We start from the raw sequence: 71,777 nt of genomic DNA on the forward strand, positions 1-71,777 counted from the left end.
ATGCAAACATTTTTCTTTAATAAACGTTTCCTGGATTGTTGCAAGCTTTTGGCTAATTTGCCACTGTTCTCATTGCTTTTATGCAAGATGGGATTTTCAGAGGCTCTTACTCTACTATTCCCCCTGATGCCTTCACCTGTGAATTTTGAAAAGGAATTTTGATTGCAGCACTCTTCAAGTTGTGCCACCAAATATCCCACGGACAGGGACTCATTTTCCTTTGTCTTTAGGGATGCTTTGGGGAAAACCTCTTTTAAGTTATTACTGGAACTTTTAGGCCATGGGAGAACATCAGCTTAAGGGGAAGGGGCAGCTACTAAAAGCAAATGGGACCAGACTCTAAAAGAAGTCCTTTGAACCTGTCCACTCTCAGGATTCTAAGTAGCCGCCTGCCTGGGTCCATGCATGTCTGCTGATCTCTGCACCCAACCTGTGCAGTCCCCCTGAATCCAGTGGGTATGTGTCATGTCACATCAGAAACTTGTTTGGAGTGGGGTGTTTAAGCCAAGGTTTCAGGTGTGGAAGCTGCTATGCAAGGCAGGCCAGCTATACACGGGAAAGGAGTTCAAAGCATCCAGCCTCAGTTGGATGGTTTGTCCACAAGTTACAAGTTTAATTACAGTTTACATAAGTAAAGCCCTTTCTAGCCATGTGACTAAGGGTCTGAGGTGAGACCAGTAGGTATTGATATGGTGGTGGTGGTTTAGTTGCTAAATTGTGTCTGACTCTTGTGACCCCATGGACTGTAGCCTGCCAGGCTCCTCTGTCCATGGGATTCTTCAGGTAAGAATACTGGAGTGGGTTGCCATTCCCTTCTCCAGGGGATCTTCCTGACCCAGGAATCGAACCCAGGTCTCTTGCATTGCAAGCAGATTCTTTACCAACTGAGCTACAAGGGAAGCCCCTAGGAAATGCCTGCTGGTATTTATATGGCCTCAGTAAAGTCTTAAGAAGGACTTCTTGAACTTCTGGCTAATTGGAGAAGGAGCCTCACTTTAAAGCACACAATCTGCAGCATGATTCAGATAATACACATGACGTGTAAAACATGACGGACTAGATTTTGGCAGCTGAAATTGTTTCAGTGCATCACCCTGGAGCAGCTCACAGTTTCAAAGGACAAGTCTATTGGCTTACATACCAACATTCTTAGGTCAACAAACAATGGCCATGTATGTGCTTGTTTTTGCAGGGCCCGTGAGCTAAGTTTTATTTTTTTTTAATATTTTTTAAGAGTTAAGGAAAAAAAGAAGAATATGCAAGAGAGAACCAGTTGGGCTTGCAAAGCCTAGAATATTTACTACCTAGTCCTTTATAGAAAAAGTCTGCCTGCCTCTAGGTTAACAGAATCACGGATTCCAATAACCAGGCATATCGAGGACAGTCAACACCCACAGTAAGATGAGAGAACCAAAGGGGACAAAAACACTTGAATACGATTCCTTTAATGCACCAGGCATTCAAACATTCATAGAATCGCCTTGTTTCAGAAGTCATTTCCTCTTAGGTACAGATTCTGTGTCCAGGAGCAGAGACGGTTTTCTCCACGGCACCCACTGGTGCTGTGGGGACCCACTCCGGCACTTTGTCTTCTCTGGTAGAGTCCCCATGACCCATGGCAAGGCTGGACGCACCCCTGCTTGACACAACCTCCACTTTAATGGAAACAGCCTTTGTAGCGTTACCACTGCTTGTGGGTCCGTCCGTTTCCAGCACAACCAGATGTCCCAAGTCTGGGTCCATCACCCTGAGGCGCTCCTGAAGCACCACATTAGCTGGTTAAGTCCACCAGCACCTGCTCCACTATATCAGACAGACACTGAGGCACTTTCATGTCCTGGCGAAACAGTTTACAGTCATCATAGGAGTCCAGTGAGACAGAAGGGGCTTTCCTCTCAATAATTCATTTGTAACCCTAACACATATTTAGCAGATTTATAAATTCATGTCTGGTTACATTTGACAACAAGGCTTCACAAAGTAGATGAAAGCAGATTTAAGTAGATGAAAGCACAGCTGAGTTTCCAAAGGCTATGACGGGGAGCAGAGAGAGAGAACTTGTTTGGATGGAATATGCTGTATATCATGTCAGCATCCAGTAATCCTTAAAGAAATGCCTGGCCTTCCAAAAGGAATTTTTAAAAAATCCCTAAACCTTATTGGATTCTTCCAAGGTAATAATGTTATCTGTCCTTCCTTCCTTCTCCAGCAGTGGTTCGAGGCATCTCAACACATCTGACGCCTGAGGTTCAGACCTAACTGGCCAGGGAGGAGGGAGGTGTGGACACCAACATTCTTTAAAGCTTCCCCAGTGACTCCAGCAAATTATCAGCATTGAGAACCTTGGCCCTCAGGGTTCTCCAGCCTTCCTAATCTCATATGTCCTCACTGAATGCCCTTGAGGTAGTCCCTGGATCAGGCAACAAGTTCTTCCACAAGATAAGAAACTAAGGCACAGAGGTTCGTGGGTTTCTCTGATGCTGTGCAGCCAATGAGTTGAGACTGAAATCAACATCTCCAAAACAACACCACCACTTCGTTCTCTAGTAACTGGCGACATGAACACAGACTACACGGATGAAGACTGACTGGGGGCAAGGCATGACCATCTGTGCCAAGGATATCACTGAAGGGTATGGAAGAGTTCTGTGCCAGCTGTTCTCCCTGATCAGACATAAATGCACAAAACAGATACTTATTTGAAACCACGTGAGGAATGAAGCATAATTTCCTCTTTAAAGCCTTTCTTCCCTCACATATATTGCTATCAATTCTGTTTTCTTAGAAAACCCATCAAAATCCACAGACTTCCTAACACCTGGATTCTTAGTTCTGTCACTGTAAGAGACACTGGAAAATTCTCAAATGTCCCTGTAATTTAGGTCCAAAAGATCATTACAAATCTGCATTTGCTTGTGACGGGACTACAAAATTCTCCCTGCTTTTTTTCCCTCTTGTTTTTTGGCCGCACTGGACAGCATGCAGGATCTTAGTTCCCTAACCAGGGATCAAACCTGTGCCCACTCTAGTGCAAGTGTGGGGTCTTAACCACTGAACAGCCAGGGAAGTCCCGAAAACCTCCCTACTTTTCCCATCACTGGCCCACACAGACCTCCCAAGCCCCAGGATCCTATACTTTCTCCATGGGTACGCACCTGCCCACAATCTACTCAGAATCTCCCCAAACACTAACCCATCAGCTGCTCTGGGCCTCTAGGATTCCAGTAACACTTGTTTTATTTTGCTCTGGATGCAAACTTCATCATCTATATATTCTGGGTAACCACTGGCACATTTATTTTTTAATTCCAAACTGCGGGGCGAACCCAGCCGGCTGGGCCTTCCTGCACTTCACCAAGACACAATACTTTCACATCCCACACCCACTGCTGCATCCATGAAATCACTTCCTTCATGATTTCTTTTTTTACCATCAGCTCCCACATCTCATCATATTTGAGGTTGCTTTTTCTTGGCTTTGTAAAGAAGTCTCTCCTGGCTGCAGAACTCTTTTCTGATGACAAGTGGAGATGAATAAGGGAGGGCACATGTGCCAGAGAGAAGGACCGCATTCCCCCCACCCCCACAACCAGGGTCCTGGGGTGGAGGGTACATGCCTGTTCAGTGGTCTGCGGGGATTTCCATGCACTGTGCACTCAGCTCACACTGGACACAAGTGGCATGTGGAGGCTCCTTCTTGCTAGTGACGTGGCCTCCTGGAAAGTCTGTAGAATATTCATCTACGCCGTGGGTAGTAGAAACTACACCTAAGGGGACACTGCTAACATTTGCTGATTGACAGGGTGCCATGTGCAGCTCTGAAACCACATCTTTTCCATTTCCAGAGATTCCCTCATTTGGGTGAGACATACACTGATCCACAGCCTCTCCCGGACCTTGAGAGGAACAAGGAGACGAAAAATCTTCCCTGGAACAAAACCTAACCTTCCAACTCCTAAAGAAGGTGTTGAAAGAGCAAGAAAAACAAAATGGGGAGGAGCCCCCTGGGGTGGGGGTGGGTGAGTGGAATTCTACTCTCCTGGAGGGCTTTTAATGAAAGTTAAATCTTCTGAGAAATGAACAAAAGGGAACGTATCCAAAGGGCATGTAGAATTCTGGTTAAAACAAGGAGATTTGAGAATTGCCATAATTGTCGTATTTCAAAGACCCACCCCACCACCCACACACACCCAGCTATTAAGTAAAGCAAGACATTGTGTTTTTTCCTCTCTCATGCTTATTGAATGCTTATGGGTTCACAGCAAACTTTGCTGCTTGGTTTCTAAAACATGCAGAGAGCAGACTGAGAGCAGCGTTTGGCGCCCAGCCCACGCCAGCCCTGACCGGTGACCGGCCAGACACCATCAGGATTGGGGTGATCACGTCCCCTGGCGGCGAGGCGGCGCCCGCACAGCCAGGCCCCAGGGACAGATGGTGAGCACGAGTCCAGACGGTTGGGGGAGTGACTGGGACGAGCGGGGCAGGGGGACCCATCGGCCACCTCCTGAGTGCTCTCACATCCCGTCCCCACCCCAGACTGGAGGCCGCAGCTGGGCACAGAGCTAAGGCACTAACGCAGCAGGTGGACAGTCACCAACCAGGTCCGACGGCTGCCACCTCTGGGCAGGAGAGACGCTGCTGCTCAGAGCGCTGCCTTAGGATATTAATTCAGATCTTTTCAAAGAATGAGAACGTAAAGTAAGTACATCCCTGTTTTTGCCCCTTAGAAGAATATCTGGCTCTCCCGTCTGAGAAATGTGCTGCAGTTTTCGAATCTCCATAGCAGGGCCGAGAGCTCCACTCAGGGACCCCTGGGCAACCAATCACTCCTGGGGGAAACTCCTTTGTTTTCTCCCAGCACAGACGCCTCTCTTCCTCCCTTTTGGCTTGACAGCAATTCAGACACATCTCCTTCCCCTGGGGCAGGGCCCCCCGCGTGCTTCTTCTGAGGCATCTCTGTGCACCTCCCTGGGTCACAGCTTGATGAAGGTGGCTGGCTGGGGGGGCTGCTGCTCCGTGTCCGGGGGCGGGAAGACGCTGGCAATGGCTATGTCCACGATGCCCTGGCACAGCTCTGCATAAAGCTTCCTGAAACAGGTTTGGAGATCTATTATTGAGGATGCACATCAAAGTGCAGGTGAGAAAATCAAAGGTGGTTTTTAAAAAAAAAAAATCAGGATTGTTTAGTTGCTAAGTCCTATCCAACTCTCTTGCAACTCCATGGACTTTAGCCAGCCAGGCTCCTCTGTCCATGGGATTTCCCAGGCAAGAATACTGGAGTGGGTTGCCATTTCCTTCTCCAGGGGATCTTCCTGACCCAGGGATGGAACCCGAGTCTCCGGTGTCTCCTGCATTGGTAGGTGGATTCTTTACCACTGCACCACCTGGGAAGCTCTTTTACCGGGATCTGCCCCAAAATTCCATGGTATTTATAAGACACGTGTCAGCTGTCCATACAAATACTGCAGGAAGTACTACTGCATGAAGATAAAGCATCCACTCAACGGATATTTCTGGAAGGTCTTGCAGGTGAACAGACAAGGCAACGCCTGCTCTAACTGCAGGGAAGGCAGGCAATTCCAAAGAGAACAGGGGAATATTGCTTTTCTGTGGGAGGGGGGTACACATGGAGACACAAGCTCTCCCCAAGGAAAGCACCCATGTGGTGTGGTTGAGGGGCCTTTAAGGAAGACTCCTCAGAGTAACAGCTCAGCTGAGACCGGGAGAACGAGTGACATGGGACAGAGAATGGATGACAGGGCAGAAAAGAGGAGGAAGGAGAGGGGAGTCAGACACAGAGAACGAGGGTGATAAGATCATCAGTACCATTTTTCTAGAGGCCACATATATGTGTTAATATACAATATTTCTTTCTGTTTCTGACTGACTTCACTCTGTATGACATTCTCTAGTTCCATCCATGTCTCTACAAATGATAAAATTCTGTTCCTTTTTAGGGCTGAGTAATATTCCACTGTACATACACACCACACATTCTTTGTCTAGTCCTCTCATTTGCAAAGCAGAAATAGAGACACAGACGTAGAAACAAATGTATGGACGTCAAAGTGGGAAGGGAGGGGTGGGATGAACTGAGAGATTGGGATTGATACATATATACTATGCATTAATATAAAATAGATTAAAATATAATATAAAATATAAAACTAACGAGAACCTACTGCATAGCACAAGGAACTCTACTCAGTGCTCTGTGGTGAGCTAAATGGGAGAAGGAAATCTAAAGAAGAGGGCATATATGTATAAGTATAGTTGATTCGTGGACTTCCCTGGTGGCTTAGATGGTAAAGAATCTGCCTGCAATGCAGGAGACCCAGGTTCGATCCCTGGGTCGGGGAGATTCCCCTGGAGAAGGGAATGGCTACCCATTCCAGTATTTTTGCCTGAAGAATCCCATGGACAAAGGAGCCTGATGGACTATAGTCCATGGGGTCACAAAGAATCAGACAGGACCAAGTGACAAACACTTCCATAGCTGATTCACTTTGTTGTAAAGCAACTATACTCCAATAAAAATTAAAGATAATACTTAAAAAAGAACGAGGGTGAGATACAGAGGCAAAGGAGGGGAGGGAGAAAGAGAGAGGAGGGTGAGAGAGAGGAGGGGCCGTGCAAATAGAGTGAGGGGCACCCACCAAGGAGAGAGAACTCAGGAAATCTGAGAAAGGGGACCGTCGCAGTGTGACGCAGGGGACAAGGTGGGGCCTGATGCCACATGCTGGCACCTGGACTTCAGCTAGAGGCCAAGGAACTACCAAAGCCAAAGAGGAAAACCTCCCATCCAGAGCTATACGGAGGCCCTCAAACTCTGCACCCCCTTGTTCCCTACAGGACTTTTGTCTGCTTCACACAGCAGTGTATGAGGCCCCAGGGCAAGCTCTTTTAGGACTGGCTCCAACATAGGGAAGGCTTCCCAGGTGACGCTAGTGGTAAAGAACCTACCTGCCAATGTAGGTGATGTAAGAGATTCAGGTTTGATCCCTGGGTCAGGAAGATCTGGAGGAGGACATGGCAACATGGACTGAGGAGCCTGGTGGGCTACAGTCCATGGGGTTGCAAAGAGTTGGACATGACTGAAGTGACTTAGCACACACTCATGTCAACAGAGGGAAAAACCAGAGACATATGGTTCAAAGAGAAAACCCACATCTGAGACGATGCTCTGGGCCAGATGTGCTTATTTGCTATGTGCCTAACTTGCTCAGGACACTGCTGGGATACAGGTGGCAGGAGTCTAGGCCAGCCCAACCTGGAGGAACAGAGGTCTTCACTGTCCTGATTTCCAGAAGATGCTATCTCCCAATCTCTACCAGGTGGGAAATCTTTACAACCGAATTCCCGTCCCTTCTGATCCAGTGGCAAATCTCTGCTATTATCCTCATCATAGAAACTTTCTCCCACCCCTCATCCCCTTCTACTGCCCTTGAGGCTGGAATTGCTATGTCCTAACCTTTTGTAAGGCCCTCTGGGAAGAGAGCTCGTGCAAAGCCATGCTTCTGTTGTCTGTCTTGGTAAGCCCTAACTGCCGGCTGACCTTCGTTTCTCCTGCGAGATGTCTGCTCTTTCCTATCTCCCCTCCCCCCAACTCCCAGCCCCCGCTTCTTCTGTCTACATGGATCAAGCCCCATGGTCAAGGCTACACCACTCAACCTTCCCCTTCTGAAGGGACAATGACCAGGAGGCCCGCACGGGAGGGATGGTAGCTTGGGTCTTGGTAGTCTTGGGTCTTGGCAAGTCACCAAGAGCCAAAACCATTGAAATAGACAGTGTTTGGTGTTCCATGAAGCGTGTCATTAGCCACCTTGGGAAGGATTTTCTGAAGGGGATGCTGGGGACTGGGGGAGAGGACACAGCTTCAACCTCGTCAAGTCAACTCACAACTTTGGTATTTCTGGCATAGGAGGTGCCCAATATACAAGCAAGTATGGGTCTTTGAACATCCTGCTATGTTCATACAGCAATACAAGTAAGTCCTGTTTTAACACATACACAACAATGGAAACCGTGCTTCCTGAGTAAAGACTTTCCTTTGACTATGCCATCGTATCATCATCTCCATCAACTCTTTTCCCCATTTGTCCTTTAGGAAGCAAGGATAAAGGCATTTGAAAGTTTATTTCCTTCAAGGACTTCCCTGGTGATCCAGTGGTTAAGACTTTGCCTTCTAATGCAGAGGGCACAGGTTTGATCCCTGGTCAGGGAACTAAGATCCTCCATGCCTCGAGGCATGGCCAAAAAAAAAAAAGTCAGGAAAAATCATATATCATTGTTGTATAAAAAAAAATGTTTACTTCTTTCAGCATAATAACAGGACCCATCCACCTCATCATGTGGCCTGGGTTCCTTAGGGCTTTCCAAGCCACCTCACAGTAAGCCCCCCATTCCAAGAGCTCTCCCTACTCAAAATTATGCACCTAAAAGATAGAAGAGCTTCCCTTGTGGCTCGGTGGTATAGAATTCACCTGCTATGCAGAAGACCTGGGTTCGATTGCTGGGTCAGGAAGATCCCCTGGAGAAGTGGTTGGCTACCCACTCTAGTATCCTTCCCTGGAGAATCCCATGGACAGAGGAGCCTGGAGGGCTACAGTACATGGGGTTGCAGAGTTGGATACAACTGAGTAACTAACACTTTCACTTCACTTCTTCTAGAAGATGGAATCTGTTTCTTTTCTATGACAGCAACTGTAACTCAAAATAATTCAGATAGTAATTATGTCTGGCTCCCTCCTCCAGTGGACTCTTTAAGGATGCTCATTTTTACATGTTTCTCAAAACCCTGCTCTTCTGCTAGACCCTACAGCTCTCATCAGGACTCTGAGCAAAGGAGATCCAGCAGATGGGGAGTAGCTTTGAGGGGCTAGTGAGATGGAGCCCAGAGAAGACAGCGAACCCTGATGCCTAGTGGCTTATCACTAGAGGCCTCTGTCAGGCTCCAGCATGACCAGATCCTGCAGAGCATCTCAGCAAGCAGGTGAGCCTTCGCCAGTGTGTGGATGCCACTGATCGGAAAAGAGGCCAAGGATATTACCCATCCCTCCAAATGAACTGAGAAATTGCTGTTTCTCTGCCCTCCCTAGCCTTCAATCCTTATGTGAATAAAAGAGGCAGATCCACCTTTTCCTATCCAGAGACTAGAGATCAACCCTTGAACCAAAGCTGGAGGCAGAATTGACCAGGCCTGATGAACAGAACCTTGGGGGTCATGGAAAGGGGGAGGCTGGGTCTTAGTTGGGTTTTTGGCTCAGGACCCCAAAAGAGGGGAGCTGGACATTTACTGAGATGGGCAGCTCTGGGGTGGGGCACCCACTGGACATCCACACAGCTCCTCGTAGGATGCCGGGAAGACAGGTGCAGATACTGGCCTGGGACTCAGGGATACAATGTAACTGGCTGGCTTTAAAATCCAGGTGTGCAAGATGGACTTGGCTGGAGACCTGGAAAGAGCAGTTTCTGTGAGGGTGGATGGAAGTCAGCCTGGAGCAGACCACAGTGTGGGTGGGGACTGAGGAAGAGGAGACAGTGTGTGCAGATGTGGCTTCTCCAGATGTGTGGCTGTGGGCATTTCCCTGGTGGTCCAGGGTGTAAGACTGTGCTTCCGGGGCAAGCGGTGCAGGTTCGATCCTGGGTTGGGAAACTAATAAGATCCCACACGCCATGCAGAGTGGCCAAAAAAAAAGGAAGTGTGGCTGTGAAGGGAGCAGGGAGGGAGTGGTCAGGGGAGCAGGACAGGGCAAAAGAGGAGGGCTTTTTTTTTTCCTTTTGGCCTCACTGCATAGCAGGCGTGTGGGATCTTAATTCCCTGATCAAGGATTGAGCCTGTGCCCTCTGTATTAGAGGCAAGGAGTCTTAACCACTGGACCGCCAGGGAAATCCAGGAGGGCTATTTATAATCACTGGGGAAATCTGCTGGGTACCACATGCTGGCAGGAAGTATGCAGCAAAGAGGGAGAAGATAGCTGAGCACAGCATCCTCATCCTGCCCTCCTGCCTGGAGGGAGGGGACCGCGTCAGAGCACAAGGAGGGATGTACCGCCGACAGGAAGGACAGGATAAGGCAGGCACCCCTAAGGATGTGATGAAAGGAGAATGTGAAATGTTCCATACCCCTCCACCCCAGCCTCCTTCACTCTCCTCCTCCTTCAGATCTCAGTCCCAAGCATCACCTCCCAAGGGGACCTTGTGCTCAATTTTATTATCTTCTAACATCTCTCACTCTATGACAGCGTGTGTCCCAGTCTGTCATCTATATTTGTCTTGTCCTCGGTCCTTCCCAGTCTCCCTCTACAAAGGGCGGGGCCTAGGTCTCTCGGTACAAAGGCTGAGATCCAGACTGGGCCTGGCAGGTGACAGGGACCTAACAAGCACCGTTAGCTGCAGGCATGGATGAAGCTGCAACCTTTGAGGATGAAGTGCAAATGACTCCCTTACATGGACGGTTTCCCATAGGTGGACCCCAACTCACCTATATCGTCACCTTTCCTTACCCCACAACACTCAAGCCATGCTGCAGCCAGACTCCTCCCAGGAGGACTGGAAGCTCCCTGAGGGCATGGTCTGTTCATCTGCACATCTCCCCTAGAGCCTGGCCCAGAGCAAGGTCCAGCTGGAGGCTGGGTCCCTTTTCCCTTGGCACAGGTGACTCTCTCCTCTTCCAACCCAGCTTCAGCTCCACCACATCCACGGCACCTTCTCAGACCACCTCCTGTCCAGGGAGCCCCTGAAATCCTTGCTCATCACTGTCTCCCCCACTCACGGGACCTGCTGACCCATCACCTTGCCACACAAGAGGGTCTCGGCTAGTACTACTGGCTTTGTTTGGAACTTTCACGGCATCCACCACTCACCTCAGCACAGGTTAAATGTTCAGCTCATATGGGAAGGAGATGGAAAAGGGAATGACTTGACAAGGCCCCCTGCTGGCCAGGGTCCAGCCAAAGCACTACCATTGCTGGTACTTCCTCCTCAACATCATTCCAAAGGTCTACGCTAGAACACCCAGTAATGGGCTTCCCAGGTGGTGCTAGTGGTAAAGAACCCACCTGCCAATGCAGGAGACACAAGAGACATGGGTTTGATTCCTGGTTTGGGAAGATCCCCTGGAGAATCCCATGGGCAGAGGAGCCTAGTGGGCTATAGTCCATGGGGTTGCAAAGAGTTGGACATGCTGAAGGACTTAGCACACATGCACATTCTTGGACACCCCGGAAATGGGAGCTCACCCCGTGTCAAGACAGACTACCCCACCAGTGGAACCAAATTCCCACTTGTTAAAATCCAGTAGTGGTAGTTCCATCTTCAGTTTCTTAAGGAACCTTCATACTGTTCTTCATACTGGCTGCAGTAATTTACACTCCAAACGATAGTGCTACAGGATTCCCTTTCCTCCACAGCCTCTCCAGCACTTATTGTTTATACATTTTTTGATGATGGCCATGCTAACCCATGTGAGGTGATACCTCATTCAAAAAGACACAGGCATCCCAATGTTCACTGCACCAATATTTACAATAGCCGGGACATGGAAGCAACCTAGATGTCTATCGACAGATGAAAGGATAAAGACCATGTGGTACCCATACAGTGGACTATTTATTACTCAGCCATAAAAAGGAATGAAATTGGGTCATTTGTAGAGACATGGATGGACCTAGAGTCTGTCATACAGAGTGAAGTCAGAAAGAGAAAAACAAATACCACAAATTAATGCACATATGTGGAATCTGGAAAAATGAAACAGATGAATCTGTTTGCAGGGTAGAAACAGAAACGCAGATGTAGAGAATGGACATGTGGACACATGAGGGAAGGGGAGGGTGGGACAAATTGGAAGATTAGGACTGATACATATATACACAATCAAGTGTAAAACAGCTAGCTAGCGGGAAGCTGCTATATAGCACGGCGGGCTCAGTTGGGTGCTCTGTGATGACCTAGAGGGGTGGGATGGGGGGTGGGAGGGAGGTTCAAGAGGGAGGGGATATATTATACATGTAGCTGATTCACTTCGTTGTACAGCAGAAACTAATACAACATTGTAAAGTAACTACACCCCAGTAACATGCACAGACAAAAAACCCCCCAGTGGTGTTCAGACTTACTGAGCACAAGCAGGGGCACCGTTGACTTCGATGAGCCAGACCTTCAGCTCCTCATCCACCATGAAGTCAAAGCCGAAGAGCTGAAAGCTCTGGTAAGGGAGGTGCTTGGTGCTGATGGCGGGCTCCACGCTCATGAGGCAGCTCCTACGGGGCACAGGGAAGAGCTCGCTGAGGATGGAGTGGTCTGGGCAGCAGGACCAGCGGAAGGGTGCCTGGATGATTTTACATCCAATGTGTCGATGAAAACTGGCTTTGGCTTAATTCTCTCTTTTAAATGTATTACCACTAGATTATTCAAGGCGATGTAACTTATTTGTTAGAAAACTCTGCCATCACCCTTGTTCTGACAAGTAGTGGCTGCTTTCCCAGCAAGCGCTGAGTCATCACTGTCCCTTTAAATGTGGATTCCTCCAACGGGCGGGCTGCTACCACATTTGCTGATAATAAACAAAACACTTCTATATATTTTTGCCATATTAAAAAAAATGGCCCACCATTTTGTGACACAGAATTTGCAAGGAAAAGGCTGATCTCATTCATTTCTTTCACAAGCTCCAGTTCGTTGCTTTTAACTAAAAGCCTTATATGCTGAAACAGGATATTGAAATATGGGACTGTTATTAGGATCAACTACTATTTGCAAAAATTAGAGGATTTTAGTGACAAAGAAAAATTGAAAGTGAATCTTAGAAACCATGATGAAACAGTACATGAAGCCTAAGGTCATTCTGCCAAAGCCAGAATCTCAGACAAATTTTTTAACCTTTTTAAGCCAAGTGTTGACTTCATTGTCTGTGAAACTGGGGTAAAAATAACACATATTCCCAGTGCTGAGATGGTTCAATGATAAAATTACCTAAGGAACTTGTCATACCTCCTGGAAGCTGGGAGGCATCTAATGAATGTTGTTATTAGTGAACAAGTATATTTTATTAATTTATCATTAATTTTGGATAATCATGAATCTATTACTTATGACTAAAAAAGAACTCTTATCCAGTACAACATCCCAGAAAGTCTATGCCATTTCTATTTTATAAAACTCCTCCCTAATTTTTCCCTCAACTGGATGTTGGGGCAAAATGTTTATTTTAGTAAACATAGTATGTTAGGATGACTCTAAGAATATCAGACACAGCTCTCCTTCTACTCAAGCTGTATATTTAGAAGGAAAAAGATGTGTCTTATAAATAGGTTTTGGCTCATGACTTTAAAGAAGAACTGGGGCTTCCCTGGTGGTCCAGTAGTTAAGAATCTGCTTGCCAATGCATGGGACACGGGTTCAATCCCTGGGCTGGGAAGATCTCACATGCTGCAGGGCAACTCTGCCGGTGTACCACAGCTGCTGAGCATGCTCTGCAACAAGAGAAGCCACCACAACGAGAAGCCTGCCACTTCAATGAAGAGTAGCCCCTGCTCACCGCAACTAGAGAAAAGTCCACATAGCAATGAAGATTCAGCACAGCCAAAAATAAACACATGAATCTTAAATAATAAACAACAGAAGAATTGAGGCTTTTGTGAACTTGGGATCACGGTCTTGCTTCCCCAACCTCCCTCCACCAGTCCCCCACCCCAAATCATCAGTTTCCTTCTTTTTTTCTACGAAAAGTTTTCTATAGATGTGTTCAAACCTCTAAAAAATCATTTTGACAGCCATTTAAGAACCAGTGGGAATAAAATTTCTTCTCCCATTCACCTCTAATCTCCAAGTCACTTCTATTTTATAATACTCTTCCCTTTCTCCCAACTGGATGTTGGGGAAAAATATTTATCTTAGTAAACACAGTATGTCAGGATGACTCTAAGGATATCAGAGAAAGCTGTCCTTCTACTCAGCTGTATATGTAGAAGGAAAAAGATGTGTCTTATAAGTAGGTTTTGGCTTATGACTTTAAAGAAGAACTGGAGCGTCTGTATTCTGCATTTTCTGTATTTCATCTCTATGAGAGAATACCCTTGACTTCTGTAATTAAAATGCCCTTTACAATATTATAATTCAGAAAAAATTTAAAATTTAATGGGTTCTCATGATAAAAAGTCTATTACATTTTAAAATTTTTCTTAAATAAAAAAACAATACTAAAGGATAAAGGATAAAAAGTGAAAGAAACATTACACTCCAACACTTATAGGAAAAACCAGAAGTCAGAACCAAATCAAAACAAAATATTTTATTTGTTGGGAGTTCAAGTTAATAAATCACTTTAGAAGAATTTTTTTTTATATAGTGTATCTAATTTTTTTTTTAACTGGAGTAGGAAGTCTGGGGGAAGTTATCTGGGGGAGAAAAAAAAGAACATAAGATCCAGGAGGAGCATTTATAGCACTTAAGTAGGAACATTGTCTGAATGGCACAGAACAATGAGAAGGAGGGGGATAGCAAATATCAAATACATCTTTTGCCTAAAATAGGAATTCTTTCTTCAGTATATTTGATTTATCTGGTGTCAGAATTCTGCTGCTGCTGCTAAGTCGCTTCAGTCGTGTCCGACTCTGCGACCCCATAGATGGCAGCCTACCAGGCTCCCCCGTCCCTGGGATTCTCCAGGCAAGAACACTGGAGTGGGTTGCCATTTCCTTCTCCAATGCATGAAAGTGCAAAGTGAAAGTGAAATCACTCAGTCGTGTCCGACTCTTCTAGGCATGTATAATCCCTGAAGAAATGGAACTCTGAGCCTTGTAATTATCCTGCTGGGCTCTATGTAAGAATGTTATTATTTTTGTTGTTTAGTTGCTCAGTCGTGTCTGACTCTTTGCAACCCCATGGACTGTAGCCCTCCAGGTTCCTCTGTCCATGGGGATTCTCCAGGCAAGAACAATGGAGTAGGTTGCCATTTCCTTCTCCAGGGCATCTTCCCAACCCAGGGATTAAACCCCATGCGTCCTCCTGCGTTGGCAGGCAGATTCTTTACCACTGAGCCATCAGGCAAGCCCAGTATAAGAATACATTAAGACCACAGAACAGAATAGAGATCCCAGGAATAGACTCTCGCATAAATGACCACCTGATTTATAACAGAAAGGGACACCAAAACGTGGTGGGGAAGGGACAGTCATAGGTACAAGTGACCCTGGGTCAAGAGGATATATTTCTAGAAAAACACGACACCTGACATAAAATTATTCAGAGATTACAGGTCTAAAATATGAGAGAAAATCCAGAGGTCCATCAACTCCAGAAAGGATAAACCATGGACCATTCACACAATAGAATATGACACAGAAACAATATTGAAAAAATCAGAACACAAAGCAAGAATTACAGTATAATTTCACTTACATAAAGTTTAAGAACAGGCAAAAGGAATCTACAGTGATAAAAGTCAGAGAGTGGCTATTTCTGGCAGAGAGTATATATTTTGAGGGAGTTCAAGGGTGTCTTTTAGGATGCCGTAAATGTTTTATATCCTGATTTGCAGTATGATTAGATGAATGTATGCATAATTAAAAATTCACTAGATTTTTACCATATATGTACATTTCTCCAAAAAAAGAAATGCTGAAGTCTGAAGGGACATGAAACTTAGTGGGTTTCTTGTAAACAGGATACAGTTTGGTCTTTTTTTTAATCCAACAAGATAATCTGTTACACATTAGGTTTATGTACATCATAACCCCTGGAGTAACCATTAAAACAAACAAAAATACAAAGAGATATAGCCAAATACTCAACGGAACTCTAAAAAAGTTCAAACAATTCAGAAGAAGGCAAGAAACAAGGAAATGAAAAAAAACAAAAAAGAGGGGACAAATGGACAATGAATGATAACATGGTAGATGTAAATTGCGTCAAGCCAGTAACTACTTAAAATTTGAATGGTATAAACACAATGATTGAAAAACAGAGATGATACACTGGATTAAAAGCAAAACAAAACAAAATCCAATGATATGTCTATCAGAAGCCCATTTTAATTATACAATAGAGAGGAGGAGTAAAGGGATGAAAAGATACATATTATTCATCAAAAGAAAGCTAGAGTGACTATATTAATATCAGACAAAATAGACTTCAAAATAAGAAATATTACCAGAGATAAAGACAGGAACTACATAATGATAAAGAGGTCAATTCTTCCCAAAGAAATAACAAGTCTAAATGTATATGCACCTGACAACAGATCTTCAAAATATACAAAGCAAAAAGCAAATAAAACTAAAAGGAGACATAGACAGGTCCATAATTATACTTGGAGACTTCCAAAATTTTACCTCTCAATAATGCACAGAACAAGTAGAACAGAAAATCAGCAAGAATACAAAAGACTTGAATGACACTACCAACTGCCTTCATCTAATGGGCATTTATAGAACACCCTGCTCAACTACAGCAGAATAAACATTATTTTTAGTACACGTGGAACATTCACTAAGATGGACCATATTAGGAAAAAATAAACAAGTAAAGATAGACCATATTCTGGACCATGAAACAAACTTTACCAAATTTAAAACCATACAAAGTATGTTCTCTGACTACAATGAAATGAAAATTCCTTGAGAATCCCAAATATTTGGAAATTCAGCAAAAATTTATAAATAACACACAAGTCAAAGATGAAGTCACAAGGGAAACTAGAAAGTATTTTAATAAAATGAAAACAAAAACATGACAGCAAAATCTGTAGGATGCAGCTAACGAGTTCTTATAGGAAAGCTGATGGCATTAAATGCTTATATTTTTTAAAAAACTAAATATCTCAAATCAGTGATCTGACCTTATACTTTAAGGAAACTAGAAAAAGAAGAGAAAAGCAAACCCCTCAAAAGCAGAAGAATAAAAATAATAAAGAACATGAAGAAATTGAAAACAAAAATGACAGAGAAAATCTATAAAGCCAAATGCTGACTTTTAGAAGAGGTTAATAAAACTGATAAGCCTCTAACTAATCTGCCCAAGTGAAAGAGAGAAGATATAAACTACCAATATAAGGTAATCAAAGGATTAAGCATAAGGATTTTAAAAAGCTTCATCACTACAGATCATATAGATATTAAAAGGATAATAAAGGGATATAACAAATAATTTCTGTCCTTAAATTAAACAACTGAAATGGAACAATTCCTTGAAAGTTACAAACTCCCAAAGCTCCTTCAAGACACATTTAACCAAAAGAGATAGGATTAGGTTACCTTATTATATGTTTGATTTGTAGTAAGATACTACTTTCCAGGGTGATGTTCAAAGCACTTGTTAGGTACTGATTGAACGCCTCAAAGAACATTTCGTTCCCTTCTTCATACTTCCCATAGTTCTTTGAGTACTCCTTCTGAATGCAGTGATTGGTCAAGTGGCAGGTTTTATCTTGGAAATTATCCATATGATATGGTTCTGAAGCAGTCCGAAGGACACCCTCTCTATAGAGGTAGATATTAAACTGATGATCCACCAAGACCCAGCTTCTGCAAAGTCAAAAAAACCACTATTTTATTCAAGTTATCCAAAGCTTCTCCATGTTCTATTTATCTTCCCCACACCTTGACTATTCTGGGAGGAAACATAGGAAGGAGGATGTTTCTAAAATTATATGAGGTTACAAACTTCCCTGGTGATCCAGTGGTTAAGAATCTGCCTTGCAATGCAAGGGACGCAGGTTTGATCCCTGGTCGAGGAACTAAGATCTCACATGCTATGGGGCAACTGAGCCTGCACACCACAACTAGAGAGAAGCCCACGCGCTGCAAGGAAGACCCAATGCATCCAAAAATAAATAAACAAATATTAAAATAAATAAGCAAAATTATATGAGGCAAGCCATGACAATTAGCCAAAGAGCAAATTATCACTGTAATGAGGCAAAGAAAACGTTTCACCATAACTGACAAGGAGACTTTGGTTCATTCAAAAGATACAGTATTTTGAAGAGATCTGAGTGGGCTGGTTTTAATGGTTAATATGAAACCCCCAGTTGTCATGTTTGCTCTTTTAGTAATCTTAAGAAGACTGTTCCTACTGAAGCTGGTCTGACAAGACTGGTGTTTGAGAAGCAGTGAGTCAAAGTGAAGGCATGAGGGTGACAGAGTCCTGGTTGGGTGATGACAGCAAGGCCAGCGGCAAGCTGGGGCCAGGGCTATGCAGCTTTTGCAAGCACCCACAACCTCTTTCTCCTTGCCATATCCTTTCTTGGAAATATCAAGTCCAAAACCCTAAGGTGTGTTCAAGAAACCCTTAAAAGGTGGGACTCAGATAACAGAGGGAGGACACAGCCTTTAGCAGGGTCATGTGATCTTCTGTGTCCGACTATGTGTTCTGTGTATATCTCTCTGCTTCGTTCATAAGCAAGCCCCACACACTGATGCCCTTCCTTTTGGATGCACTAGTCATCTCCAGTAAAAAGAATATTAAAGGGACTTCCCTGGTGGACCAGTGGTTTAGAATCCCGCCAATGCAGGAACATAGGTTCAATCCCTGGTCTGGGAAGATCTCACATGCCACGGGGCAACTAAGCCCATGTGCCACAACTACTGAAGCCTGAAGGCCCTAGAGTCTTGTGCTCCACAACAAGAGAAGCCACTGCAATGAGAAGCCTGCGCACCACAACTAGAGAGTAGTCCCCGCTTGCTGCAACTAGAGAAAGCCTGTGTGCAGCAACAAAGATCCAGTGCAGCCATAAATAAATAGTTTTTAAAAGAGAGAATACTAAAAGAAAAAGAGAGAGAAAATTCATCATCTTAGTAACATTTTATAGAAAGACAAGAGAAAGTGAAAGAAAAACAGAAAATGAAGTGTAGAAACTCAGTTCCGTGCAGCCACTCAACTTGAAAGTGCTAGTCACTCAGTCGTATGCGACTCTGTGCGACCCCATGGACTGTAGCCTGCCAAACTCCTCTGTCCATGCGATTTTCCAGGCAGGAATACTGGAGTGGGTTGCCATTCCCTTCTCCAGGGGATCTTCCCCACCAAAGGATCAATGCATTGCGGGCAGATTCTTTACTGTCTGAGCCACCAGGGAAGCCCAACTTGGGTGACATTGAATGCAGTCCAGTACTTTCTCACACTCCAGATCACACTGCTCATCACACACAATTGCATTTTCCCCAGATTTGAAAAACAAAAACTCCAGACGTGGATGCGTTACCGGATGTCAAACTTGCGATGACCGGGCTCCAGGAGCAGCGGGCGCTCCAGGTATTTCTGGATCACGTGCACCTGGCCTTGGTTGTCTATGAAATCCAACAGTTCTGTAGCGTCTGAGGAGATGAGGATGCCTTCACCTAACAGGGCAAAAGCAAAGCAAGATCAGTCCGGTTCATCCCAAGAGGAAAAAGAAAAGCTCTCCGGAAAGCCAGAAGGGAAATGCTGACAGCAGGAAAAAGCCGACAGGAGGCTGTTATTGGCTGGCTCGCTTTTCTCCTCCATCCCTTCCCTCCTTCCATCTCTCACTCTCCTGTCTCCCTACAAAAGCACCTGCATTATCCAACCCCACTCTCTATTTACGTAGTATTGTAAATATCATCATGGCAGGCTGCAACCATGAAATTTCATTTTGAAGGATATTCAAAATCTGAGCGCTCTGAATACAGGCCACTACTCTTGGTCACCGGTACCACAATAAAGGCTGTGTGTTGCTTATAACCAATAAACCCACTGGAAACACTATATTTTACAGAAACATCGGTAAGGTTATGGCATGAAGACAAATATAATAGAACATTCTTGAAGCACTGTAATAGAAAACACGGGATACATTAAAATGTCCATCAACCGAGAGATAATCATACTGAGTGAAGTAAGTCAGACAGAAAAAGACAAATATCAAATACCACTAATATGTGAAATCTAAAAAAAAACAGATACAGATGAACTTATTTACAAAACAGAAATAGAGTCACAGATTAGAAAACAATCTTATGGTTACCAGGGGTGAAAGGAGAGGGGGATAAACTGGGAGACTGGGATTTACATATACATACTCCTATATATAAAACAGATAACCAATAAGGACTTACTGTATAGCACAGGGAACTCTACTCAATCCTTGATAATGACCTATATGGGAAAATACTCTAAAAAGAGTGGATATATGTATATGTATAACTGATTCACTTTGCTGTATACCTGAAACTAACCCAACATTGTAAATCAACTATACTCCAATAAAAAGTGTCCCTCAACATTAAATAAATGATGCAATATTTAAAAGAGCTTTGAGATTTTACATACTATAAAATTCACTCTTTTAAAGTGTAAAATTCAATGGTCTTTAGTATATTCGAGAGGTTTGCAACCATTACTACAATCTAATTTTAGAATGTTTTCATCACCTCCCCCCCAACTTCATACCCACTAAGCAGTTATACCCATTCCTTCCTCACCCAAGCCTCTGATGACCACAAACCTACTTTCTGTCTCCATAGGTTTGCCGAATCTAGAGACTTCATATAAACGGAAATAAATAGTAAGGGGCCTTTTTTGGTCTAGCTTCTTTTATTAACATAGTTTTTTTCAAGCTTCATCCATGTTGCAGCATGTGTCAATATGCCTTTCCACCTTTCTATGACTAAATATTCCACTGTGTGGATGGCTACACCACATTTTTTTCAATCGATCAATCGATGGACATTTGGGTTGTATCCACTGTTGTTTGGCTTTTTAAAAAACTTTATTTTATATTGGAGTATAGTTGATTTTCAATGTTGTGTTAGTTTCAGGGGTATAGCAGAGTTGATTCAGTTATACATATACATATATCTTTGTTTGGGTCTTATAAAGGTGCTATGGAGATTTGTATCATAGTTTTTGTTTTCTAAAACTTTTGAAAAATGTTTCCATCTCTTTTGGAAATTAACATCATTAGCCTTGTTTCTGACTAGACTGTGGGTCCATGAGCGCAAAAGAACCATCTCTGTCTCATTTATCTCTATCTCCAGATGTTCGTTATTTCTCTTATTCATCCATCCATCTATATATTCATTCATTCACTCAATATATATATTGATCCTCTGTCGAGTGTCAGGTGCTATCCTGGTCCCAGAGACAGTGCTGAGTACAAATGTGACGTGGCCTGCCTCTGCTCTGATAGGATCTCTGTCTCCTGTACTGTGTGGAGACTCGGGAGAATGGCCAAGAAGAGGAGGACAGGGAGCAATGCTCCAGGTGACGATGAAGGTGACTCAGATCCAGGATGGGCAGTGGAGACAGTAAACAGTGGCTTGCTCTGAATACAGTGTAAAGTTACACCAACTATACCCAGAATACACTAGGTACCATGTGCTTGTTTAACAAGAATACAATTCATTCATTCAGCTATTGATTTCATTTTGTAATTCCCAAATAAATCCACACCACTATTCTCAGCTCCTAAAGCAAAATGTCTTGTCTGTTTGGCATTAATTCTCTCTGAACCTCCCTCTGCTGCTGAGCATCACTCTCTGTCTTGTGCTGGTGAGGGTCCAGGGACCATCCGGGGGGGGTCACCGCCACGACCTGACAGGTCCTTCTGCCCAAGGCCTGCCTCACTCCTCGTCCTCGTGCCAGTCAAGCCCATGACACAAGGACGCAAGATGTCACCACGGTGGCCACCCTGGCTCCAGTCTCCACCCATAGGAGGGATCTGGAATACTGTGGATGACTATTTCCTCTTCCAATTCCCCCGTTTACCACTGGAACAAAGCTAGGGGACAGTTCTGGAGAAGAGGTCACAGGAGGGGAGGGAGAAGTAGGTGATGCCCCTTCTGTCTCACAGTTGGTGAAAAAGCAGGTGAGGCCCGCTGGACCTGGGATAAAAATAAGCACCAATATGTCAGGGAGAAGGATGGGGGGAAGGGATAGTTAGGGAGTTTGGGATGGACATACACACACTGCTGTATTTAAAATGGATAACTAACAAGGGCCTGTTATACAGCACAGGGAACTCGGTGCAGTGTTATGTGGCAGCCTGGATGGGAAGGGAGTTTGGGGGAGAATGGATACATGTATATGTATGGCTGAGTCCCTTAGTTGTTTATCTAAATTATAAAATCACAACACTGTTAATCAGCTATACCCCAGTACAAAATAAAAAGTTTTTTTTTAAAAAGAGATAATTACCAAAATGATGCTAATAGGTGTTTTAATTTGTAATAGGGGAATAATAGTATCCGTACATTCTAACTTCCTATAATGAACCTGTTTGTTTATAAGATCAGAAGTGAGGTTGGAAATAATAATGAAGTTGATTTTGACTCAAAAAAAAAAAAAACTGAGTACCAATGGCCAGATGGTCTTTCAAGGCAATCAAAGAAGTGTAAGTTCAAAATGGAATGGCTTTTAAGATAGCAATATGATAGTAGTTATAGAGAGGGACCATGTCTATGTGATCATTACATTGGCAACTGCCTTATTTTAAGCCTGAGTTTATGACATACCTTATGTCTTCAGTGCATTCTTTCACACACATTTATTAAGTGCCTGCAGGGAAGGCACAGAGATGAAGAAAACAGAAAGTCTGTATTTACATGGAGCTTGCAGGATTATGGAGGAGATGAAGAGATAAACTAATAAGTAATAGACTGCTGGAAAAGGTTAGTGTAGGGATAGAAAATTAAAGCAGGGGAAAGGATAGAAAGCAATGGACATAGAGGCTATTTTAGATCAGAAAAGCCTCTCTGACAAGGCACCATCTGAGCTGAGAAACGAAAAACAGCCCATGGAAGTGTGTTCCAGGTACAGAGACGAATCTAGAGTATTTGAGGGACTCTAGGCAGGCTTCCTGGCTACAGTACAAGGAGCAAGGCCAAGAATAGGGGGTGAGATCAGAGATATGGGCAAATATCAAGTGGTGTCGACTTCCAGCAGGACTTGAGTTTATTCTAGTTGCCTTGGGGAAGCAGCTGGTAAGTCTTGAGTAGGGAGTAACATGATCATGTTTCTGTTTTTAAAACATCACTGGGCCCGAGAGCAGGAGAGCTGCTGTGAAGAGGCACGGTAATTACCCAGGTTAGAGAGAACAGGAGCTTTGATGTCAAGTGAGAGCAGTGAAAGTGGCAAGAAAAGTGCTATTTGAGACTCTATTTTAAAGGTAGAGTTAGCAAGACTTGCTGATGTGTTAGAGATTGATTGTAAAGCAAAGAGCAGGCAAGAAGGACTCCCAGGTTTGGGCTTCAGAGGCTGGGTAAAGAGTGGGATCCTGTACTCCATGAGCAGGCAGAAAGAGGAGCAGGCTGGGGTGGGTATAGTTCGGAAGAAAACAAAAGCTTCTACATTCAAGCTGAAAATGTTTTACTGTTGGGTTTGGAGCTTAAAGAGAAAGCCCTCAGCTAGAGACATTTTTGCTTATTTTACTTTAAGTATACAGTAAGTCCCCTACATACGAACCTTCAAGCTGCAAACTTTCAAAGATGTGAACGTGCGTTTGTACGTCCGAATCACGTAAGGTAGTTCACCTGTCTGGAGTACACTGTCATGTGCTGCATCCTCTACAAGTGGTTGTACAGCTTGCCCTTCGTCTCCTATTGCTGATGACCCTTCAGCTCTACCATCTCCCACCTCCTCTCCCTCCTCCATCAGTAACTCTTCTTGCCTGTTCACTCGATGCCAGCCCGTGTGCCAGTTGTTCTACTGTACTACTGTACTTTTCAAGGTACTGTACTGTAAGATGAAAAATGTTTATTTTTTGTATTTTTTGTCTTACTTGTGTGAAAAGTATTATAAATCTATTACAGTCCAGTACTATATGGCCAATTGTGTTAGTTGGCTACCTACAGGAAGATCCCCTGGAGAAGGGAATGGCTACTCACTCCAGTATTCTTGCCTGAAGAATCCCATGGACAGAGGAGCCTGGTGGGCTACAGTCCATGGGGTTGCCAAGAGTCGGACACAATTGAGTGACTAAGCACACACACGAACAAACTGGACTTATAAATGTGCTCCCAGAATGGAACTCATTCGAACGTAGAGGACTTACTGTAAGTGATTTGGAGATACACATTTCTAGGTCATCAGAACCTAGATATTTTAAATTGTGTAACTAGATGTGGTCTCTATTCTCGAGGATCAGATTAGAACAGTCACTCATTTAAAGACATCATTTGAATCTAACAAAGCATATCAAGCACCCACAGGGAAGGGAGAAGGGGCAGTGATGCCAACTCACCTTTGGCTCCGGCTGATGACTTTGCGATCCAAACGTTGCCCTCTCCCTCCTCTTTCCTTCTGTTATATGAAGCCAGGAAAAATTCTCTCTCGTCTGTCCTTGAACTATGGAACGGTGGATGGATTCCATTCTGTGCTGGAGCAACTGGGGTCTTGAGGTTGGTTGGATAAATCACGTAGGACTCAGGGAACCATGTGCAGGACTCAGCCAGTTCTGGGCTGGTTTTGATGAGCCTGGTAGACGATAGAAGATCAGTCTCTCTTCTGAGAACACTCTCTCCCTCTATTCAGAAAAGCCAGTGCTTCGCCTCACAGCTCTCCAAGGAGGCATGGCCAGGCCTGGAGCTGGTCTCCTTATCCCACACCTCACTCTTGGCCTCACTGGGCAGACCTCCAATGGACCACAGAGCAGCACACAGCTGTTACGCACGACCTTACAGACACACTCATGGAATTCCAAAGGGGCTTAATGTCCAGAACTTTAACTCCTCTTAAAATGCATCACTAAGGAAACTTGCAGTGATCCTGAACCAACATATTTCCAATAAATACGCTATAGCCGAGCTAGACCTGCACTAACAAAACCAAGTGGAGAACTGAGGAAACTATCTGGATTACTAGCAAAAATACTACCTTGGCCCAACTCTGGAGAGAAAAGCCTAATACTTAGGAATTTTAATTATCTAAAGATTTATTTTAGTCCTTTACTTCTTGCTTTTAGCTCAGCCTGGTTTCAGTGGCAGAGTAAGAAGAATCTTTTTTTGGTGGGGGGAGGAGGCAGCCCCATGTAGCTTGCAGGATTTTAGTTCCCAGACCAGGGATCGAACCTGTGTCACTGGACTGCCAGGGAATTCCCAGGAACAGTCTTTCTAATGGAACACGGGACTCTGGTGGTCATAACTAAACACATCTCCTGCCTCCCAAATAACGTAACCAGGGGGATATAAAATCAGGCACTTAATAAACACAAGGGCTTCCCTCGGCATCTCCTTCCCCGTGAGATCCCCAGGGGAGGCACCAGCACCACCTTTCATGGATGAGGTGCTGGGTCACAGAGAAGTCAATTTCCCAACATCATAAAGGTAGTGAGGAACAGGCAGGATGCAAGCCCTGGATCGTCCCCAAGTCCTAACTCCAAACCCATCCTTGGTTCCCAGGAATCAGAGGAGGGAAGAACCTAGCCAAAGACACCCACAAGCGTCCCCTGAGCTGCACTTCCTTGTCTCTCTAAAACAGAAATGCCAGAGCCTGGCCTGTAATCAGCAAAACTCAGCCTGTGAGCCAACAGCAGAAATAATGGAAAGAAACTATAAATTGAGATTTTTTAAAATAAAGCTCTTCTCTGATAGCTCAGTTAGTAAGGAATCTGCCTGCAATGCAGGAGACCCTGGTTCAATTCCTGGGTCAGGAAGATCCGCTGGAGAATGGACAGGCTACCCACTCCAGTATTCTTGGGCTTCCCTTGTGGCTCAGGTGGTAAAGAATCCGCCTGCAATGTGGGAGACTTGGGTTCGATCCCTCGGTTGGGAAGATCCCTTGGACAAAGGGAAAGGCTACCCACTCCAGTATTCTGGCCTGGAAAATGCCATGGACTATAGGGGTCGCAAAGAGTCAGACATGACTGAGTGACTTCCACTTTCACTTTCTTTTTAAGTCAGAGGCAATGGAATGTAACTTAAAGAACTCAAAGTAACCAAAAAAAAACCCACACCATACATTTCTACTCACAGACCATTTGGCTCTATCTGCACTGTCCAATATGGTGGCCATGAGCCACATGGAACTTTCAAGTGCTTTGCAGCACTTGAAAAGTGGCCAATGCAACTCAGGAACTGAATTTCTAGTTGTGTCTAGTTTTAATGTAGAACTTTTACTTTAATGTAAAAGTTGAAGCATTGTAAGATATGTTTCCATGAAGCATAACAGTACTGTTTTGGCAAGATGATGTTTCCCTTTAACCACTGGATGACCTAAGATGCTGTTGTTGGAGGGTGGCCTGTGTGTCGGGTGCACATGCTGTTTCTAGTATTAAACATAAAAGCATCACTGTTCTATTTGTGCACAATAGATGGATTCATGTGAATTGTTTTCCAGGCACTGATGAAACATTATAACATGCTTATTATGCTCATAGCACAAGTTATAGTAATAGCTTTGTTGTTGTTGTTTACTCAGTAAGTTGTGTCCAACTCTTTATGACCCCATGGACTGTGGCCCTCCAGGTTCCTCTGTCCATGAAATTTCCCAGGCAAGAATACTGGAGTGGGTTACCATTTCCTTCTTCAGAGGATTTTCCTGAACCAGGGATTGAACCTGTATCTCCTGCAGGTGATTCTTTACCACTAAGCCACCTAGGAAGCCCTAGTAATAGCTAGGTAATCATAATTGGTAAACAAGCATAATTATTTTTTTTAATTAAAAAAAATGTGTACGGACAAGTTCTTCAGTTTAAAACAAAGGTATACTACTGATATAAAACTGAGTGGAGATGCAGAAGCTAGAACTATAGCCACACAATAAAGGAAAAATAAGCACTGGAAGACATTCAAATGAGTATCACAAATTCCACCATGGATGGCAATTAAAATCTGCTGTGGAAGGAAAAATGAAGTTTGTTGTATAAAGGGGACATTTTCAAGAAACATAGGGAATTTGATAAGTGTTTACCTCTCAACAGTCAAAATACAAACAATGAAATTGTGGCTAAAATCAGACTTAAAAATACAACAGAAAAAAAACTTTAAACACGTTTTTAATAGAATCTGGGTTTGTAACTTTGTTCAGCTATGAAATGGCTTGGATTCCTACACACAAAAAAAACAGTATCATTTTACATGGAAATGTAATAAAAGAATTTTGAGGAAAGCCTAAAGAAATATTTTACAAAAAGTGAATGGTCTTTAGTTAAGCCATCAATAACTGCCCAGAGAGTACAAAGCATTTCTAACAATATCAAAGATTGAATCAAAATTTGAAAATTTTGAAATATTTTTCCTTAGCTTTAGATGAGCTGGGTGACAGAAGCTGCCCAATTAATAATTTATATGTTTTGCCTCAAAAGATTTCCAAATATATGAAAAAATATTGTCAAATTGCAGCCTAAAATATAGACTCATGTTAAAGATATTTTCTAATCTTTTACATTTGTCAGAAGAATTTTATCTATATGTGAAAAAATAGTTTCTATCATGACAGACATTACTTCAGCTAACCAGGGTTAAAGTCTGGATTTACTAGGATTTAATAGACCGTTGTTTGCTTGTTTTTTTTTTTTTTTGCTTTATTGCTATATTCCATTGCATGATACATATCGACACATACTGAAAACATTTGTACTCAGTATGGATTAATTGTTAAAATGGTTCAGTACATACTTGCAAATGATACAATGAAGAATGGAAGAAACACAAGATGATGAATTTAATGATCCTGCTTTCTTTACCAATGCCCCTGAGTGAGAGATAGAAGAATTTTACCAGGATTCTTGCACCATTAACTCCAATTCACATTTTCTTAAGAGGAATGCTTACCAAGTCATTCTTTTCAATTATTATTTCACTCAATAATCAAAGATAAAAAATGGCCTTGTGATTTATATTTTTTCACCTATATCCATGCTGCATATGTCTTCCTTTCTTTTTTTTTTTCCCACACCCCAAGGCATGCAGGATCTTAATTCCCAACCAGGGATCGAACCTGTCCCCCTTGCAGTTGAAGAGCAGAGTCTTAACCACTATACCTCCTGGTGAAACTTTAATGTTTGAGTTTAGATGTGCTATAAATATAAAATACACACCAGATTCTGAAGACTTGAATACAAAAATAACACATCTCATCAGTTGTTTTTTATATTAATTACATGTCAAACTGACATTTTAGAGTTATTTGGTTAAATTAAAATATATTACTAAAATAAATCATAGAATGTCTTTGTACTCATTTTTAAAAAATAATTAATTAATTTTTTGGCTGTCTGGGCCTTCATTACTGCACGGGCTTTTCCCTAGTTGCGGCAAGTGGAGGCTCCTCTCTAGTTGTGGTGTGCAGGCTTCGCACTGTGGTGGCTTCTCTTGTTGCGGAGCACGGGCTATAGGGCCTGTGGGCTCAGTAGTCGTGGCTCCCAAGCTCTAGAGCACGGGCTCAGTAGTTGCGGCACACGGGCTTAGTTGTTCTGAGGCCCGTGGGATCTTGCATCAAGGACAGAAACCGAAGTCTCCTGCATTGGCAGGCAGATTCTTTACCACTGAGCCACCAGGGAAGCCTTCTTTGTACTCATTTTAATGGGGCTACTAGGCAATTTAAAGTGGTACATGCAGCTAGCACTCTATTTACTTTACTTTGAATCTGCCAGCAACGCAGGGAACCTGGATTCAACCCCTGGATCGGGAAGCTCCCCTGGAGAAGGGCATGGCAACCCACTCCAGTATCCTGCCTGGAGAATCCCATGGAGAGGAGCCTGGTGGGCTACAGTCCATGGAGTCGCAAAGAGTTGGACACCACTGAGCGACTAACACTGTTACTTTCACTTTGAGCCATATAAACTATGGAACAAAGGGAATGACCGCAGTCCTTCACAGGACACCTGAGAGAATGAAGGAAGCTTAGAGAATGACTTACAGCTCGCGTAAGTCACGTCGCCATGTATAGCGTGCCATAACAGACCACGTCACATGCCATGGGGAGGCAAAGAGCGGGCATGATCCCCGACATCCCTACAGATGGGACACGGGGATTCTGAATGGCACTGTCCAAGGTCACAGAGGTCCAAACACTCAGATCTACTCATGCCTCTAGCTCTGAACTCTCCATCTTATCTTAGCTGCTAAGTATGCAAATATAGAAAACATTACTTTTCACAGTATCCTCTGCTTTTTACTTAAAAAAAAATCCTACCTTTATCTTTAGAAAAAAAAAATCATAGAATGAACAAACATTTTATCAAAATTTCTAAATTAATAACCTCAATAAACAATCTCACTTCTACTCCTATTTGTTGTGAAACAAACTTCTGAGTCCTAAATATGTAAATAAGGGGACTTCTCTGGTGGTCCAGTGGTTAAGAATCCACCTTGCAATGCAGGGGGCATGGGTTTGATCCCTGGTCAGGGAACTAAGATTCCCAAGGCTGTGGAACAGCTAAGCCCATGCACCACAACTAGAGAATCTGTGCGCTACAACTAAAGATCTTTTATGATGCAACAAAGATTCCATGTCACAACTAAGATCCGATGCAGTCAAGTAAATAAATGTTTAAAAACAAATAAATATGTAAAAAGAAGACTTTATAAAGCTTTGTTCTCCTTTAGGAGTAGCTGATAAATCATGAAAATCCCATCACAGGGAGAAGTGGATACATAAGTTACTGAGGGCAGTGAGTCTGTGCCAAAAGGTGGAAATATTCCTATCAACACAAGTTAGTAAATATCTACAGCCCGGAAAGCAGTGTGATTGGGGAAAAGAGTATTTTCATTGAGTCACACCTTCTAGTGCTGTCTTACCTAAGTGATGTGTTTGGCTACATATGCATTCACACTAGTCACCGTAGAGGGAATCCTGGAGACCTGATTTTAGGGGCCCCATCCCTCTTTCACTTATACAGTATGGACTCTGATCCTCGCATGAGTCCAAGACTTAACATAAATTAATTCAACTAATCCTTACAACAACCCCGAGGTAGTTACTATTATTATCCTCATTTTACAGAAAAGGAAACTAAGGCATAGGGTCAAATGCTCACTCTGTGCCACTGTTACAGACATTACGTGCATTACAACCTCTTTGTAAAGGATGCACTGAGGCTTAGAGGGATCAGAAAATTTGCTCAAGCTGTTAAGAAGAGTTGAAATTAAAACCCAAGCTGCTGATCCTAGATCTTAATCACTGGATCAGGCTGCTCCCTTCCACCTTATGACATTGCTCTTCTCTTTTTGTTTTGTTCTGTAACACTGCAAGGCATGTAAAATCTCAGTTCCCCGACCAGGGATGGAACTTGTGCTCCCTGCATTGAGGAGGAAACGGCAACCCACTCCAGTATTCTTGCCTGGAGAATCCCATGGACAGAGGGGCCTGGCAGGCTTCAGTCCATGGGATCACAAAGAGTCGGACACTGGACTGACTCTTTGAGTCTTAACCACTGGACCACCAGAGAAGTCCCATGATGCTGTTCTTTTGGCAGCAAACCATAAGTGAACTGCTCAGAGATGGGCAGTGCGGTAGATACTGCTATATTCTCCCCAGGTGTCCCTTCTGAGGGGCCCCTGGCTGCTGCGAGTTGACTGCTATAAGCTTATGTGCACCCCTTCTCCAGGGACCAGCTGCTGCCTAGAAACACTGGGAAGGTGCGTCCTCCCATAGCCAGTGGCTGACCGACATCAGAGTCTAGACTATCAAGGGGCCGTTTGCTCCCAATTTCCATGGAATCAGGCTGAGTTGAGATTTCAGCTGAAACCACCTCTTTGCTTGGCTGCTTCCCCGGCTTCCCTGGTTCTCAATGAGTTTCTCCTGTGAGCCCTCTCCTCATTAATCACTGCCATGAGAAGCCCTGTCTCAGGCTCTGCTTCAAGGGATCCTCACCTAAGAGTTGTTATTGTCGTTGAGTCGCTAAGTAGTGTCCGACTCTTTGTGACCCCATGGACTGTAGCCTGCCAGGCTCCTCTGTCCATGGGATTCTCCAGTCAAGAATACTGGAGTGGTTGCCATTCCTGTGGGATATTCCCGACCCAGGGGTCGAACCTGTGGATTAGCAGGCAGATTTTTACCACTGAGCCACCAGGGAAACCCCTCATGTAAGAGACAGACAAGCTTTACCAGACACATACAGCAAAGTTTGAATAACAATCAAAACTAATATTTGGGGAATTCCCTGGCAGGCCAGTGGTTAAGACTCCTAGCTTCCAATGCAGGAGGCGCAGGTTCGATCCCTGGTCACGGAACTAAGATTTGGGCAATGTGGCAACACACACACACACACACCAAAACTGATCTTCGATTGCTTTATAAATGAAAGTATTTTCACCCTTGAAAGACAATTCCACATTCTGCTTAAGTGCTGCAGGATGAAAGCTCACGTTTAGGTGACAATGGAAAACACTGGGTCTTAAAGAACACTTACTTCACTAAAGATGCTTTGCGACACAGTTTGTCGGCCCCTCTGTAGTAATTCACCAACTGCATCAGCCCAGGCTCATGACCTGTGAAGCAAAGAAGAGGTTCAGAAAGGAAACAGACCATTTCTCCGATGGAAAACAATGTCAGTACCCGCATACAGGACAGAGAGCAGCGTGTCATGCTTAGCTCGTCTTTCCCCCATTATCAGACTGGGTGTTGGAAAGGGAGCGATTCTGTTGCCCTGCACCTCAATGCCCCTTTGCTCAGTTTTCGGCAGGCAATTCTCACCCTCCCCAGAGTGGAGATTATACCAGTATCATAGGTCTGCCAAAGACCACTGCTGCCTTTGTTCCTAGTGTGGATGAGTATTTTTTATTTTGCCTCTCCTGGATCCCCACTGTACCCCACTCGTGGCTTAACACATGGATTTAATAACCTCTATACAGTAAAGACTTAAATGGTCAGACTTCTGATGTTGCTACCCTTGCTCTCTACAGCCATCGAGAAAGGCAGTAGAACTAAGATCCTGCTGTTCTCAAGCATGGCTACCTCTGCAAGCTTCTAGGAGAGCCATTAGCTAGCTGAGGGGGGATGGTGGAGAGGTCGTGTCTATAAATTCAGAAGCCCTGAAAATATTCTTCTGTGCATATCCACAGGGAAACTCATTTTCAGTAGGTTGCACTGCATGCCCCCTCCTCTATAAAACTAAATCAGAAGGATACAAATAAAAACAAAAGCCTCAATTAAAATTTTTTTTATTGAAGTAGTTGATTTACAATATTGTGTTAGTTTCAGATGTACAGCAGTGATTCAGTTATACATATATCTCTCTCTGTATATTTCAGATTCTTTTCCACTGTAAGTATTTAATAATCATATCCATTACAAGATATTGAATATAATTCCCTGTGCTATACCATAAATCCTTCTTTTTCATCTACTGTATATATAGTAGTGTGGATTGGTTAATCTCATAGGCCTAATTTTTCCCTTCCCCTCCCTCCCCTTTGGTAACCATAAGTTTCTTTTCTATGTCTGTGAGTCAGTTTCTGTTTTGTAAATAAATTCATCTGTACTATTTTTTTTAGATTCCACATATATGTGATACATAATATTTGGCTTTTTCTGTGTGACTTATTTCATGATAATCTCTACAAAAGCCTCAATGTATATTTAACATCGTAACAAAATGCACTGAGTTTTCAGCCACACAAAAGTAGAATGAAACAAAGGGAGTTTGAATTGAAGATGACAGAGGTAAGAATAATTCATCTGAGGACAGCATATAATCAAATAAGAAGTTTCAGGCACTAACTAGCTTTTATTAGCTCCCTAAGGCAGGTGGACTGGTTCACACCTAAACTGCCCACCTTCTCATCTCCATGGCACCAGCGTTCTTGGGCCTTTATCTGGCAGGGCCATCTTGGGTTTCGCACTGTGTACAAAAGGTAAATACCCCTAACACTGAAGTCATATAACCACTTGGCTGTGGGATGCTGTTTTGCTTTTTTTTTTTTTTGCTTGCTTTTAAGAAGCTAACCTTTAAAAAATTTTTTGTATTGAAGTCTAAGTGTTTGTTTTTTTTTGGCTGACATTCTTTTTAGAATTTCTTTTTTTAATTTTTATTTTATATTGGACTTGAGTTGAATTGGGGCTTCCCTGGTGGCTCAATGGTAAAGAATCCACCTACAATGCAGGAGTTGATCCCTAGGTAGGGAAGATCCCCTGGAGGAGGGCATTGCAACCCAGTTCCGTATTCTTGCCTGGAGAATCTCACGGACAGAGGAGCCTGGTGGGCTACAGTCCTTAGGGTTGCAAAGAGTTGGACACAACTGAAGAGACTTAGCGCGCATGCACACAGTTGTTATTTCTGGTTATACAGCAAAGTGATTCAGTTATACATATATAGAATAGTTTGCATCTGCTAATCTCAAACTCCCAATCAGGATGCTTGGGAGTTAATGTTATACAAGTTTCTGACGTATGATGGGGACTCCATCGAAGGACTGATTCCAGCCCCCAGAAATCTTGGAATAAGAGAACGTGCCTTGAAATGGCCTTTTTTCTCCCCAGGAAGTCCTCAGCTTTCTCATAAAAACCAAACGTTTACTGAGCAACTCTTGACTTCATGGTACTGGTGTAGGTTTTGGACCTTCTAGAATTCTGCTTCTACATCCTAGTGCTGAGCCCTACAGCAGTGCTGATGGCCCCTGCTTCCACCACCGCTGAGCCACTGTTGTCAGTTGTTTTTTTTTTTCTAATTTATTTTTTATTGAAGGATTGTTGTCAGTTTTTAATTTTAGGATTCCAATCTCAGCTCTTTCAGCCAGGCCCCACCCAGTCCAAAGAAGAAAGTCTGTCAGGCAGGGAAGCAGAGAGAACAAGGAGGAAATTAAACATTCTCAACTATAAGCAGATCTTCTTCTTTCAGGGAAGGTATTCTTCTTGCTGAGGGCTTCCTGGGGAGACAGTTTAACAAAAGGCAATCTCCAGGCACATTCTCTGTATTCTAGGATTTCTGGAGGTTGGAATCAGCTCTTCCATGGAGTCCCCATCATACATTAGAAATTTGTATAAGAATAAAAAGTTGTTTGTGGTCCCATTTTAATGAAATTTCAGTAAGGCTAGGGTGAATCCCTTTCATTGCTCAAATCATTACAATTCTACAGGCGCCCACCCAACTGTGCTCTCTCTGTAAGCTCACCAAGGGTTTATTGTTGTTGTTTGGTCACTAAGTTGTGTCTGATTTTTGCGACCCCATGGACTATAGGCAGCCAGGCTCCTCTGTCCATGGGATTCTCCAGGCAAGAATGCTGGAGAGGGTTGCCATTTCCTTCTCCACGGGATCTTCTCCATCTTGGGATCGAACCCATGTCTCCTGCATTGGCAGGTGGATTCTTTACTGCTGAGCCAACAGGGAAGCCCTCAGCAAGGGCAAGTCAGTTTTAAATGGCTATTTTCATTCTTTGCCTCTTCCACCTCTCCACCCTCTGACCACACCTATTTCTAAAAACGGTCTCCTCTACTGGAGGAAGGACACTGCCCTCTCTGGGACGCCCTCCAAGGCACAGATGACTTTTTCTCATTATCGATCCTCCCCTTCCATTCTTTGGCAATACGTTGGGATAACAACCCCAGGGGAATTTTGGCAGGGTGCACTAGCGACCTCGAGTGAGGCTGCAATTCCCGGATGACTGTGCAGTGAGGAGTGGCCGTGAGACTATGCTCAGGTCAATAGGATGTGAAAGGAAGTGATCTGCACAACTTCTGTATTACGTCATCTAAAAAGGAGCCACTGGTCCTCTTCTTCCCCAGCCCCTTCCTACAGGCGGATATGGAGATGTAGTGCTGCCTGCTGCAACCATGAGCACGAAGGGAACTCCCTCAGAGAGAGCAGGGCAGAGAATCCAGTGTCACGAAAAATCTGCATTCAACACGCAACTGTGGAAACGTGTTCTTTGGTGGTCTAAGAATGGTCCAAAATCAGACACCCTTCCGCCCTTCGCCGGGCTGGGCTCACTGGTTTTGGAATTCAGAGGTCTTTTCCAAATCCCCTGACAGTTTATTTGAGTCTTCGGGGAGCTCAATCCTCAGGGCTTTCAACACACGCAAGCACCCCTCCCGAGCCCACACAGGCAGGGCGGAATCCTCGGAGGAGGAAATTTGCAAGAGGACTCCAACCAGACATCCGTCCCCGGCTCGCGGAGCCTCGCGCCGCCCGGCGATCCGCCCAGCCGACCTGCTCGATTTGGGGGTGTCGAGCCCTGGGGAATCTGGGGAACAAGCGGCCTCGGCTCCCCGCCCCCTGAGAGACCGACGCCCCCGGGGGGAGGGGGCTGCGTGGACCGGTCATTGTCAGGAGGCAGCTGCCGTCCCGGGGGCCCGCACAGCCACTACCGCCCCGAATTCGATCGAGGGCACGAGAAGGAAAAAAAAACGCTGCGCCTGGCCCTCTAGGGATGCAGTTTTCGATCTGACCGAGGAACGACGGAGGGGAAAAGGTTTCCGACCTTAAAACAAAAGCGCTCGTCCTACGGGGGGAGGCAGGGAGCAGGAGGGCGCAAAACGGGGACGCTCACCCAGTCTCCCGAAGGGCAGCCGGTTCCTTTCTCCCAGCATCAGGTTGAACCTGGGGTTGTCCCTCCGCAGCCGCTTCCAGTGGCCGGTGGCGAGCAGTAGCCGGGACACCTCGGCGTAGACGCTGCTGTTCTCGTCTCGCACCACGAAGGTGTACATGGCGAAAGGCCGCGCGCCCGGGCCGCCCCGGCAGCCGCCGCAGGGACCAGCCAGCCGGGCCGCGGCTCAGCTTAGGGACCTGCCGGGGCGCCCGCCGCGCTCCCGCCCCGCTCCGGCCCCGCCCTGCACGCTCCGACCGCGCCCCCGCGCCCGCCCCCAGCGACTCCGGGGCCCCGGAGGCTGCCCTCGGTCGGGCGCCTGCGCGTCTGCTGGAGCCGAGAGCGCACCCGGGACGCCGCGCCCACCCCAGGCGCAGCCCCGCCCATCCCTGGCGTGGCCACTCCTACCACCGGCGCGGCCCCGCCTCCGCCCCGTGATCCCGTGCGGCCGGCCCTGCGGCTGGCTACTGAGTGGAGGCTTGTACCCATAGGCGCGCCCGGCACCCTCCCCAGGCCGGCTCCCTGAGCCTGAGGGTGCGGGGGCTGGCTGGAGGAGGGGGAGCGCGGCGGCGGGAGCGGGCCCTGGAAAGGACTGGAAACTGGGGCGGTCCTCCCGAGCCCAGGGTCACTGTCGAGGGGCGGGAACTGGGCGGTGTCGGAGGATCACTTTTCAGGGGGGTTGCTCTAGTAGCTTTCCACCTTCTATTTCAAGGGGACACTTTATGGATTAAAAGCAAGTTCTAAGGCTTCATTCTGTGTCTACGATGCTCTCCTTTTACTCTCCTGCTTAAAGACCGCAGAGAACCAGAAGCGTTCCGGTGGCTGCTGGTTTCCTTAGGGGCGAATGCTCCTTTTACCTTCTGAGACCTCCTGGGTGGCGCACAGCCGGGGGTTGGAGGTGACTTTAGATTCCTTAGGTTACTGGCATGGGGCTTCCCTGGTGGCTTAGTGGTAAAGAATCCACCTGCCAATGCAGGAGACACAAGAGACTGGGGTTCAATTCCTGGGTGGGCAAGATCCTCTGGAGAAGGAAATGGCAACCCACCCCAGTAGGCTTGCCTAGGAAATCCCATGGACAGAAGAGCTTGGCGATCTGCAGTCCATAGGGTCGCAAAGAATGGGTCACGATTGAGCTACTAAGGTTGTTGGCCCTGGGGAGCTCTGGATCTTACCAGCGATGGGTCCCTCGTTTTCTCTTTTTCAGACCTATTTCTCCTTATAATGAGGGGAGAGTGGTACTTTGAAGTCCGTTCAGTCCTGATCTCACTCTAAATTCCTTTTAGGAAACAATTTTTGATGCATTTGAGGGAGGGAGAGAGGATTTGTCGCAGACGTTTCTAGACTTCCTTATAAATTACCCACATCAGCCAGGCCCCTCACATCTCTTACTTTTCTGTAGCGAAAGAGCATCCCGGACCTGCTCTCCCAGTGCTGACGGCATTTACTTAGTATATTGTTTGAGAGCGCTCTCCTTATTCCCAGGGGCGAGTACTTGCCTGTTTTGCGCACAAGCTTCCAGTTGGGCCACTACCAGGAGGCATCCCTGGCTGCGAGAAGCTGGCTCAGCGGGGAAACGGAGGAGGCCCAGGGGGGCTGGGGTGATTAACATTTCCTCACCCCCAAGCCCAACCCCCAGCATCCGACATCCCTGAGGAATGAGAGTTGGTAGATAGTCCCGTGTCGTCCCTCCCCCCCCGCCCCCCCCCCCCCCCGCTTCCTCACCCCTCCAGTGAATGAATCTGAGGGGAAGCATACTTCTACACTTTAGTTCAAGGTCATCGGCAGAAGCACTCCAGTTGTCCACAGCTGTAACCTGTTCATTCGTGGGTCTTCTCGTTGGATTCCTTCCTTCTTCTGGTTTACTGTCCCACCTCTCTTGGGATCACTTACCAAATAAACTCCTTGCTCTCAATCCCTTTATCAGGGCCACCTTTGGGGGAACACAGGCGAAAACATTGTAACTGCTTCTCTTCACAGCCCGTCATCTTAAATATTTATTTATTTGGCTGCTGCACTCAAGATCTTCAGTTGCGGCATTCAAACCCTTAGTTCCTTGACCAGTGCTGGAACTCAGGCCCCCTGCATTGGGAGCATGGAGTCTTAGCCACTGGATCACCAGGGAAGTGCCATTCACAGCCAATCATCTTGACAGTGACACCCACTTTCAGCCTTCTTCCTCACTCACTCCTCCTGCACCACCCACTCACCCCTGCAAGCTGGCTTCTCTCTCTACTGCTCCACAGCCATGAATTTCATTAGGACTCTGGCTGTCTAAATCCAGTCATTTCTTTTCTCCCTTTTCTTACCTACATTTTATAGTGAACATTATCTTGTTTGTTTTAGTTTTTGCACAGCATCCTTTATCTGTGATAATGCACTCATTTTTCTGCTTGGAACCCACTTTGTGTGATTCTGGTGGGATCAACGCTGTACATTATGGGCATTGGAAAATGAATATCCAGGCTTGGTCCAACAGAACAGCTCCATTCCTTTTGCCATTGTGATTGATAAAACATAAGAGAGTAATCCAAATTTTCTACCTGAGCTATGGTAAAGACTCTCTCCCTCTCTTTCCCTAACTGGAATTGCTTAGTTTGGAGATTGTGTGGGACACCAGTTGGGAAAAACCCTGTCTGAGAGTTCAGTTTCCCATTCTCCTTTGCATTAGGCCTGGCCATGTAGGTATAGGAATATGGGCTTACCATATTATGTAAATGAAGTGCTGTGCATTTCTTCCAAGTCTGGACCTTAGAATTTGGACATGCCTTCTCCTTCTTCTCCTAGAAGCAGGATGCACAGTCAATAACAGTAGTGGAATGCAAAGTTGTAGGAAATTTATCAAAACTCATTGAATGCTGGGTCATAAAGTAAGCCTCAACAAATTTCAAAGATTTGAATTGATTCTGAACAATTGCTGTGACTGTGGTGGAATCAAGCTGCTTGGAAATTAAGTAAAACCCTTCTAAATAGCCCATGAGTCAATGAAGAAATTACAATAGTATGCAAACATTTTTTCTATCTGGATGGAAATAAAGATGTGGTATATCAAAACTGGTAGAACACAGCTAAAGATGTCCTTAAATGTAAATTTATAGCCTATAGTTCATATGTTAGAAAAAGAAGAAAGACTGAAAATCAACTATATAACCTTTCACCTCATGAGATTAAAAAAGAATATCAAATCAAACCCAAAGTAAGTGAAAGGAAAGAAGGAATAAGGGAAGAGGCCAAGGAAATAGAAAACAAATGTACAATAAAAAAGTAAATAAGCCAAAAGGAGGTTTAAAAAAAATTTTTAAGACAATTCAAATTGTTACACATTCAAACCAAACAGACAAAAATGAAAGGAAACACCAAGAACCAATATTAAAATTAAAAAGTAGACATCACTAGAAATCCTGAAGACATTAGAAAGAATAAGATGCTAGAGATAATTTTTTGCCAATTAATTTGACAATTTGGATAAAACTAGACAAATTCCTTGAAAAACCCAGTTTACCAAAACTGACACATAAATACAAAATCTGAATAGTCTTACATCTATTAAAAAGATTGATTCTAGAAAAGGGAAGAAGGAAGGGACATATGTATACCTATGGCTAATTCGTGATGATGTATGGCAGAAACCAAGACAACACTGTAAAGCAATTATCCTCCAATGAGTAAAAAGGGAGCCGTATGTCTAAATGTTTTAAAGGTATAAACCAATCCAATAAGTTCCTAAATAATGGGTCTATCCCTCTACCTTACAAATATACATTTATGAGAATGACCTAGAAGGTCAGAATTTTTAGAATTCTCTGACTCATAGGAGTTCCATGCCAGACCTTGGTAATACCAGAAGAGATGGTCCTGGCCCCTGCCCACAGCCCACCTCCTTGACTCCATCGTGCGCTGTGAAGTGTCGTGCATCATGCATGGGGACACCATAGCCAGGGAATTCAAGGTCCACCCACTCACTGAACACCTCCCACAACAGCTGGTCTTCTCCCACCCTGCAGGCCTAGAGGTGCCCACACCAGCCATGTCACTGACCCTTGGGAGCATGGACCCAGGGAAGAAGCCTGTGAGTGCCCAGGCCATGAGCTGGGCCATTTGGACAGTGAATTCTGGTTCTCAGGTATCTAGACTAGTCTAGAAAGTGGGAAGATTATAGTCTTGGGGTGGTGATATCCCCTTGACCTCACAAATATGTCACATAGAGAAAGACTTGGCTAGAATGGAAGCCTCTAAAGAAGGACCTTTTTTTTTTTAACTTTTAATTTTATATTGGTGTATAGCCAATTAACAATGTTGTGACAAATTCACACACACAGCAGAGCAACTCAGTCATGTATATACAGATATCCATTCTCCCCCAAACTCCCCTCCCATCCAGGCCACCACGTAACATTGAACAGAGTTCTCTAGTATACAGTAGGATGGACGTTTTTTACACGGCCTAAGGTCGATGCTCTGAAGATGCAAGTTGCAAAATCCTCAACCACGCTTTCCCCTCCTTTTGCCCTTTGTGTCTCCTACTTGGACACTGAAGCAACTCAAAATTGTTTTATCTTCTACCATCTGTGACATCACCACAATCATTCCATGCTTCCATTACTGCACATGCCTCCTGGCTATTCTTCTCGTTTTGGCTCCTTTACCTTCCCTCTTCCCTGAGCATCATTACTGGGTTAATCTTTCTAAAACACAACATTCATCATGTCTATCCACCCCTCAGAAACTACAATGGTTCATTGAAGCCAGCATCCTCAGTTTCAAGTTCATAGCCTTTCATTAAGTCTTCCCATTGGAAGTTCCCTGCAGTGTCTCCCACACTCCTTCAGCCAGTTTCTAAAGTGCCCTGATCATCATCAAGGTTAAATGAAACTGTGTTTTAATGTTGAGTGTGTATTGAAACTGCCCAAATAGATGAACCAAATACTATATGAATCATAAAGTCCTTATTAATCAAAATCTTTAATGAGCCAGTATTTTCTTTCTCATAATTACGCTAAATAAAATAAGACTTACTATTTCTTTAGCTTGAGGTCTCAGTTGCTCCTAAGCATTTTGGAGATACCCTTCAATGGAACCGTTGACCCCTTCCCTGAGGAAGAATGCCCACAACATCTTTTTGCCCCCAGAGAACCTGCATTGCTGTTCTCATGATGCTAAGCACATGATGTTACGTTCACTGGATCATAAGCTCAAGGACCATGTTGTTCAGTTTTATATTTCAGCATTTCTTGTCGGGCTTTCCCATGGCAGGTATTTAATACTTTCTGAAGAAAGAAAAAAAAATAGTCCTAACTGTTGTGAACACATGATGGGAAAGTTTCGTTTGTTTTTCCAATCAGGACATGAAACTGTAAAATGAAAAGCTTTCACATATAGGAAGAGTTTAATTGGAAACACTCCTTCTGCCTTTGACAGACTGATTTCAGCAAAATTTGCCTGCATATTATGCTGTATATAAAAGTCCATGGATCATACACAGGTCTTTTTCTTCTTTTTTTATAAAATAACTTTTTACTGGGAATTCCCTAGTGGTACGTGGTCAAGACTTCACCTTCCGAAACAGGCAGTGTGGGTTTGATCCTTCATTAGGGAGTTAAGATCCCACATGCCTTTGGGCAAAAAAAAAAAAAAAAAAGATACCTAGAAACATAAAACAGAAGCAATATTGTAACATTCAATAAAAGAGTTAAAAAATTTATTTGCCTGTGCCCCTCTTAGTTGTGGCAAGTGGGATCTTGTTGTTTCAGCGCTTGAGCTCTTAATTGCAGCATGTGGGAACTAGTTCTCTGACCCTACCCCAGCTCAGCCCACACCCCACACCAGCCAGGGCCCCACTGCACGTCCTGGTGCCGTTCTTTTAAGGCAGTGAGGTAAGCTCTGACCAAATAACTCCTTTCCCATCAGATTCCTGCTGGACCTTGAGAGTGGGATGGGTTTGCAGCCCATGAACACAGACAAAGAGGAGACCTACCTCCAACAGTTCATGGGGTTACAAAAAGCTGGACATGACTTAGCGACTGAACAACCACGCATCCAACCATGGAAAAGAGCCATGGAAATAGGACCAGTAGAGACCAGAATGTACCCACAATTATAACTATGGAACAGAAGGACTGGAGGAAGCTACGAAGTTTGTCAATGGTGGGTAATACCAGAATTGATGGGGTCTTTGGGGTCTGTTTTTGCTTTATTTTTATCTTTCAGCCACACTGCACAGCATGTGGGAATCTTAGTTCCTGGCGGGGGATTGAACCCTACTTCTCTACATTGGAAGTGTAGAGTCTTAACCACTAGAGAGCCAGGAAAGTCCCAAAAATTGTTTCGTTTTTCTGTTGTTTTTTTTTTGCACTGCATTTTATGTCAAGAGGTGTCTGCGGAGACGTAGAGAACAGACTTGTGGACACAGTGGGGGAGGGAGAGGGTGGGACAAATTGACAGAGTAGCATTAAAATAAAATTGACAGAGTATCATTGAAATGTATACATTACCGTATGTAAAATAGATAGCCAGTGGGAATTTGCTGTATGACACAGGGAGCTCAAATCTGGTGCTCTGTGACAACCTAGAGGAGTGGGATGGGGAGGCAGGTGGAAGGGAGGTTCAAGAGGGAGGGCACATATGTATACCTAGGACTGATTCATATTGATGTATGGTAGAAACCAACACAGTACTGTAAAGCAATTACCTTAAAATTAAAAATAAATAAGTTTTAAAAAATGTGTTAATCTGCTGATTAACAGCTTCAACATTTTTTGAGCCACTCTGCCCGGAGAGTGTTACACTCCTCTATCCTCATCCAGCTCATGCACGCAGCCAATAGACACCAAATTGACGTACTAGGTTGTAAAGTCCTTGGAGGATGGCACCTTGACCGTTTCATCTTTAGGTCCATCCAAGCATATCTCATACCACAATGAGAATATTTTCTATTTCAATTGAACTTCTTAATGCTGTGATTGCAGTGACTGTGTTGGTATTTCTAGCAGCATGCGTGATTGACACAGAGGCTTTGGAACACAAGAAATGCCTTATTCTCAAGGCATGAACTGCTCATTCAATATTTAACAAATCCTTGTTCCAGACTTCGCTCCTCGAGGCACAGAGGACACAAGAAGCTGCCCGCACAGAGCTTCTGTTCCTGGGGAGTCTGGATTTTCCCGGATGCTAGCAAGAGGAATTTTAACTGGTGGAGCACTTATTTCCGATATCTCCGAAGCTGCAGATCTGGGTGGGGGTGACAGTCGTAAGGGACAAGAATACCTTCAGGAAATCTCACACCTCACCATGTCGGAGGAAGTCATTTTTCCTTTGTCTTCGTGTTCTTTCTGGGATGAATGCAATGACTCCCATGCAGAGATACAGGAAAAAAGAAAAATAACTCAGTGAGCTGCAGTCAAAGGACATTGTGAAATCTAGAGTTACAGGGTACCAGTGACTGAGGTGACACCCATACCTCCTATTCAGTGGAGCCCACACCCTCCTTCTGCCTGGATCATGTTGCTGCAATGTGATCCCTGCTCAGAGTTTACCCACAGGGTGATAGATCTGTGAATAACCAACTTAGTAGATATTGGCGGCATCTTTTCAAACCAAGACATCCAGGAAGTCACCACTTAGTATAAATTAAAAAATTATTTATTTATTTTTGGCTGCACTGGGTCTTCATTGCTGCTGACGAGCTTTCCCTAGTTGTGGCTCTTGGACTTATTTACCCCGTGTCATGTGGAATCTTAGTTCCCTGACAGGGACCATCCTTGAGAAGCACTGTTTGTTAATTCATTGTTATCTTAACTTCTTTCAAGTATCTGCACATAGTTTTCTTTGAACATACTATATCCGCTTTGAAAACATTGATAAATATAACTTTTTTGTGAATAAACTTAACATTTTTAGTCACTTAGAGACAGTTTCTATTGACTGCCTTTTTTTCTTAAATACTGGTAACACTTTCCTTTTTCTTACATGTCTCATAATTTTTGTTAGAAATAGGTCATTTTAGTGACTCTGGATTTCTTTTTTCTCCTAAACTTGTGACAAACCTAGACAGTGTATTAAAAAGCAGAGACAACAGTTTGCCAACAAAGGTCTGTATAGTCAAAGCTAAGGTTTTTCCAGTAGTCATGAATTAATGTAAAAGTTGGACCATAAAGAAGGCTGAGCACTGAAGAATTGATGTTTTCAAATGATGGTGCTGGAGAAAACTCTTGAGAGCCCCTTGGACAACAAGGAAATCAAGCTAGTCAATCCAAAAGGAAAACAATCCTGAATATTCATTGGAAGGACTGATGCTGAAGCTCCAAAACTTTGGCCACCTGATGGGAAGAGCTGACTCATTAGAAAATTTGGGGTGTTGGGAAAGATTGAGGGCAGGAGGAGAAGGGGGTGACAGAGGATCAGATGATTAGATAGCATCACCGACTGAATGGACATGAATTTGAGCAGACTCTGGGAGATAGTGAAGGACAGGGAAGCCTTGCATACTGCAGTCCATGGGGTTGCAAAGAGTCAAACATGACTGAGTGACTGAACAACAACATTTACTAGTCTGCTTGGACTGTATCTGCGAAATCTGTCCATATCTTCTGTGGTGTGTGACCACATATTCATAGATGGCTTTACTCAAGAATGTATTTTTGTTTTCATTTTGTAGCCTTGTGTTTTATGGTTTCCCTGTGTCTGCACAGCTCAGTGGTCAGCCAGTGATTGGACAGAGATTGTACTCAAACACCTCAAACCAGTTAGGCTTCATCTTATGCTGATGCATTTGTATGTAGACAGAAGAGCACATTAATGATGTAGGCTGTTCTCAGGTCTGTGTAAGTGATTTCATTTCTGATGGGTGCTTTTGGGTTTTCTATGCTTATGTCCAAGACCTTAGCGACAGTCAGGAGTCCATAAATAGCTTGAGGATTCTTGATCTCTCTTACATACATGCAAAGTGTTAGCTGGGAATGCGCTTGCCCCAATCACAACCTTAACCTCTGGCCAGTAGAAACGAGTCCTTGACTCTCCTAGACTCTCCGGGCTCTGGGAAACCACTTTCACTGAGTAGGATCCTGACAAGGATCCTGAATGTGGCCATTGTCCACAGCTCCAAATTGAGTGAGCCCCCTTTAGTGGCAAAAGGAAAGTTGCTAGTTCTCATGGCTTTTTCCTCCCTGGTAGAACTCCATTTTGAAGGGAGAGATGGGATTAGACACAGACCAGAATGCCATTGGTTTCCACCAAGTCCAGCATGTGCTCAAGCTTAAACTTCTCAGATTGTTGAATGGCTCTGACCAATTTCCAGAGTCCAGAAATGATTGGGGGCAGTTTTGTCCATCTTTATGGTTGTTTTCAGAGGAACGAATTTGACAGTCTCCTCACTCAACCATATCCAGAAGTACTGCCTGAAATCAACTATCTTTCCCAAAGCTTTCATATTTACTTCTTTGAATCAAATTCCCTCTGTTTTAAGTACCTAAACTGATTTCTGTTTTCCTGATTAGACACAACTCATACACCATGCAGTCTTTAGGAACTTATTGCAAATCAAGGAATGAGTGATAATTTGAATAGGAAATAATTCTCAAAGCTTTGGCACCATTCATGTGCCCCAATCTTTTGTTTCCTCACTTGTAAAGAGAAATTCAAAGTGAAATTCATAACACTTATCTAATTAAATTGTTTTAGGAAATAAGGAAGATGATGTGCGGAAAACATCTGGGACTCAGTGTGTGTGTGTGTGTGTGTGTGTGTGTGTGTGTGTTAGTCACTCAGTCCTGTCTGACTCTTTGACTCTGACCCCATAGACTGTAGCGTGCCAGGCTCCTCTGTCCACGGAATTCTCCAGGCAAGAATACTGGAGTGGATTGCTATTTCCTTCTCCCGGGGATCTTCCCAACCCAGGTATCAAACCCTGGTCTCCTGCATTGCAGGCAGATTCTTTACCATCTGAGCTACCAGGGAAGCCCTTGGGACTCAGTACACACCTTAAATACATATTTAATTCTATTTCCTCTCTACTTTAAGACCCCATTTCTTTTATTGTTCCCCAGGAAACACCAGCCTGAATATTCACTCACAATCCAGATTCTTGCAAAAATCTACACACGAAGGAGCTGGAAAGGAGCCAGGTTAATTAAACTGCTTAGCGCTCTTACTTTTAGAAGCCTGATTTCCTTTCAGTTGCCCACAACAAAACTTTTCAAAGACACACAGTTGAGTCTTACTTTTATGACTGAATTGATTAAAACATTTAGATTCTTTCTCAGACTGTATCTGGTTCCTGTTTCTGTGAATAAGCAGGACTTTCAATACTGCAGAAACAGTAGACCTTCAATAGTTCCATGCATAAATTATGATGTTTGCTTCTCAGCAATACTGTCGGTGACATCAGTGACCGAGTCAGCTAACAGTCGGGAGATACCACAGTCTCGAACTGCAGTGTAGATGTAAATAGATTCCTGTGGTTGGTTTTAAAAAACTGGATTTCTTGCATATACAGTGAATCCAGTCTTCTGCTCTTTGGCTTAGAGTGTGGAAAGCATCTTCCCACCAGGTTAAGCAAAAATGTCCATATTTTCCCCCTTGTTGTTCTCTATGGGTGGCTACACTTGCATGATTGTCAGTCAAAGATGAATCAAACGGTTTTTATGACTCATGCTCTTGGTGTAAGATGGTGTTGGTTGATCTCTAAACATACTCAGAAGCAGGAATAATCATATTCTCCTGTTCTTATATGGAGTAATTTTTTTTTTAATCTAGAATAAACTCTTAAACTCTTTCTTATCTGGAATAATTTATTTTCTAATATATTTTTGGTGCATAAAAATGTTTTATGAACAGAGTTCATACTGAAAATATTGTGTGGGTATCCAGTTAAAAATGATCCACTAAAATAATAAAATTTAAAAAATACTAAATAAAAACAAATTTTATATTTAATTTTTTAACCATTGAGACACAGAAGAAATAAGTTAAAAATATTTATTTACTTTCTTTTATTGCTTTAGAGGTGTCATTCTATTATCTTCTGGATTCTTTTCTTTCTATGGGGAAGTAACCTGTCAAATTTAATAGTATTCCTTTAGAGATAGCATAACTTTTTCTCTGGATGCTTATAATTTTTTTTCTCTTTATATTTAGTTTTCAGCAATTGGACTATGTAGTGTTTCTAAAGTTTGGGAGGGTGTTTTTATTATAAAAATTTTCTTTTTGTTTCCTCCAGCACTTCTTTTTTTTAACTTGGTCCTAATTTTTTTTAATTTATTTATTAACATTTTTGATCGCACTGGATCTTCGTTGCTGTGTGTGGGCTTTCTCTAGCTGCAGCGAGTGGGGGCTGCTCTTTGTTGCAGAACACAGACCTTAGGGCTCGAAGGCTCCAGGAGTTGTGGCATGGGCATGGTTGCTCCTCAGTGTGTGGAATCTTCCTGGACCAGGGATTGAACTCGTGTTGCCTGCATTGGCAGGCGATTCCTATCCACTGTACCACTGGGGAAGTCCAGCACTGGGCTTCTAAATCATGCAGGCCCTATTCCTCAAACTCTGCCCAGAATTAACAAATTCCCCCAAGAGAACAATCATCTATACTAACTCGTCTCCAAAAGATTCTCCCATCTCTGGAATTTTAATGTTTCATAATCCTTGCTGCCTCAGTTCTCTGATGTGCTTGAAATGTAATTTTTACAATTTCTCTGACTTCTGTCATAGCAGGGACTTGGACCTGTTGTAATCTATTACATCCTAACTAGACGGTTAAGTCCAAGTCTTCCCCTTTCCATCTCATTCTTGTCACACTTCTGTCCACAGATGGAATCTTTCCTCTTGAATGATGTCAGCTCCATGATACACAACAAAGCCATCGAGAGCATAATCTCACCGATGACTGTTCAGCTTTGTCATCTGATCCTCTCAATGGAGAAAAAAAGGCATGGAGAATGAAGTGTTTGCCTCTTTGGAGAAGATGGCAGAGGAACTGGTTCAAGCTAGTGAAGAGTTTGTGCAAGTTGCAGAGGAGAGGGCTGAGCACCTCCAGCGGGAAGTGGAGGGAGAAAGGCGGCCGGAGAACAGGCTGAGGCTGAGGTGGCCTCCTTGAACCGTAGGATCCAGCTGGTTGAAGAGGAGCTGGACCGAGGTCGAGAGTGCCTGGCCACCACCCTGCAAAAGCTCGAGGAAGCTGAGAAAGCCGCTGATGAGAGCAAGAGAGGTATGAAGGTTATTGAAAACCGAGCCTTAAAAGATGAAGAAAAAATGGAACTCCAGGAAATCCAACTCAAAGAAGCTAAGCACATTGCGGAAGAGGCAGACAGGAAGTATGAAGAGGTGGCTCGTAAGTTGGTGATTATTGAGGGAGACTTGGAACGCACAAAGGAGCCAGCCGAGCTGGCAGAGTCCTGTTGCCGAGAGATGGATGAGCAAATCAGACTGATGGACCAGAACCTGAAGTGTCTGAGTGCTGCTGAAGAAAAGTACTCTCAAAAAGAAGACAAATATGAGGAAGAGATAAAGATTCTCACCAATAAACTCAAGGAGGCAGAGACCCATGCTGAGTTTGCTGAGAGATCGGTAGCCAAGCTGGAAAAGACAACTGATGATTTGGAAGATAAACTGAAATGGACCAAAGAGGAGCACCTCGGTACACAAAAGATGCTGGACCAGACTCTGCTTGACCTGAATGAGATGTAAAGCACCCCAGTCCCGCCCTGCCGCTGCTCCTCCCTCTCACCCCGACTCCGCTGAGGCCAGCCTGCCTGAAGCTGACCCTTAAACTGAGGGCTGATCTTTAACTGGAAGGCTGCTTTCTCCTTTCGCCACCTCTCCCACCCCGCTGTGTCCTTTTCACCAAACTGTCTCTGCCTCTCCCCAGAGATTCCAGTTGGGCTAGAGGCTGAGCACCTTTGGGAACAACGTTTAAGGGAATGTGAGCGCAATGCAAAGTGTCTTTAAAAGCATGTTGTGATGTACACATTTTGTAATTACCTTTTCTGTTGTTGATGTAACAACCATTTGTAAAAAACATTTCAAATAATTCCATAGTTCTGAAGTAGCAGTCTAATCCCTTTCTCACTTTTGGAAGGTAACATTTCGGCTTAATGCATATTGCTTTCTCCAGAGAGAAAGGGAAAAGGCATGGGCCTGCCTTTCTGAGAGCCTAGCAGCCCAGAGAAAGGCTCCATTTGGGGAAACCTCATTGCTCTGTAAAAAGTACCTGCCAAACCAGAAAGATGATTCCAGGAGGAATTAGCCAAAAAAAAAAAAAAGTGCTGTTCAGGTTTTCAGCTTTGTGGTATCTTTGGACAACTTTTTTTTTTTTTCTTTTTTCATCAGAAGTGACCAAACCATTAAGATGGTGAAACCTCTGAGACCAAATCCTTGTCCTAGCTCTACCCTGTTCCCAAATGCTCACAGAATGGATCATGTGCCCCTTATGTTGAAGTGACCACTTATTTGCTCTCCTGCCTCCTTGAAAGAAAGGAAAGAAAATTATGTTTTGCCACTGATTTAGCCACATGAAACTCATCTCATCACCGTTTTCTGGGTCTGAAGCTGCTGTCTCTAAAAGTGCCATCTCATTGTGCTTGTATCGGTTAGTGCTGGAGAAATCTTGAAAAGCTTATGTACAAAACTTTTCAAATTTTATATTATTTTGGAACTTTGCTTCTTTGGAATTGGGGCACACTGGTCACCCCTCTGCCTGTGAGAGCTCTCTACAGTCTGTGGGCTAGCAGTGTGCTGATCTTTTAAAGTTTCTTTCCCTATCCAATCCCCTTTTTTTGATGAGGTTTCAGTGAGGTCTGTTAGGTGTGCATTCTGCATCTTAATTGGCTTAAAATGTTCTCTCCTTTGGTGTGGTCTCTTTCGGGACCAACTGGGAGAAAAAAACCAATAGTGTAACTGTTTTGATACTGAAAATTGATAAATGTCTTTTTGAAATAAAGAACCAGTCCCTCCAAAAAAAAAAAAAGCTGGGATAGGAATGAAGGGAGAAAGGAGGACTGGAAAATGTTCCAAAGGTCTCAGGAAAGAGGCAGGGGAGACGGGAAGGCTAGCAGGTCATCGGACAATTCATTTGGACAGATCATCGCAAGGTTTGAACTCTGTGGAGTCCCTGGTGTCTGACTCTTTGCGACCCCATGGACTGTAGTCTGCCAGGCTCCCCTGTCCATGGGATTCTCTAGGCAAGAATACTGGAGGAAGTCCCTGGTACTCAAGGTCATATATTCAAACATAGCTACTAATTGCCTTGGCACTGAATTCCACAACCTTGTTTCACATATACAGCCCTGATCCTTGACTGCTTTGTATCTCTCCCATGAGAATACCCAGGGAAATAAGAAGAGAGTGGGAGCCCCAGCTCTGTAACTGAACAGCTACCAGGATGTGGCACAGTTAAATTTACGGGTTGAGCAGCTGATATGCAAATTTTCCACAAGGAGTCAAAAATAAAATAAGGGAAGACAACAGCTGTCACACATTCTCACCACAATTCCTTTGCCTCAATGTTTTGGCATTTTTCTGTGCTGGGTTGTTTGGGTTGGCATGATTCTGCACACTGGGAGCTCAGGGAATATTTTACATGAAGGTAGCTGGATTGTTGGGGGAAGAAGGGATAAGGAGCTCTGAAATTGGCTGCCACTAGGTAAGGGATCAAAACTGAGAGGAGCTTCTCTGGAATCACTCAGGCTGGTACTTCAGTGTCTTGTCTTCCCACCCTACAATTCCAAAGGCACATGGGACCTCCCCCGGTGGCCCAGTGGCTAAGACTCCATGCTCCCTATGCAGGGGGCCCAGGTTGAATCCCTAGTCAGGGAGCTAGACCCCACATGCTGCAACTAAGACCCATGCGTGCTCAGTCCCTCAGTCCTGTCCTCTTTGTGACCCTATGGACTGTGACTGGCCATGCTCCTCTGTCCATGGAAATTTTCAGGCAAGAATACTGGAGTGGGTTGCCATTTCCTTCTCCAGGGGATCTTCCTGACCCAGGGATTGAACCTGAGTCTCCTGCATTGGCAGGAGGATTCTTTACCACTGTACTAAGACCCAAATAAATAAATAATTTTAAAAAATTCCAAATAAATAGATAAAAATATTTTAAAAATTCCAAAGGCATAGAGTTCAGCCTCATGTGCAAAGAATAACCATTATGTGATTAGGCAGGAGGGGGTCTTTTCTTATTTTGTTTTGTGTGGTTATGGATTAGTATTGAAAAAGAAATGTTTGCAATCACATGAACAAAACAGTTGCCGTGGACATCTGTGTTCATGGAAACTGATTTTTGTTACACAAAACCTCTCCCTGGATGACATAGGTTGAAATGAGATTCTAGAGATTTCTTCTTTACAAAAAAAAGGCTTATTGTTTTTTGTAGTAAATGTACATGTTCAGTGCAGAGAAAACAAGAGAAATTCAAAAGGAATGAACCATATTATAAGACATCAAGATAGAACCAGAGTTTGATAATTATTCTTGTAGATAAATGATTCTCTACATGCTGCTCTACATAGATCTGTGCATAACTGAAAACAAATGAGATCTTGCCATACACACTATTTTGTAGTTTGGTTTTATTCACTCAATATCATATCTTAGAGAGGCTTCGGTCACCATACATACAGACCTTATATCTCTAACGTAGGCTTCGTGTGTGTGTGTGTGTGTGTGTGTGTGTGTGTGTGTGTGTGTTCAGTTGCTCGGTCCTGTCCGACTCTTTGCAACCCCATGGACTGTAGTCCACCAAGCTCCTCTGTCCATGGGCTTTTCCAGGTAAGAATACTGGAGTGGGTGCCTCTTCCAGGGGTTCTTCCTGACCAGAGATGGAATCCATCACCTCCTGTGTCTCCTGTATTGACAGGCAGATTCTTTACCACTGTGCCATCTAGTCCTCTGTAACTTCTATGTGTCATAGTTTATGTGTGGGGTTGTTTCTTTTTTCATAACATTACATTAATGGAGTGCTGGTAGACGCTGAGCTAAAACCTATCTGTTCAGGCTGGCAGGAGACTCCGAGGAAGAGTGGCTCCAGGAGGAAATGGGGGCTGCTGCTGAGTCTCTGCTCCTGTCCTCAAGGAACATCAAGCTGGTAACTCAGAAGCTCCATCTTCAGCCGGAAAGTCAGAGCCACCAGGAGGAGCTAGTGACCACAGCTCAGCAGATCCTGGTGGACACCATGAAGGTGAGGCTGATGTCAGAGCTGGCTAGCCGACTATTCTGGACAGAGAGCTCATTGCTGGGAAGCATGGATGCAGCAGTTCATTCCCACAAGAGACACCCACCCCAAAGACAGAAACCTGCCCAAGTTTATGCCAGGTTCACAGACACAGAGTTCATTACCAATTTAATAAATGATGAATGTGGAAAGCTGGCATAGGCAGCTGGGTAGACATACTGAGTTAGAGTCTATGATCTTAAACCCATGTGCAACCCCTCATCCCCTATACTTGGCCACCAAATCATAATGATAACGAATGCATTTCCCACCCAACTTAGGGCCAGGAGCTATGGGGTGAAACTACTGAAACCTCTGCACTTTTCAGCCTATTTGACTAACCTGCTGCACTGCCTGCAGCTGGGAGGATGTCAGGAGCCAGGATAACCCCTCAGCCTCCAAATAATCCCCATTCTCCATCCTGACATTCCACCGTCAGATGCAACTCTTTTAGCTTAGGGCATTGCTCCCTGTTAGAATCTATTTGCCTCTAATATTATCAAATATAATGCTCATCATTAGAACTTTTAGTATTGTGGGTTACTGGGCTTCCTAGGTGGCTCTAGTGGTAAAGAACCAGCCTGCCAATGCAGGGGATGGAGGAGATGCAAGTTCTATCCCTGGGCCTGGAAAACTCCTGGAGGAGGGCATGGCAACCAGCTCCAATATTCTTGCCTGGAGAATCCCACAGACAGAGGAGCCTGGTGGGCTAAAATCCATGGGATTGCAAAGAGGCGGACACAACTGAAGCGACTTAGCACGTACACACCATGCATTGTGGGTTACTGCGGGTGGGGGTGGGGGTGGTTATAGCTGTAATTTAACAGCTCCTTATTAAAGTAAGATTGAGATGGGGAGATGAGAAAGGCAGAGCCAGAGGGCTTTGGCACCTGTTGACGGGAGGAGAAGAAGGGAAGAAGGCAGGCACTTGAAGTGTTTGGGTACCAGCTCTGCTGAGGGGATGAACACAGTGGTCAGGGAGCAGAGTCAGACCAGGAAAGATTTCTTGGAGGCACTTCTTGGGACAGGTCATCCTGCCAGACCCCATCATCCTCATGTAAATAGTTAAGTCCTTCCTAAACACTCTTAGGTTCCTGATGTGTTGGTTATTACCACATGGAAGGTTGACCATTCCTCCTCTAATCTGGAGACATGAGTGCTTCAAAGCCAGACTGGACCCCACATTAAAAGTAGCTCAGTTTAGACGGGTTTACATTTTCGAATCCTAATGTTTTCTTTGAAGGTCACTGTTAAGTGACATCATCATCATTATGATTACTATTATTATCTCTGAGATCCTCTTTAGTCTGTGTTAGCGGCTCAGTCGTGTTCGACTCATTGCGACCCCATGGACTGTAGCCTGCCAGGCCCCTCTGTCCATGGGATTCTCCAGGCAAGAATACTGGAGTGAGTTGCCATTTCCTACCCCAGGGAGTCTTCCTGACTCAGGGATTGAACCCAGGCCTCCTGCATTGCAGGCAGATTACCATCTGAGCTACCAGGGAAGCACCAAGGGAAGTCTTTGGAGGACGTTTATCTGCCAAGTGGGGTAAAGCAGCTGCAGTGGCTCTCGCTTCGGCTGCAGAAACATGTACGCATTCTCCAGCTTCTCTCCCTCTGACTGTCCACACAGGTCCTGCTACTGGAAGATGAGGCGATGGCGAGGAAGGTGGTGCGGCCAGCGGGTTGGTGCCTGACCTGCCTGGACGCGCTGAAAGCAGCGGAAGACGCGGCCTCGCTGCGCGGTCCCTTCGCCGACCTGGAGGCGGCGCTGCAGAATCTGGGCGGCCTGACAGCGCGCGGATCCGGGGAGCGTCTGAGCCGCGCCGGCCGCCTGCTCCGGGGCTGCGTCCTCGCGCGGCTCGTGGCTGCCCGCGGCCACCTCTGGAGTCCCCGCGACCTGCGTCTGGCTGCCTCCCGGCGCCAGGTCTTCTCTCTGGCCAGGAAGACCCTGGGCGAACTCCTGGGGCGCCTAGAGCTTCCGGCGCCCGGCGCCCGGCGCCCGGCACGGCGCGCTCTCCCGGTGGTTGCGATAGCAGCGGGAGATGCTGGCAGCGTCCGGGCCGGATCGGCTGCGCGGCGGTCTGGACGCGCCCCTGGCGGCCTTGGTCTGGCACTGTATGCGCCTGGCCGCCTGTTCCCCGCCGCCCGAACAGCCCTGCCTGGTGGCCCGCTGCCGCCGGCTGCTGGAGCTGCACAGCGCCGGCGCCCAGCGCCTGTACCCGATCAACGGGCCTCCGGGGACAGGCGAGGGCAGCCAGGAACCGGCGGAGGAGTGCGCAGTGCTGCGAACTGCGACTGGGGACCTTTCCCAGGGGGTCCCCATGGGGCTGCTGCGCCAGATCCTGGACACGTTCACCGACACGCAAAGTCCTCTTCTAAGTCTGGTCCGGGCCGCCTTGGCGACTCCCCTAGGTTCCTCCGGGTGCGATGGCAAGGCCTCGCCTCCGAGCCTCCAGCTTCTCCTCGCTGCTTTCCGAGCCCAGGCCAAGCGGATGCTCAGAGTGGCTCGCTCGGTCTTGGTTTGCTGCCCGCGACAGCAGACTGGCCAAGACATGGAGGCCACTATAGCTGGCCTTTGGGGACTTGCGGTCCGAGTGCAGCAACTTTTTTCACAAAGTCCCCAAGGGTCTGGTCTGGACTGGAGTCCCGCGGCCCTGAAGGCCTTGCTTAAGGAGTGGGTCAGGGCATCCGAAGGCCTGTTAGCATGTTTTGATAATGTTCTCAATATTTCTGAGTTTCTGAGTGTGTCCATCCAGGAAATGACCAAGCACTTGGACTTTCTCACGTGGACTTTGAGAAGCCGAGATCCCAGGGAGTTCGCTCCGCTTGTGGCGTATTTACAGGGTCGAGCGACACACATATGAGCTGGTTTGTGGACCGAGATCGAGATCCCCTTTTCCTGAATGGTCTGAGAGTGTTGATTCAGCAACTCGAGCAATCCTCCTGGGTCCTGGGTGCAACTACCCAGTGCTGTTCAGGTGGGCAGGGCCCTCAGGACCCGGATGCACTTGTAACCGCAGCGAAACATGTGATCTCTTCAGTTCAGAGCATCCAAGAGAGGCTGGATGGGACTAACCACCCAGATATCCTCAGCCCCCTTCGGACCTAGTCCAGAGGTTTGACATGGCTAAGAGACAGCCTTATTTCATTCTCCCTAGCCTCCAGGATGGCACAGTTCCTGAACTGAAACACCGAAGGGAGCCTGAGTTGGGGGAAAGTGACCCATGTTCCTTCTATCCATCTAGAGACCATATTTTTTGTCCCCCCTTTCTTGACACCAGTCCACAGAGTGGGGGTTGTCCACTCCCTGCCATCAGCAACCCCATCCTTGACATAGAGACCAGGAGCCACCAGAGAAGGACCTCAACTCCCACCATCCTGTAGGAATGGGATAGAGCTGTGGATGCAGCTCAAGAGGCCCTGGCTGGCGAGGGACCACTGGGGTCAGAGAGGATGACTGGCCTCCAAGAAATCCCATTGCTGGCACCTCCTATTATTGCCCAAGCAATGGAGATAGAACATTCCACAACCGTTAGAACTGATAAGCTTCTGGAAGTGGCTCTTCAAGGGTCTGGGAAAATCAGAGAAATCAGGCAAGATTTGGCAGCCACAGCCAGTGAGTGGTATTCTCTGTGTCAACAGCTGTTTTGCAACAACTCTGATCTTCAAGAGAACGTGACAGTGTTCATGGAACTTCAGCAGAATATAGCATCAGTGGTTCAACTAGCAGCTAAAAGTGGGCCCATGGATTTGGGAAAGGATTTTGTCTCTACTGGGCATCCAGAAGCAAGTTTACAAGCGCAAGGCAGATTGGAGAAGGCAGAGACCTGTGCCAAACAGCTTTTGGACAAGTTTCTGGCTTCTGATGGTTTCCAGGCCCCCAGGTCATGGGAGGAGAGCATCGAGGATGAGTGCCTTCTGTGGTCAGTGGCTGTCCAAGACCTGCTCCAGGGCCTGAAGAGGCTCATCAGGAGACAAGGCCTGTTCCTCTGGCCCCTGAGACAGGCTGTGAGGGACCAGCAGGGGCTGCAGGAAGGGCTGGCTCAGGCAGCAGACATTCCTCAAAGGCTATGAGAGGCTGCCAGGCTGTCTTGCCTCCTGTGTGTGGATGAGCAGGTCAAGGGCAAGATCTCCGTCCTTTGTGGGGAAGTTCATGTGCTCACAGATGCTCTGCTGGGTGTGGCTCAGATCCTGGCTTCCTCCCCCAAACCATCTCCCAGCCTGTCCACACGCTTTGAACTTCTCTGCCTGGAGCTCACCCTGCAAGCCAGGGCCCTGACCGGCCACCTCAGCAGCATCAACACAGACTATGAACATGCCCTCCGAGATGCCCTCTGCCCAAGGCTCTCTGCCTGCAGAGACCCCAGACCCAGCCAGAAAGCTCTCTGCAAAGAATGGTGTCTGGTATCCAAGCTGTGCAGGGAATCGTGGCAGGAGGCCAGGAGTCAGGGTTCTGTGAGGAAAGCATTCTTATGGCTCTGGAGAACATTCTTGTCCTCACCAGAGGTGTCCCAGCAGGTCCCCATGCTTCAAGAACACCCAGAGGACTGGCTTCAGCAGGAGTGGGCAGCCAAGACCCACCATGCTGTGGCCCAGCTCCGGGCCTGGAAAGACGATCACACCAAGGCCTGGAAACTCCTGGCCCAGTGCTTGAAGCCCAGTGATGAACAAGACCCTGCCCAGGTCCATTTCTACCACGGGGCAGGTCCATCCGGAGGCGCTGAAGCCAGCAGTGTATATTCTCAGGGCACAGCCCCAAGAAACACCCCCAGGAACTCTGTGGGGACCTGCACTGCCCATTCAGGCATCACCAGGACAGCTGCAGAGCTGGGCATGGTAGGAAAGTCTGCATCCCTTCTCCTCTCCCACCTCAGCCTTCTTTCCAGTCACTAAAACTTCCTGTGTTGTGTACTGTGCTAGTCGTGTCTGACTCTTTGTTACCCCATGGACTGTAGCCCACCAGGCTCCTCTGCCCTTGGAATTTTCCAGGCAAGAATACTGGAGTGGGTTGCCATGCCCTTCTCCAGGGGATCTTCCTAACCGGGGATCAAACCTGTGTCTCTTATGTCTCCTGCATTGGCAAGTGGGTTCTTTACCACCAGCACCACCTAGAGAGTCCCCATCCCTCCCTATCAAGTTCCAGAAAAAGTTCCCTTGGTGCCCACATGTGTAATTCACACCTGGCAGGCACATAGTCTTTGAGAATCCAAGATCAGGAACCAGATCACAGCCTGGACTGCATCTGCCTCTTCTATTTCCAACTTCTGAGATCTCAGAGGAGCTTCTTATCTCTTCTGGAAGAATCTAGTATAGAAAATGAGCACATTGATACTTTCCTGGAGGGGGGATAATGAAAGCATCCCTGTAAGTACTTGCCCTGGCCTGACACACGGTTAGTGTCCGGTGGTAGGGCCTACAATGAATGACTTCTGTGGAGTTTTCCCCACGGCCTCCAGGCTTCCCTGGTCGGCCTCCAGGCTTCCCTGGTGGCTCAGACAGTAAAGAATCTGCCTGCAGCGCGGGAGACCTGGGCCTGATCCCTGGGTTGGGAAGGTTTCCTGGGGAAGGGAGTGGCAACCCACTCCAGAATTCCTGCCTGGAGAATTCCATGGACAGAGGAGCCTGGCAGGCTACCATCCATGTGGGCACAAAGAGTCAGACATGACTGAGTGACTAACACTTTCACTTTCCGTGAGTAGGGGGTTCCTCTAGTTGTGACTGACTGCACTCCTCCTGTGGATCCCACTGCTTCGTGCCACTTTGACCTCCACGATGTTACCTGCCTGCTCCCATCAGGGTTCTTTGGTTTGCAAGTGGCAGGAATGCAGCTTGAATCCTTGTAGGTAAAAAGAAAGATTCACTGAAAGCCTGCTGGGTCTGTTGAACACCTTTCATGCACGGTGGTTTCCTTCTGCAACACCAGACAGGGTCAGAAAATGTGGAGCCCAAACATTTGATTTGCTTGCACCCCCGCTGAGCCACTGTTGTCTGTTTTTAATTTTAGGATTCCAACCTCAGCTCTTTCAGCCAGGCACCACCCAGTCCAAAGAAGAAAGTCTGTCACGCAGGGAAGAAGGTAGAGAAAGGAAAAAATTTAACATTCTCAACTATAAGCAGTTCTTCTTCTTTCAGGTAAGGTATTCCTCTTGCTGGGGGCTACCTGGGGAAATAGTTTAACAAAAGGCAATCTCCAGGCACATTCTGTGTATTCTAGGATTTCTGGAAGTTGGAATCAGCTCTTCCATGGAGTTCCCATCATACATTAGAAATTTGTGTAAGAAAAAAAAGTTGTCCGTGGTCTCATTTTAATGAAAGAAATATCAGTAAAGCTAGGGTGAACCCCCTTTATTGCTCAAATCATTGCAATTCTACAGGCCCCCACCCAACTGTGCTCTCTCTGCAAGCTCACCAAGGGCTTATTGTTGTTGTTTGGTCACTAAGTTGTGTCTGATTTTTGCGACCCCATGGACTGTAGGCAGCCAGGCTCCTCTGTCCATGGGATTCTCCAGGCAAGAATGCTGGAGAGGGTTGCCATTTCCTTCTCCACGGGATCTTCTCCATCTTGGGATCGAACTCATGTCTCCTGCATTGGCAGGTGGATTCTTTACTGCTGAGCCAACAGGAAAGCCCTCAACAAGGGCAAGTCAGTTCCAAATGGCTATTTTCATTCTTTGCCTCTTTCATCTCTCCACCCTCTGACCACACCTATTTCTAAAAACGGTCTCCTCTTCTGGAGGAAGGACACTGCCCTCTCTGGGACGCCCTCCAAAGCAGAGATGACTTTTCCTCATTATCGATCCTCCCCTTCCATCTTTTGGCAATATGTTGGGATAACAACCCCAGGGGAATTTTGGCAGGGTGCATTGGCGACCTTGAGTGAGGCTGCAGTTCCCGGATGGCTGTGCAGTGAGAAGTGGCCGTGAGACTATAGGTCAATAGGATGTGAAAGGAAGTGATCCGCACAACTTCTGTATTACATCATCTAAAAAGGAGCCACTGGTCCTTCCCCAGCCCCTTCCTACAGGCGGATATGGAGATGTGGTGCTGCCTGCTGCAACCATGTGCACAAAGGGAACTGCCTCGGAGAGAGCAGGGCAGAGAATCCAGTGTCACGAAAAATCTGCATTCAACACGCAACTGTGGAAACGTGTTCTTTGGTGAAGCCAAGGGATGGTCTAAAATCAGACAACCTTCCTCCCTTTGCCAGGCTGGGTTCACTGCTTTCACAAGCTTAAGCTCCTGCTTTCGGAATTCAGAGGTCTTTTCCAAATCCCCTGACAGTTTATTTGAGTCTTCGGGGAGCTCAATCCTCAGGGCTTTCAACATAGGCAAGCACCGCTCCCGAGCTCACACAGGCAGGGTGGAATCCTCGGAGGAGGAAATTTGCAAGAGGACTCCAGCCAGACATCCGTCCCCGGCTCGCGGAGCCTCGCGCCGCCCGGCGATCCGCCCAGCCAACCTGCCGGATTTGGGGGTGTTGGGCTCCGGGGAATCCGGGGAACGAGTTGCCTCGGCTCCCCGCCCCAGAGAGGCCGACACTCCCAGGAGGCAGAGGGGCTGCGGGGACCTGGGATTGTCAGGAGGCAGCCACAGTCCTGGGGCCCACACCACCACTCCTAGCCCTAATTCGATCCAGAGAATGAACAAACAGAGCCAAAGCAAAAACAGTGACCAGTTGAAGATGTGACTGGTGATGGAAGTCAAGTCCTATGCTGTAAAGAACAATACTGCATAGGAACCTGGAATGTTAGGTCCATGAATCAAGGTAAATTGGAAGTGGTCGAACAGGTGATGGCAAGAGTGAACACGGACATTTTAGCAATCAGTGAACTCAAATGGACTGGAATGGGTGAATTTAATTCAGATGATCATTATATTTACTTCTGTGGGCAAGAATCCCTTGGAAGAAATGGAGTAGCCATCATAGTCAACAAAAGAGTCCAAAATGCAGTATTTGGGTACAATCTCAGAAATGACAGAATGATCTCTGTTCCTTTCCAAGGCAAAGCATTCAATATCACAGTAATCCAAGTCTATGCCCCAACCAGTAATGCTGAAGAAGCTGAAGCTGAACAGTTCTATGAAGACCTACAAGACCTTCTAGAATTAACACCAAAAAAAAAAAGATGTCCGTTTCATATAGGGGACTGGAATGCAAAAGTAGGAAGTCAAGAGATACCTGGAAGCGAAGTGAAGTGAAGTCGCTCAGTTGTGTATGACTCTTTGCAACCCCATGGACTGTAGCCTACCAGGCTCCTCCATCCATGGGATTGTCCAGGCAAGAGTACTGGAGTGGGCTGCTATTTCCTTCTCCAGGGCATCTTCCCAACCCAGAGATTGAACCTGGGTCTCCTGCATTGCAGACAGAAACTTTACCGTCTGAGCCACCAGGGAAGCCACCTGGAGTAACAGGCAAATTTGGCCTTGGAGTACAAAATGAAGCAGGGCAAAGGCTAACAGAGTTTTGCTAAGAGAACACACTGATTGTAGCAAACACCGTCTTTCAACAACACAAGAGATGACTCTATACGTGGATGTCACCAGATGGTCAGTACCGAAATCAGATTGATTATATTCTTTGCAGCCAATGTTGGAGAAGTTCTATATAGTCAGCAAAAAAAAAAAAAAAAAAAAGACTGGGAGCTGACTGTGGCTCAGATCATGAACTCCTTATTGCCAAATTCAGACTTAAATTGAAGAAAGTAGGAAAAACCACCAGACCATTCAGGTATGACCTAAATCAAATCCTTCACAATTATACAGTGGAAGTGACAAATAGATTCAAGGGATTAGATCTGATAGACAGAGTGCCTGAAGAACTATGGACAGAGGTTCATGACATTGTACAGAAATACAAAAAGGCGAAATTTCTGAGGAGGCCTTACAAATAGCTGAGAAAGGAAGAGAAGCTAAAGGGACAGGAGAAAGGAAAGATATACCCATTTGAATGCAGAGTTCCAAAGAATAGCAAGGAGAAATAAGAAAGCCTTCCTCAGTGATCAGTGCAAATAAATAGAGGAAAACAACAGAATGGGAAAGACAAGAGATCTCTTCAAGAAAATTAGAGATACCAAGGGAACATTTCATGCAAAGATGGGCACAGTAAAGGACAGACATGATATGGACCAAACATAAGCAAAAGATATTAAGAAGTGGCAAGAATACACAGAAGAACTATACAAAAAAGATCTTCATGACCCAGATAACCACGATGGTGTGATCACTCATGTAGAGCCAGATATCCTGGAATGTGAAGTCAAGTGGGCCTTAGGAAACATCACTATGAACAAAGCTAGGGGAGGTGATGGAATTCCAGTTGAGCTATTTCAAATCCTAAAAGATGATGTTGTGAAAGTGCTGCACTCAGTATGCCAGCAAATTTGGAAAACTCAGCAGTGGTCACAGGACTGGAAAAGGTCAGTTTTCATTCCAATCCCAAAGAAGGGCAATGCCAAAGAATGTTCAAACTACCGCACAATTGCACTCATCTCACACACTAGCAAAGTAATGCTCAAAATTCTCCAAGCCAGGCTTCAACAGTATGTGAACTGTGAAATTCCAGATGCTCAAGCTGGATTTAGAAAAGGCAGAGAAATCAGAGATCAAATTGCCAGCATGCACTGGATCACAGAAAAAGCAAGAGGATTTGAGAAAAACATCTACTTCTGCTTTATTGATTAGTCCAAACCCTTTGACTGTGTGGACCACAACAAACTGTGGAAAATTCTTAAAGAGATGGGAATACCAGACCACCTTACCTGCCTCCAGAGAAATCTGTATGCAGATCAAGAAGCAACAGTTAGACCTGGACATGGAACAACAGCTGCTAAGTCGCTTCAGTTGTGTCCGACTCTGTGCGACCCCATAGATGGCAGCCCACCAGGCTCCCCTGTCCCTGGGATTCTCCAGGCAAGAACACTGGAGTGGGTTGCCATTTCCTTCTCCAATGCATGAAAGTGAAAAGTGAAAGTGAAGTTGGTCAGTTGTGTCCAACTCTTAGTGACCCCATGGACTGCAGCCTACCAGGCTCCTCCGTCCATGGGATGTTCCAGGCAAAAGTACTGGAGTGGAGTGCCATTGCCTTCTCTGATGGAGCAACAGACTGGTTCCAAATTGGGAAAGGAGTACCTTAAGGCTGTATGTTGTCACCCTGCTTATTTAACTTCTGTGCAGAGTACATCATGTGAAATGCCAGGCTGGATGAAGCACAGACTGGAATCAAGGTTGCCAGGAGAAATATCAATAACCTCAGATAGGCAGATGACACCACCCTTGTGGCAGAAAGCTAGCTCCTGTGGTAATTTCCTCTTGTGTGTCTCTCCACTCCAGATGTTTCATTCTCTCATGTGGGATGCAGGAGTGGTACAGAGGTGGGTAGTTCTTGGCCCCAGGGTAGCTAGGCAGTGAGGAAACCTGAGTAGATTAGCCTCTGTAAAGTGGTTTCTTTTGAAGTCAGGTCCGGTAAAGGCCTGGAGCACTGGGAACAAATGATGTTCAAACATAAACATGTCAAGGAGAAGTCCATGGAGCGTATAAGCAAAGGCAACATTGCTTAGTGCCAATAAAAAGTGCACGTTAGGTTTTGACTTCATTTACTGATCATTGATCCTTGAGTTGAGAAGATCCCTTGGAAAATAGAATGGCTACCCAGTCCAGTATTCTTGCCTGGAAAATTCCATGGATAGAGGAGCCTGGTGGGCTACAGTCCATGCGGTCGCAAAGAATTGGACACGATTGAAGCAACTGACACACTTCTGCTTCTTATCCAGTGTAATGGAGCAAGATGTTACCAGTGACGTGATGTTTTCAATGACATTTATATGATAATAACTGTAAAATTTTTGAAAATGCAATTTTGTTAGTCCGATTTCATCCTCTCTGTACTCAGAAACTGCACATTGTAAGTACAAGCTGGGAGGACATCTGTGCAAATAATTCAGGGGAGCTTGAGAACATGACTGTCTTGGCAGGATGTGATGAACTCTGTGGCAGACAAGTGTGTGTGAGTGACTGGTTGTTTTGGAGATGAGCTATTCAAGGCCAAGGCCACATAAGAAGACAGTTCAGACATTGTCTTGACCGAGGCCTTCCCACAGGGCATTTCCTAAATGACAGACTCTGAAGAATAAGTAGTCCATTCCTGGGAACCACAGGAACGTCTCCTCATCAGATGTTTGTTTACATAGCGAAATCACCCAGAATCCTTGACACGCTGTTTTTGTGCAATATAGAAACTCACAAGTGTTGTCTTACATGACTGTACAAGCCACCTAAAATATTTTAGCAGGTTCGAGGCCACTTCTGCTTTCACCTGACTCATTCTTTTTAGAAATGAGAACTCTGTTTTTAAGGTAGGGTTTAAATGGTGCATGATACCAGAATCTTAGTCCTTTTTTTAAAAAAAATTTTATTGGAGTATAATTCCCTTACAGTGTTCTGTTTGTTTCTACTGTGTAGCAAAGTGAATCAGCTGTATGTATAACTATATCCCCTCTTTTTTTGGATTTCCTTCTCATTTAGGTCACCACTGGGGATGGAAGGGTGGGATGATTTGGGAGATTGGGATTGACATATATACCCTATTGATACTATGAATAAAACAGATAATTAATAAGAACCTACTGTACAACACAGAATCTTAAAGAAATTGTTTTCTTTATTTGTTAGTGGCTGTGCTGAGTCTTCATTGCTGTGTGGGCTTTTTTCCAGTTGTGGTGCATGGTGGCTTCTTTTTTTGTGGCTCCCGGACTTTAGAGCACAGGCTCAATAGTTGTGGCACAAGCTTAGTTGCTCTGCAACATGTGGGATCTTCCTGGACCAGGGATTGAACTCATGTCTCCTGCAGTGGCAGATGGGTTCTTTACCACTGAGCCACCAGAGAAACCCCCAGAAGCTTTTAAGGATACTCTTCTCTTGGCCATTAACACACTCTGGAGATCAGACTGATACACTTTTAAAATAAATTTAAGTTTCTTTTTCTTTGAGTAGGGGAAGTTAATACTGCTTCAAATATTTTCTAAAGTTAGGTTTTAAATTTCACAGTCGTGTATCCCAGGAGGTAGGCAGGACTTCCCAATGTATGACACTTGAATTCATGTTTAATCATAACATGCATACATTGTGAAAATGTGCATAAATTATTAATTACAGCTCATTAAATTTTACAAATGGCAACCCACACCAGTATTCTTGCCTGGAGAATCCCATGGACAGATTAGCCTGGAGGGCTACAGTCCATGGGGTTGCAAAGAGTCAAACACCACTGAGCGACCAACACTTTCACTTTCAACTTTTCTCAAGCAAAAATAATCTAGGTATTTTTTGTTTGTACTCTCATAAGTTAAGACTGTCTTGTTAAGATCTGTTGGGACTGTGCCTTGTCTTCATGGTCTGAATTTCTGCGACTTCTTCTCAAAATGCCTCCAGCTGTCACCAGGGCTACTCCTGGTCTCTGCTCAAAACTTGCCCCCTACTTTTAGCAGGAGTGAGCATACGTCTTTAAGTTAAAGCGCCCAGAGATCTCAAGCCAGTCCCCTCAAGAAATTTATAGTCAGTTTTCCAGGGGCCATAAACTTAATCCCAGAATACAGACCAAGATGATGACGCATCCAGGAGACAACTTTTCCAGAAAACCCAGGAAACAAGCTCGCAATATGAGAGTCAGGCTGTCCTCTTTCAGTCTGCTCTCCTGTATTCTCTCCTTGTGTCCTCGCTTTCTCCTTTGCTTACTTAAGAATCTAGATTATTAACAGATGCTCAAACCTCTTATCTACAATGTGTATATGTTTCCCGTCTTTAATTTTTCATCTGATGCTTTGAGTCACTCCTTTGTGTGTCTTTTGATTAAGCTGCATGTTCAGTATAATTATTGTTTTTACTTGTGTTTCTTTGAATGGCAATCAGCTTCCTCTGATGCCAGTTCATTGCAATAAGAAAGGTGATTTTCTGTGTAATTGGAACCAAGCAATAAGTGCTTTGTAAATGACAAAATGATGGGTCAAGTGGTCAGAAAAATAGAACTTCCATTAAACCTAGACGTGAAGGTGTCTGCCTGAACAATAACAACACCTGGCAACTTTGTAGCCCGTGTTTCACAGACATAGAGCTTGGGCACCCTTAGCTCCTATTGAATACAGGACTACAAATCCCAAGACATGTCTCGTTAAGTATTATTCCATATTGCTTTGCTCAGATGTGTCATCAGCAAAATCCAAAATACTGAGAAATGGACTTTGTCCCTTCAGGTGATCCAACAAGTGATCTTCGAGCAAAAAGACATAGCAAATCTGTCAGTAATAGATTCTGGAAAACTGTCAGCAGAGCCTTATCTCATATCCACAGCGCACCAAAAAGCAGTTAAGATGGAAATCAGTTCTGTTTGTAGACAATGGTGTTGTGATCTCCATCTTGGGCTGACATGGATGTCAAGAGGGAGGGGCTGAGAGCTTAAACCCACGTGGTTTTGGTTTCTCCTGTGACTAGAAACTATACATCCCCAAGATACATTCCTGTCACTATGTGAAGGCTGAGAAAAATGAAAGACAGGGTACGTCTGGCTCTGGAAAATACTTAGCCCTGAATATCAACTGTAAATCAGCAAAAACACCTGAATTATCAAGACCATTGGGCAAACTCGGCTCAGAACTTGGTCTCATATGCACGTGAGTATAAAGCTCTTGAGTCTCACATGCTGCCAGGTCCCAAGGAGTTCCTGACCTCACAAGACTCATCTGAGAATCTGTCACCCAGCCAGACCCTATAAACCCATCACTCCACTCTTCCTGTCTGGGCTGTTAAGATTCTGCCAGGGTGTTTTCCTTTCTTATTTCAGCAAATCCAGCAAAGTAAGCTTTGTCTACTCAGTGGGTTTGTTGACAGTGTTTTGCTAAAGCCTAAAGTTGACAAAAGCTATAAACACAAGACTCAAGAGTTTATCTGTAGGATGGCAAGGCATGCCTAGAAATAGAATTGGGAAACAATCTTTCCACAATACACAGAGCAATAATAAAATGCTTGTAAACAATGACCACAAGAAAGGCACAGGATCTATATAAATAAAGCAATAGAGTCATTCTGAAAGAAGTAATGGAAAATGCCAACAAAATGGAAAAGTGCGAGAAGAATAAAAGTATCAATTTCTCCCAAATTATCATAGAATTCACACAGTCTTGAAAGACCACAACACTTTACAAACATTGTACCATGTTAAACAATTAGCGCCATTCTCAAATTGGTAACTTTAGATGAAATATGAGTGGAGTGTTACATCCCTAATTTATTTTGGCAGGTAAATGATGTCAAAATAGATAAGCATTAGTATTATCTTTATAAAAATAAATAAGATTTAATTACATCTTCAAAGGTATTTAAATTCAGCTTAATTTAAGTCATTCTGATTTTTTTATATTTTTCATTTTAATTTATCTTTAAATTTTAAAGATAATGTAGAAGTAGTATAATCTTCACTGAACAAATCAAGGTGATCTATTGAAGGGAAAGTAATGTTTAGATGAAAAAAATTGAGTCATATTTTGTAAACTTTTATTACCTTCATTTAGCAAAGTCACTATTTTCAATTATTTATATAAATATTCTTTCCCTTCAACAGAACATGAAGGCTGTGCAGTGATAGCAGTCTTGGATATTTTGTCAAATGTCAGTCACACAACACTCATAATTTCACACATTTTAAAGTCTTGTCTTGAAGATTCACATATTATTTGATAGTTTATTGGCATTTTTAATTTTGTCTTTAAAAGTGCAAACACATCACACGCTCACCTCACTTGCGCTGTTGCTCACGACTGTTAGTCTGCAGGAGGGTTCCTGAGTTCATCTGAAAAGCTGGCAGCGGGGTGAGGAAGCACGGGCGTCCCGAGAAGCTGGAGTAGAGATGGGGCACAGGTGGAGCCTGGAGGAGCTCTAGGTCCAGAGAAACTACGGGGGGCCTTGGACCGCGGTTTCTTGACTACAGTACTTATTTATTTTTACTGTTGTATCTTTATGCTTTTATTTGTACATTTTACTACTGTCATACAGGCAAAATGGAAGGCCAGTATTGGACTGTGGAAAATTCAGCAATGTCATATCACTTAAGACCTATCTGGTCTTTGGTGAGGATTATTCTCAAGGTCATGCTCAATGAAGCTATAGCATCGATTATTGTAAAACCTGGTTTACGTGTGTGTGGAAGTACAGTATCATGGATCTGAAATGTTTCTGAAACAATCACATAAGAAATGGAAACTTTTATTTATTTTTTAAGTATTTGTTTTTCTGCACCTGATCTTGTTTGTGACATGTGGGATCTAGTTCCCTGACCAGGGATTGAACCCGGACCCCTTGCACTGGGAAAAGAAATATTTTTTTCCCTAATTTTTATTTGGTTGTTAGCTCTGAATATGGCAACTAAGGCTCTGTATAGGAAGGTCTGGATATGATGAAGAATTTAAGAATAGAAGACTTAGAGAGGAGTTTTGTTGTGGTAAATAAAGCAAAAGGGGGAAAAGGGAAAATCACACTTTGCTTTAAATGTGAGACAAGTACAAGTTCAAAAACAAGAAACGTGGTGGAAAAGGCCACTCCAGTATTTAATGAGGAAATATTGTGTGATGGACCAGGCAGGTTCTGAGTCATTCTGTTCTGTGGGACACGCCAAGCACAGGTGGTCAAACAGAGCTTTACTGTTTCCCTTCAATCTATCACTGTTTATGGGCTTCCCTGGTGGCTCAGCTGGTAAAGAATCCACCTGCAATGCAGGAGACCTGAGTTTGATCCCTGGGTTGGGAAGATCCCCTGGAGGAGGGCATGGTAACCCACTCCAATATTCTTCCCTGGAGAATCTGCATGGACAGAGGAGCCTGGCGGGCTACAGTCATGAGGTTGCAAAGAGTCAGACACAACTGAGCAACTAAGCACAGCACAGCACATCATTGTTTGCATGCCAATTACAGGCCTCCCCCGGTGGCTCAGTGGGTAAAAAGTCCGCCTGCAATGCCGGAGCCATAGGAGATACAGGTTTGATCCCTGTGTCGGGAAGATCCCCTGGAGGAGGAAATGGCAACCCACTCCAGTGTTCTCACCTGGAGAAACCCATGGACAGAGGAGCCTGGTGGGCTACAGTCCATGGGATCACAAAGAGTAGGACATGAGTGAAGCACACACCCACGTATATGACGATTACACTTCAGTACTTCAGTGAAACGGTTTAAGAAACAGTAACTACCAGTAATCTAGATATTTCCACTGTACTTCTATAAAGTACTTGAAATTAAAAGATGCTTACTCCTTGGAAGGAAGGTTATGACCAACCTAGACAGCATATTTAAAAGCAGAGACATTACTTTGCCAACAAAGGTCCGTCTAGTCAAGGCTACGGTTTTTCCAGTGGTCATGTATGGATGTGAGAGTTGGACGGTGAAGAACGCTGAGCGCCGAAGAATTGATGCTTGTGAACTGTGGTGTTGGAGAAGACTCTTGAGAGTCCCTTGGACTGCAAGGAGATCCAACCAGTCCATCCTAAAGGAGATCAGTCCTGGGTGTTCATTGGAAGGACTGACGTTGAAGCTGAAACTCCAATACTTTGGCTACCTCATGCGAGGAGCTGACTCATTGGAAAAGACCCTGATGCTGGGAAGGATTGGGGGCAGGAGGAGAAGGGGACGACAGAGGATGAGATGGTTGGATGGCATCACTGACTCGATGGACATGGGTTTGGGTAGACTCTGGGAGTTGGTGATGGACAGGGAGGCCTGGTGTGCTGCGATTCATGGGGTCGCATAAGTCGGACACGACTGAGCAACTGAACTGAACTGAATGAGAACCTACTAAGCAGCACAGGAAACTCTCCTCAGTGCTCTGTGGTGACTTAAATGGGAAGGAAATTCAAAAAAGAGGGGATATGTGTATACATGTGGCTGATTCACTTTGCTGTACAGCAGAAATTAACACAATAGTGTAAAGTAACTAACTATATGCCAATAAAAAAAAAAGTAAAGAAAAATAATGAGACTGTTACAATTCTGTTTAAAGACATTAGAATGAGCACAGCTCAGCTAGAGATACATAAATCTTCTAAAGCCTTATGAAGCATTCGAAGCATAGTTCATGAGATAAGCAAATGATGAATGAGAAGATGGATGTTAGCTGAGCTTGCTGTGGTAATCATTTCACAGTGCATATCAATCAAAACTGTCATGCTGTATGCCTTAAACTTATACAGTGATGTATGTCAATTATTTCCTAATAAAGCTGGAAAAGTAATAAAATAAATTTTAAAATTATAAAACAAACAAAATAGGTCTTACTGGTGTCATTTAGATCAGCCCCATGAGAAGCCTTCTGTCTTGAGGGCGTCTTCCTTCAAACACCAACCTCCCCTTCTGAAGTTTCAGTATTTCCTCAGTTCCTATGTGCAAAATTCAAAGCCTCTGAAATGGTACACAGAAGTGCTTGTAATCTGAACCTTGTAAATCGCCCTCACCTTCTCTTATATCCAAACACCTCTTCGTCTTAGGTATGCAGAGTCATTTGTGATTATTTCTGTTCATCACCTCTGCACGCGTTGTCCTTCCTGACTGCTTGGAAAACTCCCAATATCCTCTAAGAGATAACCTGAGTGTTAACTTCTCTAAATTGAATCCTATTCAGGGAGTGCATTTGAGCACCTCCCCTGAAAGACTTTCTTCTGGACCCTGGACCAGCTTTCCCTGCCCTGGAGCCTGACCCAGCCTGGCGACCCACTACGCTGAAGCCCCACAGTGAGCTGTATGTGCCCTGAATAATTTATATCATAATGTCGGACACCGCTGAGCGACTGAACAAGGACTCCCAAGCAAATCTTTTACGGTTGCTATTGCAGGGAATGGCCAGAAGGCGGCGGGCTTTTCTCAAGCCCAATTGTGATTACCTGGGAAATGAAAGCTTTTGAGAGTTTTAATTCAGGGCTGTAATTTAATGTGGAATGTACCTGAATGAACACCCCAAAGCTTTTGTGTTTTTCCTGAGCATTCTCTTTTAAATTAACCTTTATTCCATATTATAGTAACGTTGATACACAACATGTTGGTGGCAGGCGAACTGAATATATTTCCTATTTTGCTTTATGTTATTTCTGCTTTCTCACCATTGTACTCTGGTTAAATTCTAGAGATATAACTTCTGTTTCTTTTTAATTTACCGTCTAAGCCACTGGGGAAGCTCCTCATCTGCATTAGCAGAACAAAAATAATACCACCAAAGTCAAAAATCTGATTATGAAATAACTTGTTCCAAATTATTTGGAAGTAGTTAGGTCTTTCTTTTTGAAAGGAATGATTTTGAAATAACCCAAACTTTGGTCGATCTTGCATTTCTGTGTTAAAATAGCAGAGGTATCTGAAACAATCTTTCCATTTGTTTTGAACCCTTCACTGAGAAATTAAAGCACACAGTGCTTTTGCCCATTAGGCTCAGGCAGTTTGATAAAAGAGAATGAAAAAAAAGACACTTCAGATGTCCTAAGACAGTCTGGTAAGTGATTTGTCTCTCAAGAAACTACGAGGCTTGAGTTCACTGCTGCTGATGCATAATACACCTCATAAGCATAGAAGGGTCACTGATGTACATACATGTCATTGAGCATTATCTTCTATCAACCAGAGACCCAGGGTCTCAGGAACTATGACAGGAAGCTCTGGCCTCCTGCTGACTCTGAATCTCTGTGACTTTTTGAGCTCCTTGAAAGTGAAAGTCACTCAGTCGTGTCCGACTCTTTGTGACCCCACCAACTATACAGTCCGTGGAAGTCTCTGGGGCAGAATACTGGAGTATACTGCAGAATACTGTTCCCCTCTGCAGAGGATTTTCCCAACCCAGGGATCGAACCCAGGTCTCCCGCATTGCAGGTGGACTCTTTACCAGCTGAGCCACCAGGGAAGCCCAAGGATACTGGAGTGGGTAGCCTATTGCTTCTCCAAGGGATCTTCCTGACCTAGGAATTGAACCGGGGTCTCCTGCATTGCAGGCAGATTCTGAACTCCATATTTAATGAATTCTGTCCCTTTACCCTTCCTCCCTATTGACTGATGGTGACAACAGCCCACAGAGCAGAAGGTCTGGTCCAATAATCGACTATGGGCTCTTCTCTTCCTTTTCCAGTCCTGCCTTTTCACCTCTTTCTCTTTTCTCTGCTCACTGCTCACCTTTGCCATTATCAGTGGGAGGCGGTGGACAAACATTATTCTTCATCCAAAAAAGAACAAGTGAAAATGCATTGCTATCCCAGTAGGAACATTTTAATTTAGACATAAGAGCAGCTCACAATGAATATGGACTCGTAGAGTTTTCCATAGATTTGTTGTTGTTCAGTCGCTCGGTTGAGTCTGACTTTGGTTAAGGTGGATTCTTAACCACTGGACCACCAGGGACATCCCAGAAAATTTCACTTTTATAAACTGAGTAACCAGTTTGATTTGTGGCGTTACCTAAATGTACAGTTGAGTGCATTTGCCAAGTCACGATTATTTCAGTAAGTGTTAGACACACACAGCCACAGCACAAAGCGTTTCTTCGTACATCTGCAGAAAGCGTGCACTCTTACCAAAACTCTGGCTTACAAGTTTCAAAGTGATGACTGTAAAACCGCCATCAACATTGTGAGAATCACTAACAGATTTCCAGCTACACTTTGACAACATCTTCGTTGTTGCCTTGGGGCTCTTGCTAACTCTGAGCACAGATAAGATCTAACCCTTCACCAGACAGTTTTTTTATGTGCTGAGCTCTGTCTCCACGGTGCTGGGCAGAGACAGCAGCAGGAGCGCGCATAGTTCTTCTTACTTCTCTGAAAGGCATTATTACTGCCTTTCTCTTACCTGAAGACGATGAATTTTTTTTCAAAAACATACATTACAAAACCCTATTTAGTCATCCTGTTTATGGATCAGTTGGTGAAAGTTCTTGTAAGATACATAAAACAGTAACTATGAGCTAAAACTGATTTATTAATTCTTCAAATTTGAAACTATGTACATTTGCTCTATTTTTGATTTGGATCAAATTAGCTTGAAGAAATCAGATCATTCTTCATCAGATTGAAAAAATTAGTAGACCAAAAGAGAAAGGATGTTTTTACCTACTCTCTAAAACTCTGACCTTTAGTTCTGATATTGTAAGGAGGTAATTTCTGT

The 71,777-nt window shown here is 44.7% G+C and overlaps 3 protein-coding genes across 3 annotated transcripts; 2 read left to right on the forward strand and 1 right to left on the reverse strand.

Annotated features, from left to right (window-relative positions):
- Positions 1 to 1,429: 1,429 nt before the first annotated feature.
- Positions 1,430 to 35,647, reverse strand: TTL (tubulin tyrosine ligase). Its single transcript, XM_081593547.1, has 7 exons — positions 35,382 to 35,647; positions 31,307 to 31,385; positions 24,197 to 24,429; positions 19,202 to 19,337; positions 17,256 to 17,525; positions 12,120 to 12,263; positions 1,430 to 5,088 (listed from the first exon to the last, which is right to left on the reverse strand). The coding sequence occupies exons 1-7, from the start codon at positions 35,536 to 35,538 to the stop codon at positions 4,974 to 4,976; spliced, it is 1,134 nt and encodes a 377-aa protein (XP_081449673.1). The 5' UTR covers positions 35,539 to 35,647; the 3' UTR covers positions 1,430 to 4,973.
- An 11,910-nt stretch (positions 35,648 to 47,557) lies between these two features.
- On the forward strand, positions 47,558 to 48,086 carry LOC145546511 (tropomyosin-like). Its single transcript, XM_081593564.1, has one exon. The coding sequence runs from the start codon at positions 47,610 to 47,612 to the stop codon at positions 48,084 to 48,086; it is 477 nt and encodes a 158-aa protein (XP_081449690.1). The 5' UTR covers positions 47,558 to 47,609.
- Positions 48,087 to 53,405: 5,319 nt separating this feature from the next.
- On the forward strand, positions 53,406 to 60,243 carry LOC145546509 (uncharacterized). The gene is made up of 2 exons (XM_081593562.1): positions 53,406 to 56,445; positions 57,614 to 60,243. The coding sequence occupies exon 1, from the start codon at positions 53,652 to 53,654 to the stop codon at positions 54,471 to 54,473; it is 822 nt and encodes a 273-aa protein (XP_081449688.1). The 5' UTR covers positions 53,406 to 53,651; the 3' UTR covers positions 54,474 to 56,445; positions 57,614 to 60,243.
- The last annotated feature ends 11,534 nt before the right edge of the window (positions 60,244 to 71,777 follow it).

This window comes from Giraffa tippelskirchi, chromosome 4 (genome assembly GCF_054371585.1).
Source record: "Giraffa tippelskirchi isolate mGirTip1 chromosome 4, T2T-mGirTip1v1.2.pri, whole genome shotgun sequence".
In the NCBI taxonomy this organism is placed as follows: domain Eukaryota; kingdom Metazoa; phylum Chordata; class Mammalia; order Artiodactyla; family Giraffidae; genus Giraffa; species Giraffa tippelskirchi.

Bases quoted from the DNA above. Each gene is read 5' to 3' on its own strand.
- TTL (XM_081593547.1), bottom strand. From the start codon at position 35,538: ATGTACACCTTCGTGGTGCGAGACGAGAACAGCAGCGTCTACGCCGAG. The intron at 24,430-31,306 runs GTAAGTGTTCTT...ATCGTCTACCAG, and splicing joins CGCAAAGCATCTTTAGTGAA to GCTCATCAAAACCAGCCCAG. The intron at 12,264-17,255 runs GTAACCTAATCC...TGTGCCCCGTAG, and splicing joins CAAATCAAACATATAATAAG to GAGCTGCCTCATGAGCGTGG.
- LOC145546511 (XM_081593564.1), top strand. From the start codon at position 47,610: ATGAAGGTTATTGAAAACCGAGCCTTAAAAGATGAAGAAAAAATGGAA.
- LOC145546509 (XM_081593562.1), top strand. From the start codon at position 53,652: ATGCTGGCAGCGTCCGGGCCGGATCGGCTGCGCGGCGGTCTGGACGCG.